Genomic DNA, 72,089 nt, shown 5'->3' on the forward strand with positions numbered 1-72,089 from the left:
AGCCAGAATTTGGCTCCAAAATATGGCTGAGGCCTCGAAATTTGGAGATTTGGGATATTTCGAAAACTGCAGGGGAGTTTGTACAAAATGTGACTCACTGCCGCTTTCAGGACTTAGCATATGTTGGGTACAAAAAGTCGTAATATCAAACTGCGAATACGTGCATAGAGCCCGAATTTGGCTCCAAAATATACCTCAGGCCTTGATATTGGGTTGTTTGGGATATTTTGAAAACTGCAGAGGGGATTGGGACAAATGTGACCAAACGCTGCTTTCAGTACTTGGCATATGTTGGGTATAAAAAGTCGTAATTTCAAACTGCGAATAAGTGCAGAGAGCCAGAATTTGGCTGCAACATATGGCTCATTCCTCGAAATTGGGATATTTGGGATATTTTGAAAACTGCATAGGAGTTTGTCAAAAATGTGACTCACTGCCGCTTTCAGTACTTTGCATATGTTGGGTATAAAAAGTCGTAATATCAAACTGCGAATACGTGCAGATAGCCAGAATTTGGTTCCAAAATATTGCTCAGGCCTCGAAATTGGGATATTTTGAAAACTGCAGCGAAGTTTGTGCAAAATGTGACTCACTGCCGCTTTCAGTACTTGGCATATGTTGGGTATAAAAATTCGTTATTTCAAACTGTGAATATGTGCAGAGAGCCAGAATTTGGCTCCAAAATATGGCTCAGGCCTCGAAGTTGGGATATTTGGGATATTTCGAAAACTCCAGGGGAGTTTGTGCAAAATGTGACTCACTGCCGCTTTCAGGACTTGGCATATGTTGGGTATAAAAAGTCGTAATATAAAAATGCGAATACGTGCAGAGAGCCAGAATTTGGCTCCAAAATATGGCTCAGGCCTCAAAATTGAGATGTTTGGGATATTTTGAAAACTGCAGGGGGGATTGGGACAAATGTGTCTAAACGCCGCTTTCAGTACTTGGCATACGTTGGGTATAAAAAGTCGTGATTTCAAACTGCGAATACGTGCAGAAAGCCAGAATTTGGCTCCAAAATATGGCTCTGGCCTCGAAATTGGTATGTTTATGATATTTTGAAAACTGCAGGGGAGTTTGTGCAAAATGTGACTCACTGCCGCTTTCAGGACTTGGCATATTTTGCGTATAAAAAGTCGTAATTTCAAACTGCGAATATGTGCATAGAGCCAGAATTTGGCTCCAAAATATGGCTCTGGCCTCGAAATTGGTATGTTTGGGATATTTTGAAAACTGCAGGGGAGTTTGTGCAAAATGTGACTCACTGCCGCTTTCAGGACTTGGCATATGTTGGCTATAAAAAGTCGTAATTTCAAACTGCGAATACGAGCATAGAGCCAGAATTTGGCTGCAAAATATAGCTCAGGCCTCGAAATTAGGATGTTTATGATATTTTGAAAATTGCAGGGAAGTTTGGGACAAATATGACCAAACGCCGCTTTAGGTACTTGGCATATGTTGGGTATAAAAAAGTCGCAATTTCAAACTGCGAATACGTGCAGAGAGCCAGAGTTTGGCTCCAAAATATGGCTCACGCCTCGAAATTGGGATGTTTGGGATATTTTGAAAACTGCAGGGGAGTTTGGGACAAATATGACTAAACGCCGCTTTCAGTACTTGGCATATGTTGGGTATAAAAAAGTCGCAATTTCAAACTGTGAATACGTGCAGAGAGCCTGAATTTGGCTCCAAAATATGGCACAGGCCTCGAAATTGGGATGTTTGGGAGATTTTGAAAACTGCAGGGGGGATTGGGACAAATGTGACCAAACGCCGCTTTTTCAGTACTTGGCTTATGTTGGCCATAAAAAGTCGTAATTTCAAACTGCGAATACGTGCAGATAGCCAGAATTTGGTTCCAAAATATTGCTCAGGCCTCGAAATTGGGATATTTTGAAAACTGCAGCGAAGTTTGTGCAAAATGTGACTCACTGCCGCTTTCAGTACTTGGCATATGTTGGGTATAAAAATTCGTTATTTCAAACTGCGAATATGTGCAGAGAGCCAGAATTTGGCTCCAAAACATGGCTCAGGCCTCGAAGTTGGAATTATTTGGGATATTTCGAAAACTGCAAGGGAGTTTGTGCAAAATGTGACTCACTGCCGCTTTCAGGACTTGGCATATGTTGGGTATAAAAAGTCGTAATATAAAAATGCGAATACGTGCAGAGAGCCAGAATTTGGCTCCAAAATATGGCTCAGGCCTCAAAATTGAGATGTTTGGGATATTTTGAAAACTGCAGGGGGGATTGGGACAAATGTGTCTAAACGCCGCTTTCAGTACTTGGCATACGTTGGGTATAAAAAGTCGTAATTTCAAACTGCGAATACGTGCAGAAAGCCAGAATTTGGCTCCAAAATATGGCTCTGGCCTCGAAATTGGTATGTTTATGATATTTTGAAAACTGCAGGGGAGTTTGTGCAAAATGTGACTCACTGTCGCTTTCAGGACTTGGCATATTTTGCGTATAAAAAGTCGTAATTTCAAACTGCGAATATGTGCATAGAGCCAGAATTTGGCTCCAAAATATGGCTCTGGCCTCGAAATTGGTATGTTTGGGATATTTTGAAAACTGCAGGGGAGTTTGTGCAAAATGTGACTCACTGCCGCTTTCAGGACTTGGCATATGTTGGCTATAAAAAGTCGTAATTTCAAACTGCGAATACGAGCATAGAGCCAGAATTTGGCTGCAAAATATAGCTCAGGCCTCGAAATTAGGATGTTTATGATATTTTGAAAATTGCAGGGAAGTTTGGGACAAATATGACCAAACGCCGCTTTAGGTACTTGGCATATGTTGGGTATAAAAAAGTCGCAATTTCAAACTGCGAATACGTGCAGAGAGCCAGAGTTTAGCTCCAAAATATGGCTCACGCCTCGAAATTGGGATGTTTGGGATATTTTGAAAACTGCAGGGGAGTTTGGGACAAATATGACTAAACGCCGCTTTCAGTACTTGGCATATGTTTGGTATAAAAAAGTCGCAATTTCAAACTGTGAATACGTGCAGAGAGCCTGAATTTGGCTCCAAAATATGGCACAGGCCTCGAAATTGGGATGTTTGGGAGATTTTGAAAACTGCAGGGGGGATTGGGACAAATGTGACCAAACGCCGCTTTTTCAGTACTTGGCTTATGTTGGGTATAAAAAGTAATTATTTTAAACTGTGAATACGAGCAGAGAGCCAGAATTTGACTCCAAAATATGGCTCTGGCCTCGAAATTGGGATGTTTGGGATATTTTGAAAATTGCAGGGGAGTTTGTGCAAAATGTGACTCACTGCCGCTTTCAGGACTTGGCATATGTTGGCTATAAAAAGTCGTAATTTCAAACTGCGAATACGTGCATAGAGCCAGAATTTGGCTCCAAAATATTGCTCAGGCCTCGAAATTAAGATGTTTGGGATATTTTGAAAATTGCAGGGAAGTTTGGGACAAATATGACCAAACGCCGCTTTCAGTACTTGGTATATGTTGGGTATAAAAAAGTCGCAATTTCAAACTGCGAATACGTGCAGAGAGCCAGAATTTGGCTCCAAAGTATGGCTGAGGCCTCGAAATTGGGAGATTTGGGATATTTCGAAAACTGCAGGGGAGTTTGTGCAAAATGTGACTCACTGCCGCTTTCAGGACTTAGCATATGTTGGGTATAAAAAGTCGTAATATCAAACTGCGAATACGTGCATAGAGCAAATATGGCTCAGGCCTCGATATTGGGTTGTTTGGGATATTTTGAAAACTGCAGAGGGGATTGGGACAAATGTGACCAAACGCCGCTTTCAGTACTTTGCATATGTTGGGTATAAAAAGTCGTAATTTCAAACTGCGAATACGTGCAGAGAGCCAGAATTTGGCTCCAAAATATGGCTCATTCCTCGAAATTGGGATATTTGGGATATTTTGAAAAATGCAGGGGAGTTTGTGCAAAATGTGACTCACTGCCGCTTTCAGGACTTGGCATATGTTGGCTATAAAAAGTCGTAATTTCAAACTGCGAATACGTGCATAGAGCCAGAATTTGGCTCCAAAATATTGCTCAGGCCTCGAAATTAGGATGTTTGGGATATTTTGAAAATGGCAGGGAAGTTTGGGACAAATATGACCAAACGCCGCTTTCAGTACTTGGCATATGTTGGGTATAAAAAAGTCGCAATTTCAAACTGCGAATACTTGCAGAGAGCCAGAATTTGGCGTCAAAATATGGCTCAGGCCTCGAAATTGGGATGTTTGGGATATTTTGAAAACTGCAGGGGAGTTTGGGACAAATATGACCAAACGCCGCTTTCAGTACTTGGCATATGTTGGGTATAAAAAAGTCGCAATTTCAAACTGCGAATACGTGCAGAGAGTCTGAATTTGGCTCCAAAATATGGCTGAGGCCTCGAAATTGGGAGATTTGGGATATTTCGAAAACTGCAGGGGAGTTTGTGCAAAATGTGACTCACTGCAGCTTTCAGTACTTTGCATATGTTGGGTATAAAAAGTCGTAATATCAAACTGCGAATATGTGCATAGAGCCAGAATTTGGCTCCAAAATATGGCTCAGGCCTCGATATTGGGATGTTTAGGATATTTTGAAAACTGCAGGGGAGTTTGGGACAAATATGACCAAACACCGCTTTCAGTACTTGGCATATGTTGGGTATAAAAAGTCGTAATATCAAACTGCGAATACATGCAGAGAGCCAGAATTTGGCTCCAAAATATGGATCAGGCCTCGAAACTGGGATGTTTGGGATATTTTGAAAACTGCAGGGGAGTTTGTGTAAAATGTGACTCACTGCCGCTTTCAGGACTTGGCATATGTTGGGTATAAAAAGTCGTAATATCAAAATGCGAATACGTGCAGAGAGCCAGAATTTGACTCCAAAATATGGCAGAGGCCTCGAAATTTGGAGATTTGGGATATTTCGAAAACTGCAGGGGAGTTTGTACAAAATGTGACTCACTGCCGCTTTCAGGACTTAGCATATGTTGGGTACAAAAAGTCGTAATATCAAACTGCGAATACGTGCATAGAGCCCGAATTTGGCTCCAAAATATACCTCAGGCCTCGATATTGGGTTGTTTGGGATATTTTGAAAACTGCAGAGGGGATTGGGACAAATGTGACCAAACGCTGCTTTCAGTACTTGGCATATGTTGGGTATAAAAATCGTAATTTCAAACTGCGAATAAGTGCAGAGAGCCAGAATTTGGCTGCAACATATGGCTCATTCCTCGAAATTGGGATATTTGGGATATTTTGAAAACTGCAGGGGAGTTTGTCCAAAATGTGACTCAATGCCGCTTTCAGTACTTTGCATATGTTGGGTATAAAAAGTCGTAATATCAAACTGCGAATACGTGCAGATAGCCAGAATTTGGTTCCAAAATATTGCTCAGGCCTCGAAATTGGGATATTTTGAAAACTGCAGCGAAGTTTGTGCAAAATGTGACTCACTGCCGCTTTCAGTACTTGGCATATGTTGGGTATAAAAATTCGTTATTTCAAACTGCGAATATGTGCAGAGAGCCAGAATTTGGCTCCAAAATATGGCTCAGGCCTCGAAGTTGGGATATTTGGGATATTTCGAAAACTGCAGGGGAGTTTGTGCAAAATGTGACTCACTGCCGCTTTCAGGATTTGGCATATGTTGGGTATAAAAAGTCGTAATATAAAAATGCGAATACGTGCAGAGAGCCAGAATTTGGCTCCAAAATATGGCGCAGGCCTCAAAATTGAGATGTTTGGGATATTTTGAAAACTGCAGGGGGGATTGGGACAAATGTGTCTAAACGCCGCTTTCAGTACTTGGCATACGTTGGGTATAAAAAGTCGTAATTTCAAACTGCGAATATGTGCATAGAGCCAGAATTTGGCTCCAAAATATGGCTCTGGCCTCGAAATTGGTATGTTTGGGATATTTTGAAAACTGCAGGGGAGTTTGTGCAAAATGTGACTCACTGCCGCTTTCAGGACTTGGCATATGTTGGCTATAAAAAGTCGTAATTTCAAACTGCGAATACGAGCATAGAGCCAGAATTTGGCTGCAAAATATAGCTCAGGCCTCGAAATTAGGATGTTTATGATATTTTGAAAATTGCAGGGAAGTTTGGGACAAATATGACCAAACGCCGCTTTAGGTACTTGGCATATGTTGGGTATAAAAAATTCGCAATTTCAAACTGCGAATACGTGCAGAGAGCCAGAATTTGGCTCCAAAATATGGCTCAGGCCTCGAAATTAGGATGTTTGGGATATTTTGAAAACTGCAGGGGAGTTTGGGACAAATATGACCAAACGCCGCTTTCAGGACTTGGCATATGTTGGGTATAAAAAGTTGTAATATCAAAATGCGAATACGTGCAGAGAGTCAAAATTTGGCTCCAAAATATGGCTGAGGCCTCGAAATTGGGAGATTTGGGATATTTCGAAAACTGCAGGGGAGTTTGTGCAAAATGTGACACACTGCCGCTTTCAGGACTTAGCATATGTTGGGTATAAAAAGTCGTAATATCAAACTGCGAATACGTGCATAGAGCCCGAATTTGGCTCCAAAATATGGCTCAGGCCTCGATATTGGGTTGTTTGGGATATTTTGAAAACTGCAGAGGGGATTGGGACAAATATGACTAAACGCCGCTTTCAGTACTTGGCATATGTTGGGTATAAAAAAGTCGCAATTTCAAACTGTGAATACGTGCAGAGAGCCAGAAATTGGCTCCAAAATATGACTCAGGCCTCGAAATTCGGATATTTGGGATATTTTGAAAAACTGCAGGGAAATTTGTGCAAAATGTGACTCACTGCCGCTTTCAGTACTTTGCATATGTTGGGTATAAAAAGTCGTAATATCAAACTGCGAATACGTGCAGAGAGCCAGAATTTGGCTCCAAAATATGGCTCAGGCCTTGAAATTGGGATGTTTGGGATATTTTGAAAACTGTAGGGAGGTTTGGGACAAATGTGACAAAACGCCGCTTTCAGAACATGGCATATGTTGGGTATAAAAAGTCGTAATTTCAAACAGCGTATTCGTGCAGAAAGCCAGAATTTGGCTCCAAAATATGGCTCAGGCCTCGAAATTGGGATGTTTGGGATATTTTGAAAACTGCAGGGGAGTTTGGGACAAATATGACCAAACGCCGCTTTCAGTACTTTGCATATGTTGGGTATAAAAAGTCGTAATATCAAACTGCGAATACGTGCAGAGAGCCAGAATTTGGCTCCAAAATATGGCTCAGGCCTTGAAATTGGGATGTTTGGGATATTTTGAAAACTGCAGGGAGGTTTGGGACAAATGTGACAAAACACCGCTTTCAGAACTTGGCATATGTTGGGTATAAAAAGTCGTGATTTCAAACAGCGTATTCGTGCAGAAAGCCAGAATTTGGCTCCAAAATATGGCTCAGGCCTCGAAATTGGGATATTTGCGATATTTTGAAAACTGCATGGGAGTTTATGCAAAATGTGACTCACTGCCACTTTCAGTACTTGTCATATGTTAGGTATAAAAAGTCGTAATTTCAAACTGCGAATACGTGCATATAGGCAGAATTTGGCTCCAAAATATGGCTCAGGCCTCGAAATTGGGATGTTTGGGATATTTTGAAAACTGCATGGAGGGTTTGGGACAAATGTGACCAAACGCCGCTTTCAGTACTTGGCATATGTTAGGTATGAAAAGTCGCAATTTCAAATTGCGAATACGCGCAGAGAGAGTGAATTTGGCTCCAAAATATGGCTCAGGCCTCGAAATTGGGATACTTGAGATATTTTGAAAACTGCAGGGGAATTTGTGCAAAATATGACTCACTGCCGCATTCAGTACTTGGCATATGTTGGGTATAAAAATTCGTAATTTCAAACTGCGAATACGTGCAGAAAGCCAGATTTTGGCTCCAAAATATGGCTCTGGCCTCGAAATTGGTATGTTTATGATATTTTGAAAACTGCAGGGGAGTTTGTGCAAAATGTGACTCACTGCCGCTTTCAGGACTTGGCATATTTTGCGTATAAAAAGTCGTAATTTCAAACTGCGAATATGTGCATAGAGCCAGAATTTGGCTCCAAAATATGGCTCTGGCCTCGAAATTGGTATGTTTGGGATATTTTGAAAACTGCAGGGGAGTTTGTGCAAAATGTGACTCACTGCCGCTTTCAGGACTTGGCATATGTTGGCTATAAAAAGTCGTAATTTCAAACTGCGAATACGAGCATAGAGCCAGAATTTGGCTGCAAAATATAGCTCAGGCCTCGAAATTAGGATGTTTATGATATTTTGAAAATTGCAGGGAAGTTTGGGACAAATATGACCAAACGCCGCTTTAGGTACTTGGCATATGTTGGGTATAAAAAAGTCGCAATTTCAAACTGCGAATACGTGCAGAGAGCCAGAGTTTGGCTCCAAAATATGGCTCACGCCTCGAAATTGGGATGTTTGGGATATTTTGAAAACTGCAGGGGAGTTTGGGACAAATATGACTAAACGCCGCTTTCAGTACTTGGCATATGTTGGGTATAAAAAAGTCGCAATTTCAAACTGTGAATACGTGCAGAGCCTGAATTTGGCTCCAAAATATGGCACAGGCCTCGAAATTGGGATGTTTGGGAGATTTTGAAAACTGCAGGGGGGATTGGGACAAATGTGACCAAACGCCGCTTTTTCAGTACTTGGCTTATGTTGGGTATAAAAAGTAATTATTTTAAATTGCGAATACGAGCAGAGAGCCAGAATTTGACTCCAAAATATGGCTCTGGCCTCGAAATTGGGATGTTTGGGATATTTTGAAAATTGCAGGGGAGTTTGTGCAAAATGTGACTCACTGCCGCTTTCAGGACTTGGCATATGTTGGCTATAAAAAGTCGAAATTTCAAACTGCGAATACGTGCATAGAGCCAGAATTTGGCTCCAAAATATTGCTCAGGCCTCGAAATTAAGATGTTTGGGATATTTTGAAAATTGCAGGGAAGTTTGGGACAAATATGACCAAACGCCGCTTTCAGTACTTGGCATATGTTGGGTATAAAAAAGTCGCAATTTCAAACTGCGAATACGTGCAGAGAGCCAGAATTTGGCTCCAAAGTATGGCTGAGGCCTCGAAATTGGGAGATTTGGGATATTTCGAAAACTGCAGGGGAGTTTGTGCAAAATGTGACTCACTGCCGCTTTCAGGACTTAGCATATGTTGGGTATAAAAAGTCGTAATATCAAACTGCGAATACGTGCATAGAGCAAATATGGCTCAGGCCTCGATATTGGGTTGTTTGGGATATTTTGAAAACTGCAGAGGGGATTGGGACAAATGTGACCAAACGCCACTTTCAGTACTTTGCATATGTTGGGTATAAAAAGTCGTAATTTCAAACTGCGAATACGTGCATAGAGCCAGAATTTGGCTCCAAAATATTGCTCAGGCCTCGAAATTAGGATGTTTGGGATATTTTGAAAATTGCAGGGAAGTTTGGGACAAATATGACCAAACGCCGCTTTCAGTACTTTGCATATGTTGGGTATAAAAAGTCGTAATATCAAACTGCGAATATGTGCATAGAGCCAGAATTTGGCTCCAAAATATGGCTCAGGCCTTGAAATTGGGATGTTTGGGATATTTTGAAAACTGCAGGGAGGTTTGGGACAAATGTGACCAAACGCCACTTTCAGTACTTCGCATTTGTTGGGTATAAAAAAGTCGCAATTTCAAACTGCGAATACATGCAGAGAGCCAGAATTTGGCTCCAAAATATGGCTCAGGCCTCGAAATTGGGATGTTTAGGATATTTTGAAAACTGCAGGGGAGTTTGGGACAAATATGACCAAACGCCGCTTTCAGTACTTGGCATATGTTGGGTATAAAAAGTCGTAATATCAAACTGCGAATACATGCAGAGAGCCAGAATTTGGCTCCAAAATATGGATCAGGCCTCGAAATTGGGATGTTTGGGATATTTTGAAAACTGCAGGGAGGTTTGGGACAAATGTGACCAAACGCCACTTTCAGTACTTCGCATTTGTTGGGTATAAAAAAATCGCAATTTCAAACTGCGAATACGTGCAGAGAGCCAGAAATTGGCTGCAAAATATGACTCAGGCCTCGAAATTGGGAGATTTGGGATATTTCGAAAACTGCAGGGGAGTTTGTACAAAATCTGACTCACTGCCGCTTTCAGGACTTAGCATATGTTGGGTATAAAAAGTCGTAATTTCAAACTGCGAATAAGTGCAGAGAGCCAGAATTTGGCTGCAACATATGGCTCATTACTCGAAATTGGGATATTTGGGATATTTTGAAAACTGCAGGGGAGTTTGTCCAAAATGTGACTCACTGCCGCTTTCAGTACTTTGCATATGTTGGGTATAAAAAGTCGTAATATCAAACTGCGAATACATGCAGATAGCCAGAATTTGGTTCCAAAATATGGCTCAGGCCTCGAAATTGGGATAATTTGAAAACTGCAGCGAAGTTTGTGCAAAATGTGACTCACTGCCGCTTTCAGTACTTGGCATATGTTGGGTATAAAAAGTCGTAATATCAAACTGCGAATACGTGCATAGAGCAAATATGGCTCAGGCCTCGATATTGGGTTGTTCGGGATATTTTGAAAACTGCATAGGGGATTGGGACAAATGTGACCAAACGCCGCTTTCAGTACTTTGCATATGTTGGGTATAAAAAGTCGTAATTTCACACTGCGAATACGTGCAGAGAGCCAGAATTTGGCTCCAAAATATGGCTCATTCCTCGAAATTGGGATATTTGGGATATTTTGAAAAATGCAGGGGAGTTTGTGCAAAATGTGACTCACTGCCGCTTTCAGGACTTGGCATATGTTGGCTATAAAAAGTCGTAATTTCAAACTGCGAATACGTGCATAGAGCCAGAATTTGGCTCCAAAATATTGCTCAGGCCTCGAAATTACGATGTTTGGGATATTTTGAAAATTGCAGGGATGTTTGGGACAAATATGACCAAACGCCGCTTTCAGTACTTGGCATATGTTGGGTATAAAAAAGTCGCAATTTCATACTGCGAATACTTGCAGAGAGCCAGAATTTGGCGTCAAAATATGGCTGAGGCCTCGAAATTGGGAGATTTGGGATATTTCGAAAACTGCAGGGGAGTTTGTGCAAAATGTGACTCACTGCCGCTTTCAGTACTTTGCATATGTTGGGTATAAAAAGTCGTAATATCAAACTGCGAATATGTGCATAGAGCCAGAATTTGGCTCCAAAATATGACTCAGGCCTTGAAATTGGGATGTTTGGGATATTTTGAACACTGCAGGGAGGTTTGGGACAAATGTGACTCACTGCCGCTTTCAGTACTTTGGCATATGTTGGGTATAAAAAGTCGTAATATCAAACTGCGAATACATGCAGAGAGCCAGAATTTGGCTCCAAAATATGGATCAGGCCTCGAAATTGGGATGTTTGGGATATTTTGAAAACTGAAGGGAGGTTTGGGACAAATGTGACCAAACGCCACTTTCAGTACTTCGCATTTGTTGGGTATAAAAAAGTCGCAATTTCAAACTGCGAATACATGCAGAGAGCCAGAATTTGGCTCCAAAATATGGCTCAGGCCTCGAAATTGGGATGTTTAGGATATTTTGAAAACTGCAGGGGAGTTTGGGACAAATATGACCAAACGCCGCTTTCAGTACTTGGCATACGTTGGGTATAAAAAATTCGCAATTTCAAACTGCGAATACGTGCAGAGAGCCAGAAATTGGCTGCAAAATATGACTCAGGCCTCGAAATTGGGATATTTGGGATATTTCGAAAACTGCAGGGGAGTTTGTGTAAAATGTGACTCACTGCCGCTTTTAGGACTTGGCATATGTTGGGTATAAAAAGTCGTAATATCAAAATGCGAATACGTGCAGAGAGCCAGAATTTGACTCCAAAATATGGCAGAGGCCTCGAAATTTGGAGATTTGGGATATTTCGAAAACTGCAGGGGAGTGTGTACAAAATGTGACTCACTGCCGCTTTCAGGACTTAGCATATGTTGGGTACAAAAAGTCGTAATATCAAACTGCGAATACGTGCATAGAGCCCGAATTTGGCTCCAAAATATACCTCAGGCCTCGATATTGGGTTGTTTGGGATATTTTGAAAACTGCAGAGGGGATTGGGACAAATGTGACCAAACGCTGCTTTCAGTACTTGGCATATGTTGGGTATAAAAAGTCGTAATTTCAAACTGCGAATAAGTGCAGAGAGCCAGAATTTGGCTGCAACATATGGCTCATTCCTCGAAATTGGGATATTTGGGATATTTTGAAAACTGCAGGGGAGTTTGTCCAAAATGTGACTCACTGCCGCTTTCAGTACTTTGCATATGTTGGGTATAAAAAGTCATAATATCAAACTGCGAATACGTGCAGATAGCCAGAATTTGGTTCCAAAATATTGCTCAGGCCTCGAAATTGGGATATTTTGAAAACTGCAGCGAAGTTTGTGCAAAATGTGACTCACTGCCGCTTTCAGTACTTGGCATATGTTGGGTATAAAAATTCGTTATTTCAAACTGCGAATATGTGCAGAGAGCCAGAATTTGGCTCCAAAATATGGCTCAGGCCTCGAAGTTGGGATATTTCGAAAACTGCAGGGGAGTTTGTGCAAAATGTGACTCACTGCCGCTTTCAGGATTTGGCATATGTTTGGTATAAAAAGTCGTAATATAAAAATGCGAATACGTGCAGAGAGCCAGAATTTGGCTCCAAAATATGGCTCAGGCCTCAAAATTGAGATGTTTGGGATATTTTGAAAACTGCAGGGGGGATTGGGACAAATGTGTCTAAACGCCGCTTTCAGTACTTGGCATACGTTGGGTATAAAAAGTCGTAATTTCAAACTGCGAATATGTGCATAGAGCCAGAATTTGGCTCCAAAATATGGCTCTGGCCTCGAAATTGGTATGTTTAGGATATTTTGAAAACTGCAGGGGAGTTTGTGCAAAATGTGACTCACTGCCGCTTTCAGGACTTGGCATATGTTGGCTATAAAAAGTCGTAATTTCAAACTGCGAATACGAGCATAGAGCCAGAATTTGGCTGCAAAATATAGCTCAGGCCTCGAAATTAGGATGTTTATGATATTTTGAAAATTGCAGGGATGTTTGGGACAAATATGACCAAACGCCGCTTTAGGTACTTGGCATATGTTGGGTATAAAAAATTCGCAATTTCAAACTGCGAATACGTGCAGAGAGCCAGAATTTGGCTCCAAAATATGGCTCAGGCCTCGAAATTGGGATGTTTGGGATATTTTGAAAACTGCAGGGGAGTTTGGGACAAATATTACCAAACGCCGCTTTCAGGACTTGGCATATGTTGGGTATAAAAAGTTGTAATATCAAAATGCGAATACGTGCAGAGAGTCAAAATTTGGCTCCAAAATATGGCTGAGGCCTCGAAATTGGGAGATTTGGGATATTTCGAAAACTGCAGGGGAGTTTGTACAAAATCTGACTCACTGCCGCTTTCAGGACTTAGCATATGTTGGGTATAAAAAGTCGAAATATCAAACTGTGAATACGTGCATAGAGCCCGAATTTGGCTCCAAAATATGGCTCAGGCCTCGATATTGGGTTGTTTGGGATATTTTGAAAACTGCAGAGGGGATTGGGACAAATGTGACCAAACGCTGCTTTCAGTACTTGGCATATGTTGGGTATAAAAAGTCGTAATTTCAAACTGCGAATAAGTGCAGAGAGCCAGAATTTGGCTGCAACATATGGCTCATTACTCGAAATTGGGATATTTGGGATATTTTGAAAACTGCAGGGGAGTTTGTCCAAAATGTGACTCACTGCCGCTTTCAGTACTTTGCATATGTTGGGTATAAAAAGTCGTAATATCAAACTGCGAATACATGCAGATAGCCAGAATTTGGTTCCAAAATATGGCTCAGGCCTCGAAATTGGGATATTTTGAAAACTGCAACGAAGTTTGTGCAAAATGTGACTCACTGCCGCTTTCAGTACTTGGCATATGTTGGGTATAAAAAGTCGTAATATCAAACTGCGAATACGTGCATAGAGCAAATATGGCTCAGGCCTCGATATTGGGTTGTTTGGGATATTTTGAAAACTGCATAGGGGATTGGGACAAATGTGACCAAACGCCGCTTTCAGTACTTTGCATATGTTGGGTATAAAAAGTCGTAATTTCACACTGCGAATACGTGCAGAGAGCCAGAATTTGGCTCCAAAATATGGCTCATTCCTCGAAATTGGGATATTTGGGATATTTTGAAAAATGCAGGGGAGTTTGTGCAAAATGTGACTCACTGCCGCTTTCAGGACTTGGCATATGTTGGCTATAAAAAGTCGTAATTTCAAACTGCGAATACGTGCATAGAGCCAGAATTTGGCTCCAAAATATTGCTCAGGCCTCGAAATTACGATGTTTGGGATATTTTGAAAATTGCAGGGAAGTTTGGGACAAATATGACTAAACGCCGCTTTCAGTACTTGGCATATGTTGGGTATAAAAAAGTCGCAATTTCAAACTGCGAATACTTGCAGAGAGCCAGAATTTGGCGTCAAAATATGGCTCAGGCCTCGAAATTGGGATGTTTGGGATATTTTGAAAACTGCAGGGGAGTTTGGGACAAATATGACCAAACGCCGCTTTCAGTACTTGGCATATGTTGGGTATAAAAAAGTCGCAATTTCAAACTGCGAATACGTGCAGAGAGCCTGAATTTGGCTCCAAAATATGGCTGAGGCCTCGAAATTGGGAGATTTGGGATATTTCGAAAACTGCAGGGGAGTTTGTGCAAAATGTGACTCACTGCCGCTTTCAGTACTTTGCATATGTTGGGTATAAAAAGTCGTAATATCAAACTGCGAATACGTGCAGAGAGCCAGAATTTGGCTCCAAAATATGGCTCAGGCCTTGAAATTGGGATGTTTGGGATATTTTGAAAACTGCAGGGAGGTTTGGGACAAATGTGACTCACTGCCGCTTTCAGTACTTGGCATATGTTGGGTATAAAAAGTCGTAATATCAAACTGCGAATACATGCAGAGAGCCAGAATTTGGCTCCAAAATATGGATCAGGCCTCGAAATTGGGATGTTTGGGATATTTTGAAAACTGCAGGGAGGTTTGGGACAAATGTGACCAAACGCCACTTTCAGTACTTCGCATTTGTTGGGTATAAAAAAGTCGCAATTTCAAACTGCGAATACATGCAGAGAGCCAGAATTTGGCTCCAAAATATGGCTCAGGCCTCGAAATTGGGATGTTTAGGATATTTTGAAAACTGCAGGGGAGTTTGGGACAAATATGACCAAACGCCGCTTTCAGTACTTGGCATACGTTGGGTATAAAAAAGTCGCAATTTCAAACTGCGAATACGTGCAGAGAGCCAGAAATTGGCTGCAAAATATGACTCAGGCCTCGAAATTGGGATATTTGGGATATTTCGAAAACTGCAGGGGAGTTTGTGTAAAATGTGACTCACTGCCGCTTTTAGGACTTGGCATATGTTGGGTATAAAATGTCGTAATATCAAAATGCGAATACGTGCAGAGAGCCAGAATTTGACTCCAAAATATGGCAGAGGCCTCGAAATTTGGAGATTTGGGATATTTCGAAAACTGCAGGGGAGTTTGTACAAAATGTGACTCACTGCCGCTTTCAGGACTTAGCATATGTTGGGTACAAAAAGTCGTAATATCAAACTGCGAATACGTGCATAGAGCCCGAATTTGGCTCCAAAATATACCTCAGGCCTCGATATTGGGTTGTTTGGGATATTTTGAAAACTGCAGAGGGGATTGGGACAAATGTGACCAAACGCTGCTTTCAGTACTTGGCATATGTTGGGTATAAAAAGTCGTAATTTCAAACTGCGAATAAGTGCAGAGAGCCAGAATTTGGCTGCAACATATGGCTCATTCCTCGAAATTGGGATATTTGGGATATTTTGAAAACTGCAGGGGAGTTTGTCCAAAATGTGACTCACTGCCGCATTCAGTACTTTGCATATGTTGGGTATAAAAAGTCGTAATATCAAACTGCGAATACATGCAGATAGCCAGAATTTGGTTCCAAAATATGGCTCAGGCCTCGAAATTGGGATATTTTGAAAACTGCAGCGAAGTTTGTGCAAAATGTGACTCACTGCCGCTTTCAGTACTTGGCATATGTTGGGTATAAAAAGTCGTAATATCAAATTACGAATACGTGCATAGAGCAAATATGACTCAGGCCTCGTTATTGGGTTGTTTGGGATATTTCGAAAACTGCAGAGGGGATTGGGACAAATGTGACCAAACGCCGCTTTCAGTACTTTGCATATGTTGGGTATAAAAAGTCGTAATTTCAAACTGCGAATACGTGCAGAGAGCCAGAATTTGGCTCCAAAATATGGCTCATTCCTCGAAATTGGGATATTTGGGATATTTTGAAAAATGCAGGGGAGTTTGTGCAAATTGTGACTCACTGCCGCTTTCAGGACTTGGCATATGTTGGCTATAAAAAGTCGTAATTTCAAACTGCGAATACGTGCATAGAGCCAGAATTTGGCTCCAAAATATTGCTCAGGCCTCGAAATTAGGATGTTTGGGATATTTTGAAAATTGCAGGGAAGTTTGGGACAAATATGACCAAACGCCGCTTTCAGTACTTGGCACATGTTGGGTATGAAAAGTCGTAATTTCAAACTGCGAATACGTGCAGAAAGCAAGAATTTGGTTCCAAAATATGGCTCAGGACTCGAAATTGGGATGTTTGGGATATTTTGAAAACTGCAGGGGGGATTGGGACAAATGTGTCCAAACACCGCTTTCAGTACTTGGCATATGTTGGGTATAAAAACGTCGCAATTTCATCTGCGAATACGTGCAGATAGCCAGAATTTGGTTCCAAAATATGGCTCAGGACACGAAATTGGGATATTTGAGATATTTTGAAAACTGCAGGGGAGTTTGTGCAAAATGTGACTCACTGCCGCTTACAGTACTTGGCATATGTTGGGTATAGAAAGTCGTAATATCAAACTGCGAATACGTGCAGAGAGCCAGAATTTGGTTCCAAAATATGGATCAGGCCCCGAAATTGGGATGTTTGGGATATTTTGAAAACTGCAGGGGAGTTTGGGACAAATATGACCAAACGCCGCTTGCAGTACTTGGCATATGTTGGGTATAAAAGTCGTAATTTCAAACTGCGAATACGTGCAGAGAGCCAGAATTTGGCTCCAAAATATTGCTCAGGACACGAAATTGGGATATTTGAGATATTTTGAAAACTGCAGGGGAGTTTGTGCAAAATGTGACTCACTGCCGCTTTGAATACTTGGCATATGTTGGGTATAAAAATTCGTCATATCAAAATGCGAATGCGTGCAGAGAGCCAGAATTTGGCTCCAAAATATGGCTCAGGACACGAAATTGGGATATTTGAGATATTTTGAAAACTGCAGGGGAGTTTGTGCAAAATGTGACTCACTGCCGCTTTCAGTACTTGGCATATGTTGGGTATAAAAAGTCGTAATATCAAACTGCGAATACGTGCAAAGAGCCAGAATTTGGTTCCAAAATATGGATCAGGCCTCGAAATCGGGATGTATGGGATATTTTGAAAACTGCAGGGGAGTTTTGGGACAAATATGACCAAACGCCGCTTGCAGTACTTGGCATATGTTGGGTATAAAAGTCGTAATTTCAAACTGCGAATACGTGCAGAGAGCCAGAATTTGGCTCCAAAATATGGCTCAGGCCTCGAAATTGGAATGTTTGGTATTTTTTGAAAACTGCAGGGTGGATTGGGACAAATGTGACCAAACGCCGCTTTCAGTACTTGGCATATGTTGGGTAAAAAAGTCGTAATATTAAACTGCGAATACGAGCAGAGAGCCAGAATTTGGCTCCAAAATATTGCTCAGGACACGAAATTGGGATATTTGAGATATTTTGAAAACTGCAGGGGAGTTTGTGCAAAATGTGACTCACTGCCGCTTTCAATACTTGGCATATGTTGGGTATAAAAAGTCGTAATATCAAAATGCGAATACGTGTAGAGAGCCAGAATTTGGCTCCAAAATATGGCTCAGGCCTCAAAATTGGGATGGTTGGGATATTTTGAAAACTGCAGGGGGGGGGGTTTGGGACAAATATGACCAAACGCGGCTTTCAGTACTTGGCACATGTTGGATATGAAAAGTCGTAATTTCAAACTGCGAATACGTCCAGAGAGCCTGAATTTGGCTCCAAAATATGGCTCAGGCCTCAAAATTGAGATGTTTGGGATATTTTGAAAACTGCAGGGGGGATTGGGATAAATGTGTCCAAACGCCACTTTCAGTATTTGGCATATGTTGGGTATAAAAAAGTCGCAATTTCAAACTGCGAATACGTGCAGAGAGCCAGAATTTGGCTCCAAAATATGACTCAGGCCTCGAAATTGGGATATTTTGGATATTTCGAAAACTGCAGGGTAGTTTGTGCAAAATGTGACTCATTGCCGCTTTCAGGACTTGGCATATGTTAGGTATAAAAATTCGTAATATCAAAATGCGAATACGTGCAGAGAGCCAGAATTTGGCTCCAAAATATGGCTGAGGCCTCGAAATTGGGATATTTGGGATATTTCGAAAACTGCAGGGGAGGTTGTGCAAAATGTGACTCTCTGCCGCATTCAGTACTTGGCATATGTTGGGTATAAAAAGTCGAAATATCAAACTGCGAATACGTGCATAGAGCCCGAATTTGGCTCCAAAATATGGCTCAGGCCTCGATATTGGGTTGTTTGGGATATTTTGAAAACTGCAGAGGGGATTGGGACAAATGTGACCAAACGCTGCTTTCAGTACTTGGCATATGTTGGGTATAAAAAGTCGTAATTTCAAACTGCGAATAAGTGCAGAGAGCCAGAATTTGGCTGCAACATATGGCTCATTCCTCGAAATTGGGATATTTGGGATATTTTGAAAACTGCAGGGGAGTTTGTCCAAAATGTGACTCACTGCCGCATTCAGTACTTTGCATATGTTGGGTATAAAAAGTTGTAATATCAAACTGCGAATACATGCAGATAGCCAGAATTTGGTTCCAAAATATGGCTCAGGCCTCGAAATTGGGATATTTTGAAAACTGCAGCGAAGTTTGTGCAAAATGTGACTCACTGCCGCTTTCAGTACTTGGCATATGTTGGGTATAAAAAGTCGTAATATCAAATTACGAATACGTGCATAGAGCAAATATGGCTCAGGCCTCGATATTGGGTTGTTTGGGATATTTCGAAAACTGAAGAGGGGATTGGGACAAATGTGACCAAACGCCGCTTTCAGTACTTTGCATATGTTGGGTATAAAAAGTCGTAATTTCAAACTGCGAATACGTGCAGAGAGCCAGAATTTGGCTCCAAAATATGGCTCATTCCTCGAAATTGGGATATTTGGGATATTTTGAAAAATGCAGGGGAGTTTGTGCAAAATGTGACTCACTGCCGCTTTCAGGACTTGGCATATGTTGGCTATAAAAAGTCGTAATTTCAAACTGCGAATACGTGCATAGAGCCAGAATTTGGCTCCAAAATATTGCTCAGGCCTCGAAATTAGGATGTTTGGGATATTTTGAAAATTGCAGGGAAGTTTGGGACAAATATGACCAAACGCCGCTTTCAGTACTTGGCACATGTTGGGTATGAAAAGTCGTAATTTCAAACTGCGAATACGTGCAGAAAGCCAGAATTTGGTTCCAAAATATGGCTCAGGACTCGAAATTGGGATGTTTGGGATATTTTGAAAACTGCAGGGGGGATTGGGACAAATGTGTCCAAACACCGCTTTCAGTACTTGGCATATGTTGGGTATAAAAACGTCGCAATTTCATCTGCGAATACGTGCAGATAGCCAGAATTTGGTTCCAAAATATGGCTCAGGACACGAAATTGGGATATTTGAGATATTTTGAAAACTGCAGGGGAGTTTGTGCAAAATGTGACTCACTGCCGCTTACAGTACTTGGCATATGTTGGGTATAGAAAGTCGTAATATCAAACTGCGAATACGTGCAGTGAGCCAGAATTTGGTTCCAAAATATGGATCAGGCCCCGAAATTGGGATGTTTGGGATATTTTGAAAACTGCAGGGGAGTTTGGGACAAATATGACCAAACGCCGCTTGCAGTACTTGGCATATGTTGGGTATAAAAGTCGTAATTTCAAACTGCGAATACGTGCAGAGAGCCAGAATTTGGCTCCAAAATATTGCTCAGGACACGAAATTGGGATATTTGAGATATTTTGAAAACTGCAGGGGAGTTTGTGCAAAATGTGACTCACTGCCGCTTTGAATACTTGGCATATGTTGGGTATAAAAATTCGTCATATCAAAATGCGAATGCGTGCAGAGAGCCAGAATTTGGCTCCAAAATATGGCTCAGGACACGAAATTGGGATATTTGAGATATTTTGAAAACTGCAGGGGAGTTTGTGCAAAATGTGACTCACTGCCGCTTTCAGTACTTGGCATATGTTGGGTATAAAAAGTCGTAATATCAAACTGCGAATACGTGCAAAGAGCCAGAATTTGGTTCCAAAATATGGATCAGGCCTCGAAATCGGGATGTATGGGATATTTTGAAAACTGCAGGGGAGTTTTGGGACAAATATGACCAAACGCCGCTTGCAGTACTTGGCATATGTTGGGTATAAAAGTCGTAATTTCAAACTGCGAATACGTGCAGAGAGCCAGAATTTGGCTCCAAAATATGGCTCAGGCCTCGAAATTGGAATGTTTGGTATTTTTTGAAAACTGCAGGGGGGATTGGGACAAATGTGACCAAACGCCGCTTTCAGTACTTGGCATATGTTGGGTAAAAAAGTCGTAATATTAAACTGCGAATACGAGCAGAGAGCCAGAATTTGGCTCCAAAATATTGCTCAGGACACGAAATTGGGATATTTGAGATATTTTGAAAACTGCAGGGGAGTTTGTGCAAAATGTGACTCACTGCCGCTTTCAATACTTGGCATATGTTGGGTATAAAAAGTCGTAATATCAAAATGCGAATACGTGTAGTGAGCCAGAATTTGGCTCCAAAATATGGCTCAGGCCTCGAAATTGGGATGGTTGGGATATTTTGAAAACTGCAGGGGGGGGTTTGGGACAAATATGACCAAACGCCGCTTTCAGTACTTGGCACATGTTGGATATGAAAAGTCGTAATTTCAAACTGCGAATACGTGCAGAGAGCCTGAATTTGGCTCCAAAATATGGCTCAGGCCTCAAAATTGAGATGTTTGGGATATTTTGAAAACTGCAGGGGGGATTGGGATAAATGTGTCCAAACGCCACTTTCAGTATATGGCATATGTTGGGTATAAAAAAGTCGCAATTTCAAACTGCGAATACGTGCAGAGAGCCAGAATTTGGCTCCAAAATATGACTCAGGCCTCGAAATTGGGATTTTTTGGATATTTCGAAAACTGCAGGGTAGTTTGTGCAAAATGTGACTCATTGCCGCTTTCAGGACTTGGCATATGTTAGGTGTAAAAAGTCGTAATATCAAAATGCGAATACGTGCAGAGAGCCAGAATTTGGCTCCAAAATATGGCTGAGGCCTCGAAATTTGGATATTTGGGATATTTCGAAAACTGCAGGGGAGGTTGTGCAAAATGTGACTCTCTGCCGCATTCAGTACTTGGCATATGTTGGGTATAAAAAAGTCGCAATTTCAAACTGCAAATACGTGCAGAAAGCCAGAATTTGGCTCCAAAACATGACTCAAGCCTTAAAATTGGGATATTTGGGACATTTCAAAAACTGCAGGGTAGTTTGTGCAAAATGTGACTCACTGCTGCTTTCAGGACTTGGCATATGTTAGGTATAAAAAGTCGTAATATCAAAATGCGAATACGTGCAGATAGCCAGAATTTGGCTCCAAAATATGGCCCAGGCCTCGAAATTGGGATGTTTGGGATATTTTGAAAACTGCAGGGGAGTTTGGGACAAATATGACCAAACGCCGCTTGCAGTACTTTGCATATGTTGGGTATAAAAAGTCGTAATTTCAAACTGCGAATACGTGCATAGAGCCTGAATTTGGCTCCAAAATATAGCTCAGGCCTCGAAATTGGGATGTTTGGGATATTGTGAAAATTGCAGGGAAGTTTGGGACAAATATGACCAAACAACGCTTTCAGTACTTGGCATTTGTTGGGTATAAAAAAGTTGCAATTTCAAACTGCGAATACGTGCAGTGAGCTAGAATTTGGCTCCAAAATATGGTCCAGGCCTCGAAATTGGGATGTTTGGGATATTTTGAAAACTGCAGGGGAGTTTGGGACAAATATGACTAAATGCCGCTTGCAGTACTTGGCATATGTTAGGTATAAAAAGTCGTAATATCAAAATGCGAATACATGCAGAGAGCCAGAATTTGGCTCCAAAATATGGCCCAGGCCTCAAAATTGAGATGTTTGGGATATTTTGAAAACTGCACGGGGGATTGGGACAAATGTGTCCAAACGCCACTTTCAGTATTTGGCATATGTTATGTATAAAAAAGTCGCAATTTCAAACTGCGAATATGTGCAGAGAGCCAGAATTTGGCTCCAAAATATGACTCAGGCATCGAAATTGCGATATTTGGGATTTTTCAAAAACGGCAGGGTAGTTTGTGCAAAATGTGACTCACTGCCGCTTTCAGGACTTGGCATATGTTGGGTATAAAAATTCGTAATATCAAAATGCGAATGCGTGCAGAGAGCCAGAATTTGGCTCCAAAATATGGCTCAGGCCTCGAAATTGGGATGGTTGGGATATTTTGAATACTGCATGGGGGGTTTGGGACAAATGTGTCCATACGCGGCTTTCAGTATTTGGCATATGTTGGGTATAAAAAAGTCGCAATTTCAAACTGCGAATACGTGCAGAGATCCAGAATTTGGCTCCAAAATATGACTCAGGCCTCGAAATTGGGATAATTGGGATATTTCGAAAACTGCAGGGTAGTTTGTGCAAAATGTGATTCACTGCCGGTTTCAGGACTTGGCATATGTTAGATATAAAAAGTCGTAATATCGAAAAGCGAATACGTGCAGAGATCCAGAATTTGGCTCCAAATAATGGCTGAGGCCTCGAAATTGGGATATTTGGGATATTTCGAAAACTGCAGGGGAGGTTGTGCAAAATGTGACTCACTGCCACATTCAGTACTTGGCATATGTTGGGTATAAAAAAGTCGCAATTTCAAACTGCAAATACGTGCAGAAAGCCAGAATTTGGCTCCAAAACATGAGTCAAGCCTCAAAATTGGGATATTTGGGACATTTCAAAAACTGCAGGGTAGTTTGTGCAAAATGTGACTCACTGCCGCTTTCAGGACTTGGCATATGTTAGGTATAAAAAGTCGTAATATCAAAATGCGAATACGTGCAGATAGCCAGAATTTGGCTCCAAAATATGGCCCAGGCCTCGAAATTGGGATGTTTGGGATATTTTGAAAACTGCAGGGGAGTATGGGACAAATATGACCAAAGGCCGCTTGCAGGACTTGGCATATGTTGGGTATAAAAGTCGTAATTTCACACTGCGAATACATGCAGAGAGCCAGAATTTGGCTCCAAAATATGGCCCAGGCCTCGAAATTGGGATGTTTGGGATATTTTGAACACTGCAGGGGGGATTGGGACAAATGTGACCAAACGCCGCTTTCAGTACTTGGCATATGTTGGGTATAAAAAGTCGTAATATTACACAGCGAATACGAGCAGAGAGCCAGAATTTGGCTCCAAAATATGGCTCAGGACACGAAATTGGGATATTTGAGATATTTTGAAAACTGCAGGTTAGTTTGTGCAAAATGTGACTCACTGCCGCTTTCAGTACTTGGCATATGTTGGGTATAAAAAGTCGTAATATCAAACTGCGAATACGTGCAAAGAGCCAGAATTTGGTTCCAAAATATGGATCAGGCCTCGAAATCGGGATGTATGGGATATTTTGAAAACTGCAGGGGAGTTTGGGACAAATATGACCAAACGCCGCTTGCAGTACTTGGCATATGTTGGGTATAAAAGTCGTAATATCAAACTGCGAATACGTGCAGAGAGCCAGAATTTGGCTCCAAAATATGGCTCAGGCCTCGAAATTGGGATGTTTGGTATTTTTTGAAAACTGCAGGGGGGATTGGGACAAATGTGACCAAACGCCGCTTTCAGTACTTGGCATATGTTGGGTAAAAAAGTCGTAATATTAAACTGCGAATACGAGCAGAGAGCCAGAATTTGGCTCCAAAATATTGCTCAGGACACGAAATTGGGATATTTGAGATATTTTGAAAACTGCAGGGGAGTTTGTGCAAAATGTGACTCACTGCCGCTTTCAATACTTGGCATATGTTGGGTATAAAAAGTCGTAATATCAAAATGCGAATACGTGTAGAGAGCCAGAATTTGGCTCCAAAATATGGCTCTGGCCTCGAAATTGGGATGGTTGGGATATTTTGAAAACTGCAGGGGGGGTTTGGGACAAATATGACCAAACGCCGCTTTCAGTACTTGGCACATGTTGGATATGAAAAGTCGTAATTTCAAACAGCGAATGCGTGCAGAGAGCCTGAATTTGGCTCCAAAATATGGCTCAGGCCTCAAAATTGAGATGTTTGGGATATTTTGAAAACTGCAGGGGGGATTGGGATAAATGTGTCCAAACGCCACTTTCAGTATTTGGCATATGTTGGGTATAAAAAAGTCGCAATTTCAAACTGCGAATACGTGCAGAGAGCCAGAATTTGGCTCCAGGCCTCGAAATTGGGATATTTGGGATATTTCGAAAACTGCAGGGTAGTTTGTGCAAAATGTGACTCATTGCCGCTTTCAGGACTTGGCATATGTTAGGTATAAAAAGTCGTAATATCAAAATGCGAATACGTGCAGAGAGCCAGGATTTGGCTCCAAAATATGGCTGAGGCCTCGAAATTGGGATATTTGGGATATTTCGAAAACTGCAGGGGAGGTTGTGCAAAATGTGACTCACTGCCGCATTCAGTACTTGGCATATGTTGGGTATAAAAAAGTCGCAATTTCAAACTGCAAATACGTGCAGAAAGCCAGAATTTGGCTCCAAAACATGACTCAAGCCTCAAAATTGGGATATTTGGGACATTTCAAAAACTGCAGGGTAGTTTGTGCAAAATGTGACTCACTGCCGCTTTCAGGACTTGGCATATGTTAGGTATAAAAAGTCGTAATATCAAAATGCGAATACGTGCAGATAGCCAGAATTTGGCTCCAAAATATGGCCCAGGCCTCGAAATTGGGATGTTTGGGATATTTTGAAAACTGCAGGGGAGTTTGGGACAAATATGACCAAACGCCGCTTGCAGGACTTGGCATATGTTGGGTATAAAAGTCGTAATTTCACACTGCGAATACGTGCAGAGAGCCAGAATTTGGCTCCAAAATATGGCCCAGGCCTCGAAATTGGGATGTTTGGAATATTTTGAACACTGCAGGGGGGATTGGGACAAATGTGACCAAACGCCGCTTTCAGTACTTGGCATATGTTGGGTAAAAAAGTCGTAATATTAAACTGCGAATACGAGCAGAAAGCCAGAATTTGGCTCCAAAATATTGCTCAGGACACGAAATTGGGATATTTGAGATATTTTGAAATCTGCAGGGGAGTTTGTACAAAATATGACTCACTGCCGCTTTCAATACTTGGCATATGTTGGGTATAAAAAGTCGTAATATCAAAATGCGAATACGTGTAGAGAGCCAGAATTTGGCTCCAAAATATGGCTCAGGCCTCGAAATTGGGATGGTTGATATATTTTGAAAACTGCAGGGGGGGTTTGGGACAAATGTGACCAAACGCCGCTTTCAGTACTTGGCACATGTTGGATATGAAAAGTCGTAATTTCAAACTGCGAATACGTGCAGAGAGCCTGAATTTGGCTCCAAAATATGGCTCAGGCCTCAAAATTGAGATGTTTGGGATATTTTGAAAACTGCAGGGGGGATTGGGATAAATGTGTCCAAACGCCACTTTCAGTATTTGGCATATGTTGGGTATAAAAAAGTCGTAATTTCACACTGCGAATACGTGCAGAGAGCCAGAATTTGGCTCCAAAATATGACTCAGGCCTCGAAATTGGGATATTTGGGATATTTCGAAAACTGCAGGGTAGTTTGTGCAAAATGTGACTCACTGCCGCTTTCAGGACTTGGCATATGTTAGGTATAAAAAGTTCGTAATATCAAAATGCGAATATGTGCAGTGAGCCAGAATTTGGTTCCAAAATATGGATCAGGCCTCGAAATTGAGATGTTTGGGATATTTTGAAAACTGCAGGGAGCTTTGGGACAAATGTGACCAAACGCCGCTTTTAGTACTTCGCATATGTTGGGTATAAAAAGTCGTAATTTCAAATTGCGAATACGTGCATAGAGCCAGAATTTGGCTCCAAAATATAGCTCAGGCCTCGAAATTGGGATGTTTGGGATATTTTGAAAATTGCAGGGAAGTTTGGGACAAATATGACCAAACGACGCTATCAGTACTTGGCATATGTTGGGTATAAAAGTCGTAATTTCAAACTGCGAATACGTGCAGAGAGCAGGAACTTGCCTCCAAAATATGGCTCAGGCCACGAAATTGGAATGTTTGGGATATGTAGAAAACTGCAGGGGAGTTTGGGACAAATGACCAAACGCCGCTTTCAGTACTTGGCATATGTTAGGTATAAAAATTCGTAATTTCAAACTGCGAATACGTGCAGAGAGCCTGAATTTGGCTCCAAAATATGGCTCAGGCCTCGAAATTGAGATGTTTGGGATATTTTGAAAACTGCAGAGGGGGGATTGGGACAAATGTGTCCAAACGCCGCTTTCAGTACTTGGCATATGTTGGGTATAAAAAAGTCGCAATTTCAAACTGCGAATACGTGCAGAGAGCCAGAATTTGGCTCCAAAATATGACTCAGGCCTCGAAATTGGGATATTTGGGATATTTCGAAAACTGCAGGGGAGTTTGTGCAAAATGTGACTCACTGCACCTTTCAGTACTTGGCATATGTTGGGTATAAAAAGTTGTAATATCAAACTGCGAATACGTGCAGAGAGCCAGAATTTGGCTCCAAAATATGGCTCTGGCCTCGATATTGGGATAATTGGGATATTTTGAAAACTCCAGAGGGGATTTTGACAAATGTGACAAAACGCCGTTTTCAGTACTTGGCATATGTTCCGTATAAAAAGTCGTAATTTCAAACTGTGAATACGTGCAGAGAGCCAGAATTTGGCTCCAAAATATGGCTCAGGCCACAAAATTGGGATATTTGGGATATTTTGAAAACTGCAGGGGAGTTTGGGACAAATATGACCAAACGGAGCTTTCAGTACTTGGCATATGTTGGGTATAAAAAAGTCGCAATTTCAAACTTCGAATACGTGCTGAGAGCCTGAATGTGGCTCCAAAATATGGCTCAGGCTTCGAAATTGGGATATTTCGAAAACTGCAGGGGAGTTTGTGCATAATGTCACTCATTGCCGCTCTTAGGACTTGGCATATGTTGGGTATAAAAAATCGTAATTTCAAACTGCGAATACGTGCATAGAGCCAGAATTTAGCTCCAAAATATGGCTCAGGCCTCGAAATTGGGATGCTTGCGATATTTTGAAAATTGCAGGGGGGATTGAGACAAATGTGACCAAACGCCGCTTTCAGTACTTCGCATATGTTTGGTATAAAAAAGTCGTAATTTCAAACTGCGAATACGTGCAGAGAGCCAGAATTTGGCTCCAAAATATGGCTCAGGCCTCAAAATTGGGATATTTGGGATATTTTGAAAACTGCAGGGGAGTTTGTGCAAAATGTGACTCACTGCCACTTTCAGTACTTGGAATATGTTGGGTATAAAAAATCGTAATTTCAAACTGCGAATACGTGAAAGAGAGCCACAATTTGGCTCCAAAATATGGCTCAGGCCTCGAAATTGGGATATTTGGGATATTTTGAAAACTGCAGGGGAGTTTGTGCAAAATGTGACTCACTGCCGCTCTCAGTACTTGGCATATGTTGGGTATAAAAAGTCGTAATTTCAAACTGCGAATACGTGAAAGAGAGCCAGAATTTGGGTCCAAAATATGGCTCAGGCCTCGAAATTGGGATATTTGGGATATTTTGAAAACTGCAGGGGAGTTTGTGCAAAATGTGACTCACTGCCGCTCTCAGTACTTGGCATATGTTGGGTATAAAAAGTCGTAATTTCAAACTGCGAATACCTGCAGAGAGCCAGAATTTGGCTCCAAAATATGGCTCATATCTCGAAATTGGGATATTTGGGATATTTTGAAAACTGCAGGGGAGTTTGTGCAAAATGTGACTCACTGCCGCATAAGTACTTGGCATATGTTGGGTATAAAAAGTCGTAATATCAAACTGCGAATACGTGCAGAGAGCCAGAATTTGGCTCCAAAATATGGCTCAGGCCTCGATATTGGGATAATTGGGATATTTTGAAAACTGCAGAGGGGATTGGGACATATGTGACCAAACGCCGTTTTCAGTACTTGGCATATGTTCCGTATAAAAAGTCGAAATTTCAAACTGCGATTACGTGCATAGAGCCAGAATTTGGCTCCAAAATATGGCTCAGGCCTCGATAATGGGATGTTTGGGATATTTTGAAAACTGCTGTAAGGTTTCGGACAAATGTGACCAAACGCCGCTTTCAGTACTTCGCATATGTTGGGTACAAAAAAGTCGCAATTTCAAACTGCAAATACGTGCAGGGAGCCCGAATTTGGCTCCAAAATATGTCTCAGACCTCGAAAGTAGAAAGTTTAGGATATTTTGAAAACTGCAGGGGGTTTGTGCAAAATGTGACTCACTGCACCTTTCAGTACTTGGCATATGTTGGGTATAAAAAGTCGTAATATCAAACTGCGAATACGTGCAGAGAGCCAGAATTTGGCTCCAAAATATGGCTCTGGCCTCGATATTGGGATAATTGGGATATTTTGAAAACTGCAGAGGGGATTGGGACAAATGTGACCAAACGCCGTTTTCAGTACTTGGCATATGTTCCGTATAAAAAATCGTAATTTCAAACTGCGAATACGTCCAGAGAGCCAGAACTTGGCTCCAAAATATGGCTCAGGCGTCGAAATTGGGTTGTTTGGGATATTTTGAAAACTGCAGAGGAGTTTGGGACAAATATGACCAAACGCAGCTTTCAGTACTTGGCATATGTTGGGTATAAAAAAGTTGCAATTTCAAACTGCGAATACGTGCTGAGAGCCAGAATGTGGCTCCAAAATATGGCTCAGGCTTCGAAATTGGGATATTTCGAAAACTGCAGGGGAGTTTGTGCAAAATGTCACTCATTGCCGCTTTTAGGACTTGGCATATGTTGGGTATAAAAAATCGTAATTTCAAACTGCGAATACGTGCATAGAGCCAGAATTTGGCTCCAAAATATGGCTCAGGCCTCGAATTTGGGATGCTTGCGATATTTTGAAAATTGCAGGGGGGATTGAGACAAATGTGACCAAACGCCGCTTTCAGTACTTTCCATATGTTTGGTATAAAAAAGTCGTAATTTCAAACTGCGAATACGTGCAGAGAGCCAGAATTTGGCTCCAAAATATGGCTCAGGCCTTGAAATTGTGATGTTTGGGATATTTTGAAAACTGCAGGGGATTTTGTGCAAAATGTGACTCACTGCCACTTTCAGTACTTGGCATATGTTGGGTATAAAAATCGTAATTTCAAACTGCGAATACGTGAAAGAGAGCCAGAATTTGGCTCCAAAATATGGCTCAGGCCTCGAATATTTTGAAAACTGCAGGGGAGTTTGTGCAAAATGTGACTCACGGCCGCTCTCAGTACTTGGCATATGTTGGGTATAAAAAGTCGTAATTTCAAACTGCGAGTACGTGAAAGAGGGCCAGAATTTGGCTCCAAAATATGGCTCAGGCCTCGAAATTGGGATGCTTGCGGTATTTTGAAAATTGCAGGGGGGATTGAGACAAATGTGACCAAACGCCGCTTTCAGTACTTCGCATATGTTTGATATAAAAAAGTCTTAATTTCACACTGCGAATACGTGCAGAGAGCCAGAATTTGGCTCCAAAATATGGCTCAGGCCTTGAAATTGGGATGTTTGGGATATTTTGAAAACTGCAGGGGAGTTTGTGCAAAATGTGACTCACTGCCACTTTCAGTACTTGGCATATGTTGGGTATAAAAAGTCGTAATTTCAAACTGCGAATACGTGAAAGAGAGCCAGAATTTGGCTCCAAAATATGGCTCAGGCCTCGAATATTTTGAAAACTGCAGGGGAGTTTGTGCAAAATGTGACTCACTGCCGCTCTCAGTACTTGGCATATGTTGGGTTTAAAAAGTCGTAATTTCAAACTGCGAGTACGTGAAAGAGGGCCAGAATTTGGCTCCAAAATATGGCTCAGGCCTCGAAATTGGGATGCTTGCGGTATTTTGAAAATTGCAGGGGGGATTGAGACAAATGTGACCAAACGCCGCTTTCAGTACTTCGCATATGTTTGATATAAAAAAGTCTTAATTTCACACTGCGAATACGTGCAGAGAGCCAGAATTTGGCTCCAAAATATGGCTCAGGCCTCAAAATTGGGATATTAGGGATATTTTGAAAACTGCAGGGGAGTTTGTGCAAAATGTGACTCACTGCCACTTTCAGTACTTGGAATATGTTGGGTATAAAAAATCGTAATTTCAAACTGCGAATACGTGAAAGAGAGCCACAATTTGGCTCCAAAATATGGCTCAGGCCTCGAAATTGGGATATTTGGGATATTTTGAAAACTGCAGGGGAGTTTGTGCAAAATGTGACTCACTGCCGCTCTCAGTACTTGGCATATGTTGGGTATAAAAAGTCGTAATTTCAAACTGCGAATACGTGAAAGAGAGCCAGAATTTGGCTCCAAAATATGGCTCAGGCCTCGAAATTGGGATATTTGGGATATTTTGAAAACTGCAGGGGAGTTTGTGCAAAATGTGACTCACTGCCGCTCTCAGTACTTGGCATATGTTGGGTATAAAAAGTCGTAATTTCAAACTGCGAATACCTGCAGAGAGCCAGAATTTGGCTCCAAAATATGGCTTATATCTCGAAATTGGGATATTTGGGATATTTTGAAAACTGCAGGGGAGTTTGTGCAAAATGTGACTCACTGCCGCATAAGTACTTGGCATATGTTGGGTATAAAAAGTCGTAATATCAAACTGCGAATACGTGCAGAGAGCCAGAATTTGGCTCCAAATTATGGCTCAGGCCTCGATATTGGGATAATTGGGATATTTTGAAAACTGCAGAGGGGATTGGGACATATGTGACCAAACGCCGTTTTCAGTACTTGGCATATGTTCCGTATAAAAAGTCGAAATTTCAAACTGCGATTACGTGCAGAAAGCCAGAATTTGGCTCCAAAATATGGCTCAGGCTTCGATATTGGGATGTTTGGGATATTTTGAAAACTGCAGTAAGGTTTGGGACAAATGTGACCAAACGCCGCTTTCAGTACTTCGCATATGTTGGGTATAAAAAAGTCGCAATTTCAAACTGCAAATACGTGCAGGGAGCCCGAATTTGGCTCCAAAATATGGCTCAGGCCTCGAAAGTGGAAAGATTAGGATATTTTGAAAACTGCAGGGGAGTTTGTGCAAAATGTGACTCACTGCCGCATAAGTACTTGGCATATGTTGGGTATAAAAAGTCGTAATATCAAACTGCGAATACGTGCAGAGAGCCAGAATTTGGCTCCAAAATATGGCTCAGGCCTCGATATTGGGATAATTGGGATATTTTGAAAACTGCAGAGGGGATTGGGACAAATGTGACCAAACGCCGTTTTCAGTACTTGGCATATGTTCCGTATAAAAAGTCGTAATTTCAAACTGCGAATACGTGCAGAGAGCCAGACATTGGCTCCGAAATATGGCGCAGGCCTCGAAATTGGGATATTTGGGATATTTTGAAAACTGCAGGGGAGTTTGTGCAAAATGTGACTCACTGCTGCTTTCAGTACTTGGCATATGTTGGGAATAAAAAATCGTAATTTCAAACTGCGAATACGTCCAGAGAGCCAGAACTTGGCTCCGAAATATGGCTCAGGCGTCGAAATTGGGATGTTTGGGATATTTTGAAAACTGCAGGGGAGTTTGGGACAAATATGACCAAACGCAGCTTTCAGTACTTGGCATATGTTGGGTATAAAAAAGTCGCAATTTCAAACTGCGAATACGTGCTGAGAGCCAGAATGTGGCTCCAAAATATGGCTCAGGCTTCGAAATTGGGATATTTCGAAAACTGCAGGGGAGTGTTGTGCAAAATGTCACTCATTGCCGCTTTTAGGACTTGGCATATGTTGGGTATAAAAAATCGTAATTTCAAACTGCGAATACGTGCATAGAGCCAGAATTTGGCTCCAAATAATGGCTCAGGCCTCGAAATTGGGATGCTTGCGATATATTGAAAATTGCAGGGGGGATTGAGACAAATGTGACCAAACGCCACTTTCAGTACTTGGCATATGTTGGGTATAAAAAGTCATAATTTCAAACTGCGGATACGTGAAAGAGAGCCAGAATTTGGCTCCAAAATATGGCTCAGGCCTCGAAATTGGTATATTTGGGATATTTTGAAAACTGCAGGGGAGTTTGTGCAAAATGTGACTCACTGCCGCTCTCAGTACTTGGCATATGTTCGGTATAAAAAGTCGTAATTTCAAACTGCGAATACCTACAGAGAGCCAGAATTTGGCTCCAAAATATGGCTCAGGCCTCGATATTGGGATAATTGGGATATTTTGAAAACTGCAGAGGGAATTGGGACATATGTGACCAAACGCCGTTTTCAGTACTTGGCATATGTTCCGTATAAAAATTCGAAATTTCAAACTGCGATTAAGTGCAGAGAGCCACAATTTGGCTCCAAAATATGGCTCAGGCCTCAAAATTGCGATATTTGGGATATTTTGAAAACTGCAGGGAAGTTTGTGCAAAATGTGACTCACTGCCACTTTCAGTACTTGGCATATGTTGGGTATAAAAAGTCGTAATTTCAAACTGTGAATACGTGAAAGAGAGCCAGAATTTGGCTCCAAAATATGGCTCAGGCCTCGAAATTGGGATGCTTGCGGTATTTTGAAAATTGCAGGGGGGATTGAGACAAATGTGACCAAACGCCGCTTTCAGTACTTCGCATATGTTTGGGATAAAAAAGTTGTAATTTCAAACTGCGAATACGTGCAGAGAGCCAGAATTTGGCTCCAAAATATGGCTCAGGCCTCAAAATTGGGATATTTGGGATATTTTGAAAACTGCAGGGGAGTTTGTGCAAAATGTGACTCACTGCCACTTTCAGTACTTGGCATAAGTTGGGTATAAAATGTCGTAATTTCAAACTGAGAATACGTGAAAGAGAGCCAGAATTTGGCTCCAAAATATGGCTCAGGCCTCGAAATTGGGATATTTGGGATATTTTGAAAACTGCAGGGGAGTTTGTGCAAAATGTGACTCACTGCTGCTCTCAGTACTTGGCATATGTTGGGTATAAAAAGTCGTAATTTCAAACTGCGAATACCTGCAGAGAGCCAGAATTTTGGCTCCAAAATATGGCTCATATCTCCAAATTGGGATATTTGGGATATTTTGAAAACTGCAGGGGAGTTTGTGCAAAATGTGACTCACTGCCGCATAAGTACTTGGCATATGTTGGGCATAAAAAGTCGTAATATCAAACTGCGAATATGTGCAGATCCAGAATTTGGCTCCAAAATATGGCTCGGGCCTCGATATTGGGATAATTGGGATATTTTGAAAACTGCAGAGGGGATTGGGACATATGTGACCAAACGCCGTTTTCAGTACTTGGCATATGTTCCGTATAAAAAGTCTTAATTTCAAACTGCGATTACGTGCAGAGAGCCAGAATTCGGCTCCAAAATATGGCTCAGGCCTCGATATTGGGATGTTTGGGATATTTTGAAAACTGCAGTAAGGTTTGGGACAAATGTGACCAAACGCCGCTTTCAGTACTTGGCATATGTTCCGTATAAAAAGTCGTAATTTCAAACTGCAAATACGTGCAGGGAGCCTGGATTTGGCTCCAAAATATGGCTCAGGCCTCGAAATTGAGATGTTTGGGATATTTTGAAAACTGCAGGGAGGTTTGGGACAAATTTGACCAAACGCTGCTTTCAGTTCTTGGCATATGTTGGGTATAAAAAGTCGTAATTTCAAACTGCGAATACGTGCAGAGAGCCAGAATTTGGCTCCAAAATATGGCTCAGGCCTCGAAATGGGGATATTTGGGATATTTTGAAAACTGCATTGGAGTTTGTGCAAAATGTGACTCACTGCCGCTTTCAGTACTTGGCATATGTTGGGTATAAAAAATCGTAATTTCAAACTGCGAATACGTGCAGAGAGCCAGAATTTGGCTCCAAAATATAGCTCATTCCTCGAAATTGGGATATTTGGGATATTTTGAAAACTGCAGGGGAGTTTGTGCAAAATGTGACTCACTGCCGCTTTCAGTACTTGGCATATGTTGGGTATAAAAAGTCGTAATATCAAACTGCTAATACGTGCTGAGAGCCAGAACGTGGCTCCAAAATATGGCTCAGGCCTAGAAATTGGGATGTTTGGGATATTTTGAAAACTGCAGGGAGGTTTGGGACAAATGTGACCAAACGCCGCTTTCAGTACTAGGCATATGTTAGGTATAAAAAGTCGTAATATCAAACTGCGAATACGAGCAGAGAGCCAGAATTTGGCTCCAAAATATGGCTCAGGCATCGAAATTGGGATATTTTAGATATTTTGAAAACTGCCGGAGAGTTTGTGCAAAATGTGACTCGCTGCCGCTTTCAGTACTTGGCACATGTTGGGTATAAAAAGACGTAATATCAAACTGCGAATATTTGCATAGAGCCAGAATTTGGCTCCAAAATATGGCTCAGGGCTCGAAATTGGGATATTTGGGATATTTTGAAAACTGCAGGGAGGTTTGGGTCAAATGTCACCAAACCCCGCTTTCAGTACTTCGCATATGTTGGGTATAAAAAAGCCGTAATTTCAAACTGCGAATACGTGCAGAGAGCCAGAATTTGGCTCCAAAATATGGGTCAGGCCTCAAAATTGAGATGTTTGGGATATTTTGAAAACTGCAGGGGGGATTGGGACAAATGTGTCCAAACGCCGCTTTCAGTACTTGGCATACGTTGGGTATAAAAAGTCGTAATTTCAAACTGCGAATACGTGCAGAGAGCCAGAATTTGACTCCAAAATATGGGTCAGGCCTCAAAATTGAGATGTTTGGGATATTTTGAAATCTGAAGGGGGGGATTGGGACAAATATGTCCAAACGCCGCTTTCGGTACTTGGCATATGTTGGGTATAAAAAGTCGTAATATCAAACTGCGAATACGTGCAGAGAGACAGAATTTGGCTCCAAAATATCGCTCAGGCCTTGAAATTGGGATGTTTGGGATATTTTGAAAACTGCAGGGAGGTTTGGGACAAATGTGACAAAACGCCGCTTTCAGACTTGGCATATGTTGTGTATGAAAAGTCGCAATTTCAAACTGCGAATACGTGCAGAGAGCCTGAATTTGGCTCCAAAATATGGCTCAGGCCTCAAAATTGGGATGTTTGGGATATTTTGAAAACTGCAGGGAGGTTTGGGACAAATGTGACCAAACGCCGCTTTCAGTACTTCGCATAGGTTGGGTATAAAAAGTCGTAATTTCAAACTGCGAATACGTGCAGAACGCCAGAATTTGGCCCCAAAATATGGCTCAGGCTACGAAATTGGGATGTTTGGGATATTTTGAAAATTGCAGGGGAGTTTTGGACAAATATGACCAAACGCCGATTTCAGTACATGGCATATGTTGAGTATAAAAAAGTCGCAATTTCAAACTGCGAGTACGTGTACGTCAGAGAGCCAGAATTTGGCTCCAAAATATGGCTCAGGCCTCGAAATTTTGATGTTTGGGAGATTTTGAAAACTGCAGGTGAGTTTGGGACATATATGACCAAACGCCGCTTTCAGTACTTGGCATATGTTGGGTATAAAAGTGGTAATTTTAAACTGCGAATACGTGCAGAGAGCCTGAATTTGGCTCCAAAATATGGCTCAGGCCTCGAAATTGGGATGTTTGGGAGATTTTGAAAACTGCAGGGGGGATTGGGACAAATGTGACCAAACGCCGCTTTCAGTACTTGGCATACGTTGGGTATAAAAAGTCGTAATTTCAAACTGCGAATACGTGCAGAAAGCCAGAATTTGGCTCCAAAATATGGCTCTGGCCTCAAAATTGGGATATTTGGGATATTTTAAAAACTGCAGCGGAGTTTGTTCAAAATGTGACTCACTGCCGCATTCAGTACTTGGCATATGTTGGGTATAAAAATTCGTTATTTCAAACTGCGAATACGTGCAGAGAGCCAGAATTTTGCTCCAAAATATGGCTCAGGCCTCGAAGTTGGGATATTTGGGATATTTCGAAAACTGCAGGGTAGTTTGTGCAAAATGTGACTCACTGCCGGTTTCAGGACTTGGCATATGTTGGGTATAAAAAGTCGTAATTTCAAACTGCGAATACGTGCAGAAAGCCAGAATTTGGCTCCAAAATATGGCTCAGGCCTCAAAATTGAGACGTTTGGGATATTTTGAAAACTGCAGGGGGGATTGGGACAAATGTGTCCAAACGCCGCTTTCAGTACTTGGCATACGTTGGGTATAAAAAGTCGTATTTTCAAACTGCGAATACGTGCAGAAAGCCAGAATTTGGCCCCAAAATATGGCTCAGGCTAAGAAATTGGGATGTTTGGGATATTTTGAAAATTGCAGGGGAGTTTTGGACAAATATGACCAAACCCCGCTTTCAGTACTTCGCATATGTTGGGTATAAAAAAGTCGTAATTTCAAACTGCGAATACGTGCAGAGAGCCAGAATTTGGCTCCAAAATATGGGTCAGGCCTCAAAATTGAGATGTTTGGGATATTTTGAAAACTGCAGGGGGGATTGGGACAAATGTGTCCAAACGCCGCTTTCAGTACTTGGCATACGTTGGGTATAAAAAGTCGTAATTTCAAACTGCGAATACGTGCAGAAAGCAAGAATTTGGCTCCAAAATATGGCTCTGGCCTCGAAATTGGGATGTTTGGGATATTTTGAAAACTGCAAGGGAGTTTGAGCAAAATGTGACTTACTGCCGCTTTCAGTACTTGGCATATGTTGGGTATAAGAAGTCGTAATATCAAACTGCGAATACGTTCAGAGAGCCAGAATTTGGCTCGAAAAAATGGATCAGGCCTCGATATTGGGATGTTTGGGATATTTTGAAAACTGCAGGGAGGTTTGGGACAAATGTGACCAAGCGCCGCTTTCAGTACTTCGCATATGTTGGGTATAAAAAGTCGTAATTTCAAACTGCGAATACGTGCATAGAGTCAGAATTTGGCTCCAAAATAAAGCTCAGGGCTCGAAATTAGGATGTTTGGGATATTTTGAAAATTGCAGGGAAGTTTGGGACAAATATGACCAAACGCCGCTTTCAGTACTTGGCATATGTTGGGTATAAAAAAGTCGCAATTTCAAACTGCGAATACGTGCAGAGAGCCAGAATTTGGCTCCAAAATATGGCTCAGGCCTCGAAATTTTGATGTTTGGGAGATTTTGAAAACTGCAGGTGAGTTTGGGACATATATGACCAAACGCCGCTTTCAGTACTTGGCATATGTTGGGTATAAAAAGTCGTAATTTCAAACTGCGAATACGTGCAGAGAGCCTGAATTTGGCTCCAAAATATGGCTCAGGCCTCGAAATTGAGATGTTTGGGATATTTTGAAATGTGCAGGGGGGGATTGGGACAAATGTGTCCAAACGCCGCTTTCAGTACTTGGCATATGTTGGGTATAAAAAGTCGTAATATCAAACTGCGAATACGTGCAGAGAGCCAGAATTTGGCTCCAAAATATGGCTCAGGCCTTGAAATTGGGATGTTTGGGATATTTTGAAAACTGCAGGGAGGTTTGGGACAAATGTGACAAAACGCCGCTTTCAGACTTGGCATATGTTGTGTATGAAAAGTCGCAATTTCAAACTGCGAATACGTGCAGAGAGCCTGAATTTGGCTCCAAAATATGGCTCAGGCCTCAAAATTGGGATGTTTTGGATATTTTGAAAACTGCAGGGAGGTTTGGGACAAATGTGACCAAACGCCGCTTTCAGTACTTCGCATAGGTTGGGTATAAAAAGTCGTAATTTCAAACTGCAAATACGTGCAGAGATCCAGAATTTGGCTCCAAAATATGACTCAGGCCTAGAAATTGGGATATTTGGAATATTTTGAAAACTGCAGGGGAGTTTGTGCAAAATGTGACTCACTGCCGCTTTCAGTACTTGGCATATGTTGGGTATAAAAAGTCGTAATTTCAAAATGAGAATACGTGCAGAGAGCCAGAATTTGGTTCCAAAATATGGCTCAGGCCTCGAAATCTGGAGATTTGGGATATTTTGAAAACTGCAGGGGGAGATTGTGCAAAATATGACTCGCTGCCGCTTTCAGTACTTGGCATATGTTGGGTATAAAAAGTCGTAATTTCAAACTGCGAATACATGCAGAACGCCAGAATTTGGCCCCAAAATATGGCTCAGGCTACGAAATTGGGATGTTTGGGATATTTTGAAAATTGCAGGGGAGTTTTGGACAAATATGACCAAACGCCGATTTCAGTACATGGCATATGTTGAGTATAAAAAAGTCGCAATTTCAAACTGCGAATACGTGCAGAGAGCCAAAATTTGGCTCCAAAATATGGCTCAGGCCTCGAAATTTTGATGTTTGGGAGATTTTGAAAACTGCAGGTGTGTTTGGGACATATATGACCAAACGCCGCTTTCAGTACTTGGCATATGTTGGGTATAAAAGTGGTAATTTCAAACTGCGAATACGTGCAGAGAGCCTGAATTTGGCTCCAAAATATGGCTCAGGCCTCGAAATTGGGATGTTTGGGAGATTTTGAAAACTGCAGGGGGGATTGGGACAAATGTGACCAAACGCCGCTTTCAGTACTTCGCATATGTTGGGTATAAAAAGTTGTAATTTCAAACAGCGTATTCGTGCAGAAAGGCAGAATATGGCTCCAAAATGTGGCTCAGGCCTCGAAATTGGGATATTTGCGATATTTTTAAAACTGCATGGGAGTTTGTGCAAAATGTGACTCACTGCCGCTTTCAGAACTTGGCTTATGTTGGGTATAAAAAGTCGTTATTTTAAACTGTGAATACGAGCAGAGAGCCAGAATTTGACTCCAAAATATGGCTCAGGCCTCGAAATTGGGATATTTGAGATATTTTGAAAACTGCAGCGGAGTTTGTTCAAAATGTGACTCACTGCCGCGTTCAGTACTTGGCATATGTTGGGTATAAAAATTCGTTATTTGAAACTGCGAATACGTGCAGAGAGCCAGAATTTGGCTCCAAAATATGGCTCAGGCCTCGAAGTTGGGATATTTGGGATATTTCGAAAACTGCAGGGGAGTTTGTGCAAAATGTGACTCACTGCCGCTTTCAGGACTTGGCATATGTTGGGTATAAAAAGTCGTAATTTCAAACTGCGAATACGTGCAGAAAGCCAGAATTTGGCTCCAAAATATGGCTCAGGCCTCAAAATTGAGATGTTTGGGATATTTTGAAAACTGCAAGGGAGTTTGTGCAAAATGTGTCTCACTGCCGCTTTCAGTACTTGGCATATGTTGGGTATAAGAAGTCGTAATATCAAACTGCGAATACGTGCAGAGAGCCAGAATTTGGCTCGAAAAAATGGATCAGGCCTCGATATTGGGATGTTTGGGATATTTTGAAAACTGCAGGGAGGTTTGGGACAAATGTGACCAAGCGCCACTTTCAGTACTTCGCATATGTTTGGTATAAAAAGTCGTAATTTTAAACTGCGAATACGTGCATAGAGTCAGAATTTGGCTCCAAAATATAGCTCAGGGTTCGAAATTAGGATGTTTGGGATATTTTGAAAATTGCAGGGAAGTTTGGGACAAATATGACCAAACGCTGCTTTCAGTACTTGGCATATGTTGGGTATAAAAAAGTCGCAATTTCAAACTGCGAATACGTGCAGAGAGCCAGAATTTGGCTCCAAAATATGGCTCAGGCCTCGAAATTTTGATGTTTGGGAGATTTTGAAAACTGCAGGTGAGTTTGGGACATATATGACCAAACGCCGCTTTCAGTACTTGGCATATGTTGGGTATAAAAATTCGTATTTTCAAACTGCGAATACGTGCAGAGAGCCTGAATTTGGCTCCAAAATATGGCTCAGGCCTCGAAATTGAGATGTTTGGGATATTTTGAAATCTGCAGGGGGGGATTGGGACAAATGTGTCCAAACGCCGCTTTCGGTACTTGGCATATGTTGGGTATAAAAAGTCGTAATTTCAAACTGCGAATACGTGCAGAGAGAGAGAATTTGGCTCCAAAATATGGCTCAGGCCTTGAAATTGGGATGTTTGGGATATTTTGAAAACTGCAGGGAGGTTTGGGACAAATGTGACAAAACGCCGCTTTCAGACTTGGCATATGTTGTGTATGAAAAGTCGCAATTTCAAACTGCGAATACGTGCAGAGAGCCTGAATTTGGCTCCAAAATATGGCTCAGGCCTCAAAATTGGGATGTTTGGGATATTTTGAAAACTGCAGGGAGGTTTGGGACAAATGTGACCAAACGCCGCTTTCAGTACTTCGCATAGGTTGGGTATAAAAAGTCGTAATTTCAAACTGCGAATACGTGCAGAGAGCTAGAATTTGGCTCCAAAATATGGTTCAGGCCTAGAAATTGGGATATTTGGAATATTTTGAAAACTGCAGGGGAGTTTGTGCAAAATGTGACTCACTGCCGCTTTCAGTACTTGGCATATGTTGGGTATAAAAAGTCGTAATTTCAAACTGAGAATACGTGCAGAGAGCCAGAATTTGGTTCCAAAATATGGCTCAGGCCTCGAAATCTGGAGATTTGGGATATTTTGAAAACTGCAGGGGGAGTTTGTGCAAAATATGACTCGCTGCCGCTTTCAGTACTTGGTATATGTTGGGTATAAAAAGTCGTAATTTCAAACTGCGAATACGTGCAGAACGCCAGAATTTGGCCCCAAAATATGGCTCAGGCTACGAAATTGGGATGTTTGGGATATTTTGAAAATTGCAGGAGAGTTTTGGACAAATATGACCAAACGCCGATTTCAGTACATGGCATATGTTGAGTATAAAAAAGTCGCAATTTCAAACTGCGAATACGTGCAGAGAGCCAGAATTTGGCTCCAAAATATGGCTCAGGCTTCGAAATTTTGATGTTTGGGAGATTTTGAAAACTGCAGGTGAGTTTGGGACATATATGACCAAACGCCGCTTTCAGTACTTGGCATATGTTGGGTATAAAAGTGGTAATTTCAAACTGCGAATACGTGCAGAGAGCCTGAATTTGGCTCCAAATTATGGCTCAGGCCTCGAAATTGGGATGTTTGGGAGATTTTGAAAACTGCAGGGGGGATTGGGACAAATGTGACCAAACGCCGCTTTCAGTACTTCGCATATGTTGGGTATAAAAAGTTGTAATTTCAAACAGCGTATTCGTGCAGAAAGGCAGAATATGGCTCCAAAATATGGCTCAGGCCTCGAAATTGGGATATTTGCGATATTTTTAAAACTGCATGGGAGTTTGTGCAAAATGTGACTCACTGCCGCTTTCAGTACTTGGCTTATGTTGGGTATAAAAAGTCATTATTTTAAACTGTGAATACGAGCAGAGAGCCAGAATTTGACTCCAAAATATGGCTCAGGCCTCGAAATTGGGATATTTGAGATATTTTGAAAACTGCAGCGGAGTTTGTTCAAAATGTGACTCACTGCCGCATTCAGTACTTGGCATATGTTGGGTATAAAAATTCGTTATTTCAAACTGCGAATACGTGCAGAGAGCCAGACTTTGGCTCCAAAATATGGCTCAGGCCTCGAAGTTGGGATATTTGGGATATTTCGAAAACTGCAGGGGAGTTTGTGCAAAATGTGACTCACTGCCGCTTTCAGGACTTGGCATATGTTGGGTATAAAAAGTCGTAATTTCAAACTGCGAATACGTGCAGAAAGCCAGAATTTGGCTCCAAAATATGGCTCAGGCCTCAAAATTGAGATGTTTGGGATATTTTGAAAACTGCAGGGGGGATTGGGACAAATGTGTCCAAACGCCGCTTTCAGTACTTGGCATACGTTGGGTATAAAAAGTCGTATTTTCAAACTGCGAATACGTGCAGAAAGCCAGAATTTGGCCTTAAAATATGGATCAGGCTACGAAATTGGGATGTTTGGGATATTTTGAAAATTGCAGGGGAGTTTTGGACATATATGACCAAACCCCGCTTTCAGTACTTCGCATATGTTGGGTATAAAAAAGTCGTAATTTCAAACTGCGAATACGTGCAGAGAGCCAGAATTTGGCTTCAAAATATGGGTCAGGCCTTAAAATTGAGATGTTTGGGATATTTTGAAAACTGCAGGGGGGATTGGGACAAATGTGTCCAAACGCCGCTTTCAGTACTTGGCATACGTTGGGTATAAAAAGTCGTATTTTCAAACTGCGAATACGTGCAGAAAGCCAGAATTTGACTCAAAAATATGGATCTGGCCTCAAAATTTGGGATATTTGGGATATTTTAAAAACTGCAGGGGAGTTTGTGTAAAATGTCACTCACTGCCGCTTTCAGGACTTGGCATATTTTGCCTATAAAAAGTCGTAATTTCAAACTGCAAAAATGTGCATAGAGCCAGAATTTGGCTCCAAAATATGGCTCTGGCCTCGAAATTGGGATGTTTGGGATATTTTGAAAACTGCAGGGGAGTTTGTGCAAAATGTGACTCACTGCCGCTTTCAGTACTTGGCATATGTTGGGTATAAAAAGTCGTAATATCAAACTGCGAAAAAGTGCAGAGAGCCAGAATTTGGCTCCAAAATATGGATCAGGCCTCGAAATTGGGATGTTTGGGATATTTTGAAAACTGCAGGGAGGTTTGGGACAAATGTGACCAAATGCCGCTTTCAGTACTTGGCATATGTTGGATATAAAAATTCATTATTTCAAACTGCGAATACGTGCAGAGAGCCAGAATTTGGCTCCAAAATATGGCTCAGGCCTAGAAATTGGGATATTTGGAATATTTTGAAAACTGCAGGGTAGTTTGTGCAAAATGTGACTCACTGCCGCTTTCAGTACTTGGCATATGTTGGGTATAAAAAGTCGTAATTTCAAACTGAGAATACGTGCAGAGAGCCAGAATTTGGTTCCAAAATATGGCTCAGGCCTCGAAATCTGGAGATTTGGGATATTTTGAAAACTGCAGGGGGAGTTTGTGCAAAATATGACTCGCTGCCGCTTTCAGTACTTGGCATATGTTGGGTATAAAAAGTCGTAATATCAAACTGCGAATACGTGCAGAGAGCCAGAATTTGGCTCGAAAATATGGACCAGGCCTCGAAATTGGGATGTTTGGGATATTTTGAAAACTGCAGGGAAGTTTGGGACAAATATGACCAAACGCCGCTTTCAGTACTTGGCATATGTTGGGTATAAAAAAGTCGCAATTTCAAACTGCGAATATGTGCAGAGAGCCAGAATTTGGCTCCAAAATATGGCTCAGGCCTCGAAATTGGGATGTTTGGGTTATTTTGAAAACTGCAGGGGAGTTTGGGACAAATATGACCAAACGCCGCTTTCAGTACTTGGCATATGTTGGGTATAAAAGTCGTAATTTCAAACTGCGAATACGTGCAGAGAGCCTGAATTTGGCTCCAAAATATGGCTCAGGCCTCGAAATTGGGATGTTTGGGAGATTTTGAAAACTGCAGGGAGGTTTGGGACAAATGTGACCAAATGCCGCTTTCAGTACTTGGCATATGTTGGATATAAAAATTCATTATTTCAAACTGCGAATACGTGCAGAGAGCCAGAATTTGGCTCCAAAATATGGCTCAGGCCTCGAAGTTAGGATAATTGGGATACTTCGAAAACTGCAGGGGAGTTTGTGCAAAATGTGACTCACTGCTGCTTTCAGGACTTGGCATATGTTGGGTATAAAAAGTCGTAATATCAAAATGCGAATACGTGCAGAGAGCCAGAATTTGGCTCTAAAATATGGCTCAGGCCTCAAAATTGAGATGTTTGGGATATTTTGAAAACTGCAGGGGGGATTGGGACAAATGTGTCCAAACGCCGTTTTCAGTACTTGGCATATGTTGGGTATAAAAAGTCGTAATATCAAACTGCGAATACGTGCAGAAAGCCAGAATTTGGCTCCAAAATATGGCTCTGGCCTTAAAATTGGGATATTTGGGATATTTAAAAACTGCACGGGAGTTTGTGCAAAATGTCACTCACTGCCGCTTTCAGGACTTGGCATATTTTGCGTATAAAAAGTCGTAATTTCAAACTGTGAATATGTGCATAGAGCCAGAATTTGGCTCCAAAATATGGCTCTGGCCTCGAAATTGGGATGTTTGGGATATTTTGAAAACTGCAGGTGAGTTTGTGCAAAATGTGACTCACTGCCGCTTTCAGTACTTCGCATAGGTTGGGTATAAAAAGTCGTAATTTCAAACTGCGAATACGTGCAGAACGCCAGAATTTGGCCCCAAAATATGGCTCAGGCTACGAAATTGGGATGTTTGGGATATTTTGAAAATTGCAGAGGAGTTTTGGACAAATATGACCAAACGCAGATTTCAGTACATGGCATATGTTGAGTATAAAAAAGTCGCAATTTCAAACTGCGAATACGTGCAGAGAGCCAGAATTTGGCTCCAAAATATGGCTCAGGCCTCGAAATTTTGATGTTTGGGAGATTTTGAAAACTGCAGGTGAGTTTGGGACATATATGACCAAACGCCGCTTTCAGTACTTGGCATGTGTTGGGTATAAAAGTGGTAATTTCAAACTGCGAATACGTGCAGAGAGCCTGAATTTGGCTCCAAAATATGGCTCAGGCCTCGAAATTGGGATGTTTGGGAGATTTTGAAAACTGCAGGGGGGATTGGGACAAATGTGACCAAACGCCGCTTTCAGTACTTCGCATATGTTGGGTATAAAAAGTTGTAATTTCAAACAGCGTATTCGTGCAGAAAGGCAGAATATGGCTCCAAAATATGGCTCAGGCCTCGAAATTGGGATATTTGCGATATTTTTAAAACTGCATGGGAGTTTGTGCAAAATGTGACTCACTGCCGCTTTCAGTACTTGGCTTATGTTGGGTATAAAAAGTCATTATTTTAAACTGTGAATACGAGCAGAGAGCCAGAATTTGACTCCAAAATATGGCTCAGGCCTCGAAATTGGGATATTTGAGATATTTTGAAAACTGCAGCGGAGTTTGTTCAAAATGTGACTCACTGCCGCATTCAGTACTTGGCATATGTTGGGTATAAAAATTCGTTATTTCAAACTGCGAATACGTGCAGAGAGCCAGACTTTGGCTCCAAAATATGGCTCAGGCCTCGAAGTTGGGATATTTGGGATATTTCGAAAACTGCAGGGGAGTTTGTGCAAAATGTGACTCACTGCCGCTTTCAGGACTTGGCATATGTTGGGTATAAAATTCGTAATTTCAAACTGCGAATACGTGCAGAAAGCCAGAATTTGGCTCCAAAATATGGCTCAGGCCTCAAAATTGAGATGTTTGGGATATTTTGAAAACTGCAGGGGGGATTGGGACAAATGTGTCCAAACGCCGCTTTCAGTACTTGGCATACGTTGGGTATAAAAAGTCGTATTTTCAAACTGCGAATACGTGCAGAAAGCCTGAATTTGGCCCCAAAATATGGCTCAGGCTACGAAATTGGGATGTTTGGGATATTTTGAAAATTGCAGGGGAGTTTTGGACAAATATGACCAAACCCCGCTTTCAGTACTTCGCATATGTTGGGTATAAAAAAGTCGTAATTTCAAACTGCGAATACGTGCAGAGAGCCAGAATTTGGCTCCAAAATATGGGTCAGGCCTTAAAATTGAGATGTTTGGGATATTTTGAAAACTGCAGGGGGGATTGGGACAAATGTGTCCAAACGCCGCTTTCAGTACTTGGCATACGATGGGTATAAAAAGTCGTATTTTCAAACTGCGAATACGTGCAGAAAGTCAGAATTTGACTCAAAAATATGGCTCTGGCCTCAAAATTGGGATATTTGGGATATTTTAAAAACTGCAGGGGAGTTTGTGCAAAATGTCACTCACTGCCGCTTTCAGGACTTGGCATATTTTGCCTATAAAAAGTCGTAATTTCAAACTGCGAAAATGTGCATAGAGCCAGAATTTGGCTCCAAAATATGGCTCTGGCCTCGAAATTGGGATGTTTGGGATATTTTGAAAATTGCAGAGGAGTTTTGGACAAATATGACCAAACGCAGATTTCAGTACATGGCATATGTTGAGTATAAAAAAGTCGCAATTTCAAACTGCGAATACGTGCAGAGAGCCAGAATTTGGCTCCAAAATATGGCTCAGGCCTCGAAATTTTGATGTTTGGGAGATTTTGAAAACTGCAGGTGAGTTTGGGACATATATGACCAAACGCCGCTTTCAGTACTTGGCATGTGTTGGGTATAAAAGTGGTAATTTCAAACTGCGAATACGTGCAGAGAGCCTGAATTTGGCTCCAAAATATGGCTCAGGCCTCGAAATTGGGATGTTTGGGAGATTTTGAAAACTGCAGGGGGGATTGGGACAAATGTGACCAAACGCCGCTTTCAGTACTTCGCATATGTTGGGTATAAAAAGTTGTAATTTCAAACAGCGTATTCGTGCAGAAAGGCAGAATATGGCTCCAAAATATGGCTCAGGCCTCGAAATTGGGATATTTGCGATATTTTTAAAACTGCATGGGAGTTTGTGCAAAATGTGACTCACTGCCGCTTTCAGTACTTGGCTTATGTTGGGTATAAAAAGTCATTATTTTAAACTGTGAATACGAGCAGAGAGCCAGAATTTGACTCCAAAATATGGCTCAGGCCTCGAAATTGGGATATTTGAGATATTTTGAAAACTGCAGCGGAGTTTGTTCAAAATGTGACTCACTGCCGCATTCAGTACTTGGCATATGTTGGGTATAAAAATTCGTTATTTCAAACTGCGAATACGTGCAGAGAGCCAGACTTTGGCTCCAAAATATGGCTCAGGCCTCGAAGTTGGGATATTTGGGATATTTCGAAAACTGCAGGGGAGTTTGTGCAAAATGTGACTCACTGCCGCTTTCAGGACTTGGCATATGTTGGGTATAAAATTCGTAATTTCAAACTGCGAATACGTGCAGAAAGCCAGAATTTGGCTCCAAAATATGGCTCAGGCCTCAAAATTGAGATGTTTGGGATATTTTGAAAACTGCAGGGGGGATTGGGACAAATGTGTCCAAACGCCGCTTTCAGTACTTGGCATACGTTGGGTATAAAAAGTCGTATTTTCAAACTGCGAATACGTGCAGAAAGCCTGAATTTGGCCCCAAAATATGGCTCAGGCTACGAAATTGGGATGTTTGGGATATTTTGAAAATTGCAGGGGAGTTTTGGACAAATATGACCAAACCCCGCTTTCAGTACTTCGCATATGTTGGGTATAAAAAAGTCGTAATTTCAAACTGCGAATACGTGCAGAGAGCCAGAATTTGGCTCCAAAATATGGGTCAGGCCTTAAAATTGAGATGTTTGGGATATTTTGAAAACTGCAGGGGGGATTGGGACAAATGTGTCCAAACGCCGCTTTCAGTACTTGGCATACGATGGGTATAAAAAGTCGTATTTTCAAACTGCGAATACGTGCAGAAAGTCAGAATTTGACTCAAAAATATGGCTCTGGCCTCAAAATTGGGATATTTGGGATATTTTAAAAACTGCAGGGGAGTTTGTGCAAAATGTCACTCACTGCCGCTTTCAGGACTTGGCATATTTTGCCTATAAAAAGTCGTAATTTCAAACTGCGAAAATGTGCATAGAGCCAGAATTTGGCTCCAAAATATGGCTCTGGCCTCGAAATTGGGATGTTTGGGACATTTTGAAAACTGCAGGGGAGTTTGTGCAAAATGTGACTCACTGCCGCTTTCAGTACTTGGCATATGTTGGGTATAAAAAGTCGAAATATCAAACTGCGAATAAGTGCAGAGAGCCAGAATTTGGCTCCAAAATATGGATCAGGCCTCGAAATTGGGATGTTTGGGATATTTTGAAAACTGCAGGGAGGTATGGGACAAATGTGACCAAATGCCGCTTTCAGTACTTGGCATATGTTGGATATAAAAATTCATTATTTCAAACTGCGAATACGTGCAGAGAGCCAGAATTTGGCTCCAAAATATGGCTCAGGCCTAGAAATTGGGATATTTGGAATATTTTGAAAACTGCAGGGGAGTTTGTGCAAAATGTGACTCACTGCCGCTTTCAGTACTTGGCATATGTTGGGTATAAAAAGTCGTAATTTCAAACTGAGAATACGTGCAGAGAGCCAGAATTTGGTTCCAAAATATGGCTCAGGCCTCGAAATCTGGAGATTTGGGATATTTTGAAAACTGCAGGGGGACTTTGTGCAAAATATGACTCGCTGCCGCTTTCAGTACTTGGCATATGTTGGGTATAAAAAGTCGTAATTTCAAACTGCGAATACGTGCAGAACGCCAGAATTTGGCCCCAAAATATGGCTCAGGCTACGAAATTGGGATGTTTGGGATATTTTGAAAATTGCAGGGGAGTTTTGGACAAATATGACCAAACGCCGATTTCAGTACATGGCATATGTTGAGTATAAAAATGTCGCAATTTCAAACTGCGAATACGTGCAGAGAGCCAGAATTTGGCTCCAAAATATGGCTCAGGCCTCGAAATTTTGATGTTTGGGAGATTTTGAAAACTGCAGGTGAGTTTGGGACATATATGACCAAAGGCCGCTTTCAGTACTTGGCATATGTTGGGTATAAAAGTGGTAATTTCAAACTGCGAATACGTGCAGAGAGCCTGAATTTGGCTCCAAAATATGGCTCAGGCCTCGAAATTGGGATGTTTGGGAGATTTTGAAAACTGCAGGGGGGATTGGGACAAATGTGACCAAACGCCGCTTTCAGTACTTCGCATATGTTGGGTATTAAAAGTTGTAATTTCAAACAGCGTATTCGTGCAGAAAGGCAGAATATGGCTCCAAAATATGGCTCAGGCCTCGAAATTGGGATATTTGCGATATTTTTAAAACTGCATGGGAGTTTGTGCAAAATGTGACTCACTGCCGCTTTCAGTACTTGGCTTATGTTGGGTATAAAAAGTCGTTATTTTAAACTGTGAATACGAGCAGAGAGCCAGAATTTGACTCCAAAATATGGCTCAGGCCTCGAAATTGGGATATTTGAGATATTTTGAAAACTGCAGCGGAGTTTGTGCAAAATGTGACTCACTGCCGCATTCAGTACTTGGCATATGTTGGGTATAAAAATTCGTTATTTAAAACTGCGAATACGTGCAGAGAGCCAGAATTTGGCTCCAAAATATGGCTCAGGCCTCGAAGTTGGGATATTTGGGATATTTCGAAAACTGCAGGGGAGTTTGTGCAAAATGTGACTCACTGCCGCTTTCAGGACTTGGCATATGTTGGGTATAAAAAGTCGTAATTTCAAACTGCGAATACGTGCAGAAAGCCAGAATTTGGCTCCAAAATATGGCTCAGGCCTCAAAATTGAGATGTTTGGGATATTTTGAAAACTGCAGGGGGGATTGGGACAAATGTGTCCAAACGCCGCTTTCAGTACTTGGCATACGTTGGGTATAAAAAGTCGTATTTTCAAACTGCGAATACATGCAGAAAGCCAGAATTTGACTCAAAAATATGGCTCTGGCCTCAAAATTGGGATATTTGGGATATTTTAAAAACTGTAGGGGAGTTTGTGCAAAATGTCACTCACAGCCGCTTTCAGGACTTGGCATATTTTGCCTATAAAAAGTCGTAATTTCAAACTGCGAAAATGTGCATAGAGCCAGAATTTGGCTCCAAAATATGGCTCTGGCCTCGAAGTTGGGATGTTTGGGATATTTTGAAAACTGCAGGTGAGTTTGTGCAAAATGTGACTCACTGCCGCTTTCAGTACTTGGCATATGTTGGGTATAAAAATTCGTAATATCAAACTGCGAATACATGCCGAGAGCCAGAATTTGGCTCGAAAATATGGATCAGGCCTCGAAATTGGGATGTTTTGGATATTTTGAAAACTGCAGGGAAGTTTGGGACAAATATGACTAAACGCCGCTTTCAGTACTTGGCATATGTTGGGTATAAAAAAGTCGCAATTTCAAACTGCGAATACGTGCAGAGAGCCAGAATTTGGCTCCAAAATATGGCTCAGGCCTCGAAATTGGGATGTTTGGGTTATTTTGAAAACTGCAGGGGAGTTTGGGACAAATATGACCAAACGCCGCTTTCAGTACTTGGCATATGTTGGGTATAAAAGTCGTAATTTCAAACTGCGAATACGTGCAGAGAGCCTGAATTTGGCTCCAAAATATGGCTCAGGCCTCGAAATTGGGATGTTTGGGAGATTTTGAAAACTGCAGGGAGGTTTGGGACAAATGTGACCAAATGCCGCTTTCAGTACTTGGCATATGTTGGATATAAAAATTCATTATTTCTAACTGCGAATACGTGCAGAGAGCCAGAATTTGGCTACAAAATATGGCTCAGGCCTCGAAGTTAAGATAATTGGGATATTTCGAAAACTGCAGGGGAGTTTGTGCAAAATGTGACTCACTGCTGCTTTCAGGACTTGGCATATGTTGGGTATAAAAAGTCGTAATATCAAAATGCGAATACGTGCAGAGAGCCAGAATTTGGCTCCAAAATATGGCTCAGGCCTCAAAATTGAGATGTTTGGGATATTTTGAAAACTGCAGGGGGGATTGGGACAAATGTGTCCAAACGCAGCTTTCAGTACTTGGCATATGTTGGGTATAAAAAGTAGTAATATCAAACTGCGAATACGTGCAGAAAGCCAGAATTTGGCTCCAAAATATGGCTCTGGCTTTAAAATTGGGATATTTGGGATATTTAAAAACTGCACGGGAGTTTGTGCAAAATGTCACTCACTGCCGCTTTCAGGACTTGGCATATTTTGCGTATAAAAAGTCGTAATTTCAAACTGTGAATATGTGCATAGAGCCAGAATTTGGCTCCAAAATATGGCTCTGGCCTCGAAATTGGGATGTTTGGGATATTTTGAAAACTGCAGGGGGGGATTGGGACAAATGTGTCCAAACGCCGCTTTCAGTACTTCGCATATGTTGGGTATAAAAAGTCGTAATTTCAAACTGCGAATACGTGCATAGAGCCAGAATTTGCCTCCAAAATATAGCTCAGGCCTCGAAATTAGGATGTTTGGAATATTTTGAAAATTGCAGGGAAGTTTGGGACAAATATGACCAAACGCCGCTTTCAGTACTTGGCATATGTTGGGTATAAAAAAGTCGCAATTTCAAACTGCGAATACGTTCAGAGAGCCTGAATTTGGCCCCAAAATATGGCTCAGGCCTCGAAATTGAGATGTTTATGATATTTTGAAATCTGCAGGGGGGGATTGGGACAAATGTGACCAAACGCCGCTTTCAGAACTTGGCATATGTTGGGTATAAAAATTCGTTATTTAAAACTGCGAATACGTGCAGAGAGCCAGAATTTCGCTCCAAAATATGGCTCAGGCCTCGAAGTTGGGATATTTCGAAAACTGCAGGGGAGTTTGTGCAAAATGTGACTCACTGCCGCTTTCAGGACTTGGCATATGTTGGGTATAAAAAGTCGTAATTTCAAACTGCGAATACGTGCAGAAAGCCAGAATTTGGCTCCAAAATATGGCTCAGGCCTCAAAATTGAGATGTTTGGGATATTTTGAAAACTGCAGGGGGGATTGGGACAAATGTGTCCAAACGCCGCTTTCAGTACTTGGCATACGTTGGGTATAAAAAGTCGTATTTTCAAACTGCGAATACATGCAGAAAGCCAGAATTTGACTCAAAAATATGGCTCTGGCCTCAAAATTGGGATATTTGGGATATTTTAAAAACTGTAGGGGAGTTTGTGCAAAATGTCACTCACAGCCGCTTTCAGGACTTGGCATATTTTGCCTATAAAAAGTCGTAATTTCAAACTGCGAAAATGTGCATAGAGCCAGAATTTGGCTCCAAAATATGGCTCTGGCCTCGAAGTTGGGATGTTTGGGATATTTTGAAAACTGCAGGTGAGTTTGTGCAAAATGTGACTCACTGCCGCTTTCAGTACTTGGCATATGTTGGGTATAAAAATTCGTAATATCAAACTGCGAATACATGCCGAGAGCCAGAATTTGGCTCGAAAATATGGATCAGGCCTCGAAATTGGGATGTTTGGGATATTTTGAAAACTGCAGGGAAGTTTGGGACAAATATGACCAAACGCCGCTTTCAGTACTTGGCATATGTTGGGTATAAAAAAGTCGCAATTTCAAACTGCGAATACGTGCAGAGAGCCAGAATTTGGCTCCAAAATATGGCTCAGGCCTCGAAATTGGGATGTTTGGGTTATTTTGAAAACTGCAGGGGAGTTTGGGACAAATATGACCAAACGGCGCTTTCAGTACTTGGCATATGTTGGGTATAAAAGTCGTAATTTCAAACTGCGAATACGTGCAGAGAGCCTGAATTTGGCTCCAAAATATGGCTCAGGCCTCGAAATTGGGATGTTTGGGAGATTTTGAAAACTGCAGGGAGGTTTGGGACAAATGTGACCAAATGCCGCTTTCAGTACTTGGCATATGTTGGATATAAAAATTCATTATTTCTAACTGCGAATACGTGCAGAGAGCCAGAATTTGGCTACAAAATATGGCTCAGGCCTCGAAGTTAAGATAATTGGGATATTTCGAAAACTGCAGGGGAGTTTGTGCAAAATGTGACTCACTGCTGCTTTCAGGACTTGGCATATGTTGGGTATAAAAAGTCGTAATATCAAAATGCGAATACGTGCAGAGAGCCAGAATTTGGCTCCAAAATATGGCTCAGGCCTCAAAATTGAGATGTTTGGGATATTTTGAAAACTGCAGGGGGGATTGGGACAAATGTGTCCAAACGCCGCTTTCAGTACTTGGCATATGTTGGGTATAAAAAGTAGTAATATCAAACTGCGAATACGTGCAGAAAGCCAGAATTTGGCTCCAAAATATGGCTCTGGCTTTAAAATTGGGATATTTGGGATATTTAAAAACTGCACGGGAGTTTGTGCAAAATGTCACTCACTGCCGCTTTCAGGACTTGGCATATTTTGCGTATAAAAAGTCGTAATTTCAAACTGTGAATATGTGCATAGAGCCAGAATTTGGCTCCAAAATATGGCTCTGGCCTCGAAATTGGGATGTTTGGGATATTTTGAAAACTGCAGGGGGGGATTGGGACAAATGTGTCCAAACGCCGCTTTCAGTACTTCGCATATGTTGGGTATAAAAAGTCGTAATTTCAAACTGCGAATACGTGCATAGAGCCAGAATTTGGCTCCAAAATATAGCTCAGGCCTCGAAATTAGGATGTTTGGGATATTTTGAAAATTGCAGGGAAGTTTGGGACAAATATGACCAAACGCCGCTTTCAGTACTTGGCATATGTTGGGTATAAAAAAGTCGCAATTTCAAACTGCGAATACGTTCAGAGAGCCTGAATTTGGCCCCAAAATATGGCTCAGGCCTCGAAATTGAGATGTTTGGGATATTTTGAAATCTGCAGGGGGGGATTGGGACAAATGTGACCAAACGCCGCTTTCAGAACTTGGCATATGTTGGGTATAAAAAGTCGTAATTTCAATCTGCGAATACGTGCATAGAGCCAGAATTTGGCTCCAAAATATCGCTCAGGCCTCGAAATTGGGATGTTTGGGATATTTTGAAAACTGCATGGGGGGTTTGGGACAAATGTGACCAAACGCCTCTTTCAGTACTTGGCATATTTTGGGTATGAAAAGTCGCAATTTCAAACTGCGAATACGTGCAGAGAGCCTGAATTTGGCTCCAAAATATGGCTCAGGCCTCAATATTGGGATGTTTAGGATATTTTGAAAACTGCAGGGAGGTTTGGGACAAATGTGACCAAACGCCGCTTTCAGTACTTCGCATAGGTTGGGTATAAAAAAGTCGTAATTTCAAACTGCGAATACGTGCAGAGAACCAGAATTTGGCTCCAAAATATGGCTCAGGCTCGAAATTGGGATATTTGGGATATTTTGAAAACTGCAGGGGAGTTTGTGCAAAATGTGACTCACTGCCGCTTTCAGTACTTGGCATATGTTGGGTATAAAAAGTAGTAATTTCAAACTGCGAATACTTGCAGAGCGCCAGAATTTGGCTCCAAAATATGGCTCAGGCTACGAAATTGGGATGTTTGGGATATTTTGAAAATTGTAGGGGAGTTTTGGACAAATTTGACCAAACGGCGATTTCAGTACATGGCATATGTTTAGTATAAAAAAGTCGCAATTTCAAACTGCGAATACGTGCAGAGAGCCAAAATTTGGCTCCAAAATATGGCTCAGGCATCGAAATTGGGATGTTTGGGAAATTTTGAAAACTGCAGGGGGGATTGGGACAAATGTGACCAAACGCCGCTTTCAGTACTTCGCATATGTTGGGTATAAAAAGTCGTAATTTCAAACTGCGAATACGTGCATAGATCCAGAATTTGGCTCCAAAATATAGCTCAGGCCTCGAAATTAGGATGTTTGGGATATTTTGAAAATTGCAGGGAAGTTTGGAACAAATATGACTAAACGCCGCTTTCAGTACTTTACATATGTTGGGTATAAAAAAGTCGCAATTTCAAACTGCGAATACGTGCAGAGTGCCAGAAATTGGCTCCAAAATATGACTCAGGCCTCGAAATTGGGATATTTGGGATATTTCGAAAACTGCAGGGGAGTTTGTGTAAAATGTGATTCACTGCCGCTTTCAGGACTTGGCATATGTTCAGTATGCCAAGTCGTAATATCAAAATGCGAATACGTGCAGAGAGCCAGAATTTGGCTCCAAAATATGGCTCATTCCTCGAAATTGAGATATTTGGGATATTTTGAAAACTGCAGGGGAGTTTGTGCAAAATGTGACTCACTGCCGCTTTCAGTACTTTGCATATGTTGGGTATAAAAAGTCGTAATATCAAACTGCGAATACGTGCAGAGAGCCAGAATTTGGCTCCAAAATATGGCTCAGGCCTTGAAATTGGGATGTTTGGGATATTTTGAAAACTGCAGGGAGGTTTGCGACAAATGTGACAAAACGCTGCTTTCAGAACTTGGCATATGTTGGGTATAAAAAGTTGTAATTTCAAACAGCGTATTCGTGCAGAAAGCCAGAATATGGCTCAGGCCTCGAAATTGGGATATTTGCGATATTTCGAAAACTGCATGGGAGTTTGTGCAAAATGTGACTCACTGCCGCTTTCAGTACTTGTCATATGTTAGGTATAAAAAGTCGTAATTTCAAACTGCGAATACGTGCATAGAGCCAGAATTTGGCTCCAAAATATGGCTCAGGCCTCGAAATTGGGATGTTTGGGATATTTTGAAAGCTGCATGGGGGGTTTGTGACAAATGTGACCAAACGCCGCTTTCAGTACTTGGCATATGTTGGGTATGAAAAGTCGCACTTTCAAACTGCGAATACGTGCATAGAGCCTGAATTTGGCTCCAAAATATGGCTCAGGCCTCGAAATTGGGATGTTTCGGAGATTTTGAAAACTGCAGGGGGGATTGGGACAAATGTGACCAAACGCCGCTTTCAGTACTTGGCTTATGTTGGGTATAAATAGTCGTTATTTTAAACTGCGAATACGAGCAGAGAGCCAGAATTTGACTCCAAAATATGGCTCAGGCCTCGAAATTGGGATATTTGAGATATTCTGGAAACTGCAGGGGAATTTGTTCAAAATGTGACTCACTGCCGCATTCAGTACTTGGCATATGTTGGGTATAAAAATTCGTAATTTCAAACTGCGAATACGTGCAGATAGCCAGAATTTGGATCCAAAATATGGCTTAGGCCTCGAAATTGGGATATTTTGAAAACTGCAGGGGAGTTTGTGCAAAATGTGACTCACTGCCGCTTTCAGTACTTGGCGTATGTTGGGTATAAAAATTCGTTATTTCAAACTGCGAATACGTGCAGAGAGCCAGAATTTGGCTCCAAAATATGGCTCAGGCCTCGAAGTTGGGATATTTTGGATATTTTAAAAACTGCAGAGGAGTTTGTGCAAAATGTCACTCACTGCCGCTTTCAGGACTTGGCATATTTTGCCTATAAAAAGTCGTAATTTCAAACTGCGAATACGTGCAGAAAGCCAGAATTTGGCTCCAAAATATGGCTCTGGCCTCAAAATTGGGATATTTTGGATATTTTAAAAACTGCAGAGGAGTTTGTGCAAAATGTCACTCACTGCCGCTTTCAGGACTTGGCATATTTTGCCTATAAAAAGTCGTAATTTCAAACTGCGAATACGTGCAGAAAGCCAGAGTTTGGCTCCAAAATATGGCTCTGGCCTCGAAATTGGGATGTTTGGGATATTTTGAAAACTGCAGGGGAGTTTGTGCAAAATGTGACTCACTGCCGCTTTCAGTACTTGGCATATGTTGGGTATAAAAAGTCGTAATTTCAAACTGCGAATACGTGCAGAGAGCCTGATTTTGGTTCCAAAATATGACTCAGGCCTCAAAATTGGGATGTTTGGGATATTTTGAAAACTGCAGGGAGGTTTGGGACAAATGTGACGAACCCCGCTTTCAGTACTTCGAATAGGTTGGGTATAAAAAAGTCGTAATTTCAAACTGCGAATACGTGCAGAGAGCCAGAATTTGGCTCCAAAATATGGCTCAGGCCTCGAAATTGGGATATTTGGGATATTTTGAAAACTGCAGGGGAGTTTGTGCAAAATGTGACTCACTGCCGCTTTCAGTACTTGGCATATGTTGGGTATAAAAAGTCGTAATTTCAAACTGAGAATACGTGCAGAGAGCCAGAATTTGGTTCCAAAATATGGCTCAGGCCTCGAAATCTGGATATTTGGGATATTTGGAAAACTGCAGGGGAGTTTGGGACAAATATGACCAAACGCCGATTTCAGTACATGGCATATGTTGAGTATAAAAAAGTCGCAATTTCAAACTGCGAATACGTGCAGAGAGCCTGAATTTGGCTCCAAAATATGGCTCAGGCCTCGAAATTGGGATGTTTAGGAGATTTTGAAAACTGCAGAGTGGATTGGGACAAATGTGACCAAACGCCGCTTTCAGTACTTGGCTTATGTTGGGTATAAAAAGTCGTTATTTTAAACTGCGAATACGAGCAGAGAGACAGAATTTGACTCCAAAATATGGCTCAGGTCTCGAAATTGGGATATTTGAGATATTTTGAAAACTGCAGGGGAGTTTGTGCAAAATGTGACTCACTGCCACTTTCAGTACTTGACATATGTTGGGTATAAAAAGTCGTAATTTCAAACTGCGAATACGTGCATAGAGCCAGAATTTGGCTCCAAAATATAGCTCAGGCCTTGAAATTAGGATGTTTGGGATATTTTGAAAATTGCAGGGAAGTTTGGGACAAATATGACCAAATGCCGCTTTCAGTACTTGGCATATGTTGGGTATAAAAAAGTCGCAATTTCAAACTGCGAATACGTGCAGAGAGCCAGAATTTGGCTCCAAAATATGGCTCAGGCCTCGAAATTGGGATGTTTGGGTTATTTTGAAAACTGCAGGGGAGTTTGATACAAATATGTCCAAACGCCGCTTTCAGTACTTCACATATGTTGGGTATAAAAAGTTGTAATTTCAAACTGCGAACACGTGCAGAGAGCCTGAATTTGGCTCCAAAATATGGCTCAGGCCTCGAAATTGAGATGTTTGGGATATTTTGAAATCTGCAGGGGGGGATTGGGACAAATGTGTCCAAACGCCGCTTTCGGTACTTGGCATATGTTGGGTATAAAAAGTCGTAATATCAAACTGCGAATACGTGCAGAGAGCCAGAATTTGGCTAAAAAATATGGCTCAGGTCTCGAAATTGGGATATTTGGGATATTTTGAAAACTGCAGAGGAGTTTGTGCAAAATATGACTCACTGCCGCTTTCAGTACTTGGCATATGTTTGGTATAAAAAGTCGTAATTTCAAACTGCAAATACGTGCATAGAGCCAGAATTTAGCTAAAAAATATGGCTCAGGCCTCGAAATAGGGATGTTTGGGACATTTTGAAAATTGCAGGGGAGTTTGGGACAAATATGCCCAAACGCCGCTTTCAGTACTTGGCATAATTTGGGTATAAAAAAGTCGCAATATCAAACTGCGAATACGTGCAGAGAGCCAGAATTTGGCTCCAAAATATGGCTCAGGCCTCGAAATTGGGATATTTTGAAAACTGCAGGGGAGTTTGTGCAAAATGTCACTCACTGCCGCTTTCAGGACTTAGCATATTTTGCCTATAAAAAGTCGTAATTTCAAACTGCGAAAATGTGCATAGAGCCAGAATTTGGCTCCAAAATATGGCTCTGGCCTCGAAATTGGGATGTTTGGGATATTTTGAAAACTGCAGGGGAGTTTGTGCAAAATGTGACTCACTGCCGCTTTCAGTACTTGGCATATGTTGGGTATAAAAAGTCGTATTATCAAACTGCGAATAAGTGCAGAGAGCCAGAATTTGTCTCCAAAATATGGATCAGGCCTCGAAATTGGGATGTTTGGGATATTTTGAAAACTGCAGGGAGGTTTGGGACAAATGTGACCAAATGCCGCTTTCAGTACTTGGCATATGTTGGATATAAAAATTCATTATTTCAAACTGCGAATACGTGCAGAGAGCCAGAATTTGGCTCCAAAATATTCCTCAGGCCTCGAAGTTAGGATAATTGGGATATTTCGAAAACTGCAGGGGAGTTTGTGCAAAATGTGACTCACTGCTGCTTTCAGGACTTGGCATATGTTGGGTATAAAAAGTCGTAATATCAAAATGCGAATACGTGCAGAGAGCCAGAATTGGGCACCAAAATATGGCTCAGGCCTCAAAATTGAGATGTTTGGTATATTTTTAAAACTGCAGGGGGGATTTGGACAAATGTGTCCAAACGCCGCTTTCAGTACTTGGCATACGTTGGGTATAAAAAGTCGTAATATCAAACTGCGAATACGTGCAGAAAGCCAGATTTTGGCTCCAAAATATGGCTCTGGCCTTAAAATTGGGATATTTGGGATATTTAAAAACTGCAGGGGAGGTTGTGCAAAATGTCACTCACTGCCGCTTTCAGGACTTGGCTTATGTTGGGTATAAAAAGTCGTTATTTTAAACTGTGAATACGAGCAGAGAGCCAGAATTTGACTCCAAAATATGGCTCAGGCCTCGAAATTGGGATATTTGAGATATTTTGAAAACTGCAGCGGAGTTTGTTCAAAATGTGACTCACTGCCGCATTCAGTACTTGGCATATGTTGGGTATAAAAATTCGTTATTTCAAACTGCGAATACGTGCAGAGAGCCAGAATTTGGCTCCAAAATATGGCTCAGGCCTCGAAGTTGGGATATTTGGGATATTTCGAAAACTGCAGGGGAGTTTGTGCAAAATGTGACTCACTGCCGCTTTCAGGACTTGGCATATGTTGGGTATAAAAAGTCGTAATTTCAAACTGCGAATACGTGCAGAAAGCCAGAATTTGGCTCCAAAATATGGCTCAGGCCTCAAAATTGAGATGTTTGGTATATTTTGAAAACTGCAGGGGGGATTGGGACAAATGTGTCCAAACGCCGCTTTCAGTACTTGGCATACGTTGGGTATAAAAAGTCGTATTTTCAAACTGTGAATACATGCAGAAAGCCAGAATTTGACTCAAAAATATGGCTCTGGCCTCAAAATTGGGATATTTGGGATATTTTAAAAACTGTAGGGGAGTTTGTGCAAAATGTCACTCACTGCCGCTTTCAGGACTTGGCATATTTTGTGTATAAAAAGTCGTAATATCAAACTGCGAATACGTGCAGAGAGCCAGAATTTGGCTCGAAAATATGGATCAGGCCTCGAAATTGGGATGTTTGGGATATTTTGAAAACTGCAGGGAAGTTTGGGACAAATATGACCAAACGCCGCTTTCAGTACTTGGCATATGTTGGGAATAAAAAAGTCGCAATTTCAAACTGCGAATACGTGCCGAGAGCCAGAATTTGGCTCCAAAATATGGCTCAGGCCTCGAAATTGGGATGTTTGGGTTATTTTGAAAACTGCAGGGGAGTTTGGGACAAATATGACCAAACGCCGCTTTCAGTACTTGGCATATGTTGGGTATAAAAGTCGTAATTTCAAACTGCGAATACGTGTAGAGAGCCTGAATTTGGCTCCAAAATATGGCTCAGGCCTCGAAATTGGGATGTTTGGGAGATTTTGAAAACTGCAGGGGGGATTGGGACAAATGTGACCAAACGCGGCTTTCAGTACTTCGCATATGTTGGGTATAAAAAGTTGTAATTTCAAACAGCGTATTCGTGCAGAAAGGCAGAATATGGCTCCAAAATATGGCTGAGGCCTCGAAATTGGGATATTTGCGATATTTTTAAAACTGCATGGGAGTTTGTTCAAAATGTGACTCACTGCCGCTTTCAGTACTTGGCTTATGTTGGGTATAAAAAGTCGTTATTTTAAACTGTGAATACGAGCAGAGAGCCAGAATTTGACTCCAAAATATGGCTCAGGCCTCGAAATTGGGATATTTGAGATATTTTGAAAACTGCAGCGGAGTTTGTTCAAAATGTGACTCACTGCCGCATTCAGTACTTGGCATATGTTGGGTATAAAAATTCGTTATTTCAAACTGCGAATGCGTGCAGAGAGCCAGAATTTGGCTCCAAAATATGGCTCAGGCCTCGAAGTTGGGATATTTGGGATATTTCGAAAACTGCATGGGAGTTTGTGCAAAATGTGACTCACTGCCGCTTTCAGGACTTGGCATATGTTGGGTATAAAAAGTCGTAATATCAAAATGCGAATACGTGCAGAGAGCCAGAATTTGGCTCCAAAATATGGCTCAGGCCTCAAAATTGAGATGTTTGGGATATTTTGAAAACTGCAGGGGGGATTGGGACAAATGTGTCCAAACGCCGCTTTCAGTACTTGGCATACGTTGGGTATAAAAAGTCGTATTTTCAAACTGCGAATACGTGCAGAAAACCAGAATTTGACTCAAAAATATGGCTCTGGCCTCAAAATTGCGATATTTGGGATATTTTAAAAACTGCAGGGGAGTTTGTGCAAAATGTCACTCACTGCCGCTTTCAGGACTTGGCATATTTTGCCTATAAAAAGTCGTAATTTCAAACTGCGAAAATGTGCATAGAGCCAGAATTTGGCTCCAAAATATGGCTCTGGCCTCGAAGTTGGGATGTTTGGGATATTTTGAAAACTGCAGGGGAGTTTGTGCAAAATGTGACTCACTGCCGCTTTCAGTACTTGGCATATGTTGGGTATAAAAAGTCGTAATATCAAACTGCGAATACGTGCAGAGAGCCAGAATTTGGCTCCAAAATATGGATCAGGCCTCGAAATTGGGATGTTTGGGATATTTTGAAAACTGCAGGGAGGTTTGGGACAAATGTGACCAAATGCCGCTTTCAGTACTTGGCATATGTTGGATATAAAAATTCATTATTTCAAACTGCGAATACGTGCAGAGAGCCAGAATTTGGCTCCAAAATATGGCTCAGGCCTTGAAGTTAGGATAATTGGGATATTTCGAAAACTGCAGGGGAGTTAGTGCAAAATGTGACTCACTGCTGCTTTCAGGACTTGGCATATGTTGGGTATAAAAAGTCGTAATATCAAAATGCGAATACGTGCAGAGAGCCAGAATTTGGCTCCAAAATATGGCTCAGGCCTCAAAATTGAGATGTTTGGGATATTTTGAAAACTGCAGGGGGGATTGGGACAAATGTGTCCAAACGCCGATTTCAGTACTTGGCATACGTTGGGTATAAAAAGTCGTAATATCAAACTGCGAATACGTGCAGAAAGCCAGAATTTGGCTCCAAAATATGGCTCTGGCCTTAAAATTGGGATATTTGGGATATTTAAAAACTGCAGGGGAGTTTGTGCAAAATGTCACTCACTGCCGCTTTCAGGACTTGGCATATTTTGTGTATAAAAAGGTGTAATATCAAGCTGCGAATACGTGCAGAGAGCCAGAATTTGGCTCGAAAATATGGATCAGGCCTCGAAATTGGGATGTTTGGGATATTTTGAAAACTGCAGGGAAGTTTGGGACAAATATGACCAAACGCCGCTTTCAGTACTTGGCATATGTTGGGAATAAAAAAGTCGCAATTTCAAACTGCGAATACGTGCAGAGAGCCAGAATTTGGCTAAAAAATATGGCTCAGGTCTCGAAATTGGGATATTTGGGATATTTTGAAAACTGCAGAGGAGTTTGTGCAAAATATGACTCACTGCCGCTTTCAGTACTTGGCATATGTTTGGTATAAAAAGTCGTAATTTCAAACTGCAAATACGTGCATAGAGCCAGAATTTAGCTAAAAAATATGGCTCAGGCCTCGAAATAGGGATGTTTGGGACATTTTGAAAATTGCAGGGGAGTTTGGGACAAATATGCCCAAACGCCGCTTTCAGTACTTGGCATAATTTGGGTATAAAAAAGTCGCAATATCAAACTGCGAATACGTGCAGAGAGCCAGAATTTGGCTCCAAAATATGGCTCAGGCCTCGAAATTGGGATATTTTGAAAACTGCAGGGGAGTTTGTGCAAAATGTCACTCACTGCCGCTTTCAGGACTTAGCATATTTTGCCTATAAAAAGTCGTAATTTCAAACTGCGAAAATGTGCATAGAGCCAGAATTTGGCTCCAAAATATGGCTCTGGCCTCGAAATTGGGATGTTTGGGATATTTTGAAAACTGCAGGGGAGTTTGTGCAAAATGTGACTCACTGCCGCTTTCAGTACTTGGCATATGTTGGGTATAAAAAGTCGTATTATCAAACTGCGAATAAGTGCAGAGAGCCAGAATTTGTCTCCAAAATATGGATCAGGCCTCGAAATTGGGATGTTTGGGATATTTTGAAAACTGCAGGGAGGTTTGGGACAAATGTGACCAAATGCCGCTTTCAGTACTTGGCATATGTTGGATATAAAAATTCATTATTTCAAACTGCGAATACGTGCAGAGAGCCAGAATTTGGCTCCAAAATATTCCTCAGGCCTCGAAGTTAGGATAATTGGGATATTTCGAAAACTGCAGGGGAGTTTGTGCAAAATGTGACTCACTGCTGCTTTCAGGACTTGGCATATGTTGGGTATAAAAAGTCGTAATATCAAAATGCGAATACGTGCAGAGAGCCAGAATTGGGCACCAAAATATGGCTCAGGCCTCAAAATTGAGATGTTTGGTATATTTTTAAAACTGCAGGGGGGATTTGGACAAATGTGTCCAAACGCCGCTTTCAGTACTTGGCATACGTTGGGTATAAAAAGTCGTAATATCAAACTGCGAATACGTGCAGAAAGCCAGATTTTGGCTCCAAAATATGGCTCTGGCCTTAAAATTGGGATATTTGGGATATTTAAAAACTGCAGGGGAGGTTGTGCAAAATGTCACTCACTGCCGCTTTCAGGACTTGGCTTATGTTGGGTATAAAAAGTCGTTATTTTAAACTGTGAATACGAGCAGAGAGCCAGAATTTGACTCCAAAATATGGCTCAGGCCTCGAAATTGGGATATTTGAGATATTTTGAAAACTGCAGCGGAGTTTGTTCAAAATGTGACTCACTGCCGCATTCAGTACTTGGCATATGTTGGGTATAAAAATTCGTTATTTCAAACTGCGAATACGTGCAGAGAGCCAGAATTTGGCTCCAAAATATGGCTCAGGCCTCGAAGTTGGGATATTTGGGATATTTCGAAAACTGCAGGGGAGTTTGTGCAAAATGTGACTCACTGCCGCTTTCAGGACTTGGCATATGTTGGGTATAAAAAGTCGTAATTTCAAACTGCGAATACGTGCAGAAAGCCAGAATTTGGCTCCAAAATATGGCTCAGGCCTCAAAATTGAGATGTTTGGTATATTTTGAAAACTGCAGGGGGGATTGGGACAAATGTGTCCAAACGCCGCTTTCAGTACTTGGCATACGTTGGGTATAAAAAGTCGTATTTTCAAACTGTGAATACATGCAGAAAGCCAGAATTTGACTCAAAAATATGGCTCTGGCCTCAAAATTGGGATATTTGGGATATTTTAAAAACTGTAGGGGAGTTTGTGCAAAATGTCACTCACTGCCGCTTTCAGGACTTGGCATATTTTGTGTATAAAAAGTCGTAATATCAAACTGCGAATACGTGCAGAGAGCCAGAATTTGGCTCGAAAATATGGATCAGGCCTCGAAATTGGGATGTTTGGGATATTTTGAAAACTGCAGGGAAGTTTGGGACAAATATGACCAAACGCCGCTTTCAGTACTTGGCATATGTTGGGAATAAAAAAGTCGCAATTTCAAACTGCGAATACGTGCCGAGAGCCAGAATTTGGCTCCAAAATATGGCTCAGGCCTCGAAATTGGGATGTTTGGGTTATTTTGAAAACTGCAGGGGAGTTTGGGACAAATATGACCAAACGCCGCTTTCAGTACTTGGCATATGTTGGGTATAAAAGTCGTAATTTCAAACTGCGAATACGTGTAGAGAGCCTGAATTTGGCTCCAAAATATGGCTCAGGCCTCGAAATTGGGATGTTTGGGAGATTTTGAAAACTGCAGGGGGGATTGGGACAAATGTGACCAAACGCGGCTTTCAGTACTTCGCATATGTTGGGTATAAAAAGTTGTAATTTCAAACAGCGTATTCGTGCAGAAAGGCAGAATATGGCTCCAAAATATGGCTGAGGCCTCGAAATTGGGATATTTGCGATATTTTTAAAACTGCATGGGAGTTTGTTCAAAATGTGACTCACTGCCGCTTTCAGTACTTGGCTTATGTTGGGTATAAAAAGTCGTTATTTTAAACTGTGAATACGAGCAGAGAGCCAGAATTTGACTCCAAAATATGGCTCAGGCCTCGAAATTGGGATATTTGAGATATTTTGAAAACTGCAGCGGAGTTTGTTCAAAATGTGACTCACTGCCGCATTCAGTACTTGGCATATGTTGGGTATAAAAATTCGTTATTTCAAACTGCGAATGCGTGCAGAGAGCCAGAATTTGGCTCCAAAATATGGCTCAGGCCTCGAAGTTGGGATATTTGGGATATTTCGAAAACTGCATGGGAGTTTGTGCAAAATGTGACTCACTGCCGCTTTCAGGACTTGGCATATGTTGGGTATAAAAAGTCGTAATATCAAAATGCGAATACGTGCAGAGAGCCAGAATTTGGCTCCAAAATATGGCTCAGGCCTCAAAATTGAGATGTTTGGGATATTTTGAAAACTGCAGGGGGGATTGGGACAAATGTGTCCAAACGCCGCTTTCAGTACTTGGCATACGTTGGGTATAAAAAGTCGTATTTTCAAACTGCGAATACGTGCAGAAAACCAGAATTTGACTCAAAAATATGGCTCTGGCCTCAAAATTGCGATATTTGGGATATTTTAAAAACTGCAGGGGAGTTTGTGCAAAATGTCACTCACTGCCGCTTTCAGGACTTGGCATATTTTGCCTATAAAAAGTCGTAATTTCAAACTGCGAAAATGTGCATAGAGCCAGAATTTGGCTCCAAAATATGGCTCTGGCCTCGAAGTTGGGATGTTTGGGATATTTTGAAAACTGCAGGGGAGTTTGTGCAAAATGTGACTCACTGCCGCTTTCAGTACTTGGCATATGTTGGGTATAAAAAGTCGTAATATCAAACTGCGAATACGTGCAGAGAGCCAGAATTTGGCTCCAAAATATGGATCAGGCCTCGAAATTGGGATGTTTGGGATATTTTGAAAACTGCAGGGAGGTTTGGGACAAATGTGACCAAATGCCGCTTTCAGTACTTGGCATATGTTGGATATAAAAATTCATTATTTCAAACTGCGAATACGTGCAGAGAGCCAGAATTTGGCTCCAAAATATGGCTCAGGCCTTGAAGTTAGGATAATTGGGATATTTCGAAAACTGCAGGGGAGTTAGTGCAAAATGTGACTCACTGCTGCTTTCAGGACTTGGCATATGTTGGGTATAAAAAGTCGTAATATCAAAATGCGAATACGTGCAGAGAGCCAGAATTTGGCTCCAAAATATGGCTCAGGCCTCAAAATTGAGATGTTTGGGATATTTTGAAAACTGCAGGGGGGATTGGGACAAATGTGTCCAAACGCCGATTTCAGTACTTGGCATACGTTGGGTATAAAAAGTCGTAATATCAAACTGCGAATACGTGCAGAAAGCCAGAATTTGGCTCCAAAATATGGCTCTGGCCTTAAAATTGGGATATTTGGGATATTTAAAAACTGCAGGGGAGTTTGTGCAAAATGTCACTCACTGCCGCTTTCAGGACTTGGCATATTTTGTGTATAAAAAGGTGTAATATCAAGCTGCGAATACGTGCAGAGAGCCAGAATTTGGCTCGAAAATATGGATCAGGCCTCGAAATTGGGATGTTTGGGATATTTTGAAAACTGCAGGGAAGTTTGGGACAAATATGACCAAACGCCGCTTTCAGTACTTGGCATATGTTGGGAATAAAAAAGTCGCAATTTCAAACTGCGAATACGTGCAGAGAGCCAGAATTTGGCTCCAAAATATGGCTCAGGCCTCGAAATTGGGATGTTTGGGTTATTTTGAAAACTGCAGGGGAGTTTGGGACAAATATGACCAAACGCCGCTTTCAGTACTTGGCATATGTTGGGTATAAAAGTCGTAATTTCAAACTGCGAATACGTGTAGAGAGCCTGAATTTGGCTCCAAAATATGGCTCAGGCCTCGAAATTGGGATGTTTGGGAGATTTTGAAAACTGCAGGGGGGATTGGGACAAATGTGACCAAACGCCGCTTTCAGTACTTCGCATATGTTGGGTATAAAAAGTTGTAATTTCAAACAGCGTATTCGTGCAGAAAGGCAGAATATGGCTCCAAAATATGGCTGAGGCCTCGAAATTGGGATATTTGCGATATTTTTAAAACTGCATGGGAGTTTGTGCAAAATGTGACTCACTGCCGCTTTCAGTACTTGGCTTATGTTGGGTATAAAAAGTCGTTATTTTAAACTGTGAATACGAGCAGAGAGCCAGAATTTGACTCCAAAATATGGCTCAGGCCTCGAAATTGGGATATTTGAGATATTTTGAAAACTGCAGCGGAGTTTGTTCAAAATGTGACTCACTGCCGCATTCAGTACTTGGCATATGTTGGGTATAAAAATTCGTTATTTCAAACTGCGAATACGTGCAGAGAGCCAGAATTTGGCTCCAAAATATGGCTCAGGCCTCGAAGTTGGGATATTTGGGATATTTCGAAAACTGCAGGGGAGTTTGTGCAAAATGTGACTCACTTCCGCTTTCAGGACTTGGCATATGTTGGGTATAAAAAGTCGTAATATCAAAATGCGAATACGTGCAGAGAGCCAGAATTTGGCTCCAAAATATGGCTCAGGCCTCAAAATTGAGATGTTTGGGATATTTTGAAAACTGCAGGGGGGATTGGGACAAATGTGTCCAAACGCCGCTTTCAGTACTTGGCATACGTTGGGTATAAAAAGTCGTATTTTCAAACTGCGAATACGTGCAGAAAACCAGAATTTGACTCAAAAATATGGCTCTGGCCTCAAAATTGGGATATTTGGGATATTTTAAAAACTGCAGGGGAGTTTGTGCAAAATGTCACTCACTGCCGCTTTCAGGACTTGGCATATTTTGCCTGTAAAAAGTCGTAATTTCAAACTGCGAAAATGTGCATAGAGCCAGAATTTGGCTCCAAAATATGGCTCTGGCCTCGAAATTGGGATGTTTGGGATATTTTGAAAACTGCAGGGGAGTTTGTGCAAAATGTCACTCACTGCCGCTTTCAGGACTTGGCATATTTTGCGTATAAAAAGCCGTAATTTCAAACTGCGAATACGTGCAGAGAGCCAGAATTTGGCTCGAAAATATGGATCAGGCCTCGAAATTGGGATGTTTGGGATATTTTGAAAACTGCAGGGAAGTTTGGGACAAATATGACCAAACGCCGCTTTCAGTACTTGGCATATGTTGGGTATAAAAAAGTCGCAATTTCAAACTGCGAATACGTGCAGAGAGCCAGAATTTGGCTCCAAAATATGGCTCAGGCCTCGAAATTGGGATGTTTGGGTTATTTTGAAAACTGCAGGGGGGGATTGGGACAAATGTGTCCAAACGCCGCTTTCAGTACTTCGCATATGTTGGGTATAAAAAGTCGTAATTTCAAACTGCGAATACGTGCATAGAGCCAGAATTTGGCTCCAAAATATAGCTCAGGCCTCGAAATTAGGATGTTTGGGATATTTTGAAAATTGCAGGGAAGTTTGGGACAAATATGACCAAACGCCGCTTTCAGTACTTGGCATATGTTGGGTATAAAAAAGTCGCAATTTCAAACTGCGAATACGTTCAGAGAGCCTGAATTTGGCCCCAAAATATGGCTCAGGCCTCGAAATTGAGATGTTTGGGATATTTTGAAATCTGCAGGGGGGGATTGGGACAAATGTGACCAAACACCGCTTACAGAACTTGGCATATGTTGGGTATAAAAAGTCGTAATTTCAAACTGCGAATACGTGCATAGAGTCAGAATTTGGCTCCAAAATATCGCTCAGGCCTCGAAATTGGGATGTTTGGGATATTTTAAAAACTGCATGGGGGGTTTGGGACAAATGTGACCAAACGCCGCTTTCAGTACTTGGCATATTTTGGGTATGAAAAGTCGCAATTTCAAACTGCGAATACGTGCAGAGAGCCTGAATTTGGCTCCAAAATATGGCTCAGGCCTCGAAATTGGGATATTTGGGATATTTTGAAAACTGCAGGGGAGTTTGTGCAAAATGTGACTCACTGCCGCTTTCAGTACTTGGCATATGTTGGGTATAAAAAGTAGTAATTTCAAACTGCGAATACTTGCAGAGCGCCAGAATTTGGCTCCAAAATATGGCTCAGGCTACGAAATTGGGATGTTTGGGATATTTTGAAAATTGTAGGGGAGTTTTGGACAAATTTGACCAAACGCCGATTTCAGTACTTGGCATATGTTGGGTATAAAAGTCGTAATTTCAAACTCCGAATACGTGCAGAGAGCCAGAATTTGGCTCCAAAATATGGCTCAGGCCTCGAAATTGAGATGTTTGGGAAATTTTGAAAACTGCAGGGGGGATTGGGACAAATGTGAACAAACGCTGCTTTCAGTACTTCGCATATGTTGGATATAAAAAGTCGTAATTTCAAACTGCGAATACATGCATAGAGCCAGAATTTGGCTCGAAAATATACCTCAGGCCTCGAAATTAGGATGTTTGGGATATTTTGAAAATTGCAGGGAAGTTTGGAACAAATATGACCAAACGCCGCTTTCAGTACTTTACATATGTTGGGTATAAAAAAGTCGCAATTTCAAACTGCGAATACGTGCAGAGTGCCAGAAATTGGCTCCAAAATATGACTCAGGCCTCGAAATTGGGATATTTGGGATATTTCGAAAACTGCAGGGGAGTTTGTGTAAAATGTGACTCACTGCCGCTTTCAGGACTTGGCATATGTTCAGTATAAAGAGTCGTAATATCAAAATGCGAATACGTGCAGAGAGCCAGAATTTGGCTCCAAAATATGGCTCATTCCTCGAAATTGGGATATTTGGGATATTTTGAAAACTGCAGGGGAGTTTGTGCAAAATGTGACTCACTGCTGCTGTTAGTACTTTGCATATGTTGGGTATAAAAAGTCGTAATATCAAACTGCGAATACGTGCAGAGAGTACTTGGCATACGTTGGGTATAAAAAGTCGTAATTTCAAACTGCGAATACGTGAAGAAAGCCAGAATTTGGCTCCAAAATATGGCTCTGGCCTCAAAATTGGGATATTTTGGATATTTTAAAAACTGCAGAGGAGTTTGTGCAAAATGTCACTCACTGCTGCTTTCAGGACTTGGCATATTTTGCCTATAAAAAGTCGTAATTTCAAACTGCGAATATGTGCAAATAGCCAGAATTTGGCTCCAAAATATGGCTCTGGCCTCGAAATTGGGATGTTTGGGATATTTTGAAAACTGCAGGGGAGTTTGTGCAAAATGTGACTCACTGCCGCTTTCAGTACTTGGCATATGTTGGGTATAAAAAGTCGTAATATCAAACTGCGAATACGTGCAGAGAGCCAGAATTTGGCTCGAAAATATGGATCAGTCCTCGAAATTGGGATGTTTGGGATATTTTGAAAACTGCAGGGAGGTTTGGGACAAATGTGACCAAACGCCGCTTTCAGTACATCGCATGTGTTGGGTATAAAAAGTCGTAATTTCAAACTGCGAATACGTGCATAGAGCCAGAATTTGGCTCCAAAATATAGCTCAGGCCTCGAAATTAGGATGTTTGGGATATTTTGAAAATTGCAGGGAAGTTTGGGACAAATATGACCAAACGCCGCTTTCAGTACTTGGCATATGTTGGGTAGAAAAAGTCGTAATTTCAAACTGCGAATACGTGCAGAGAGCCAGAATTTGGCTCCAAAAATATGGCTCAGGCCTCGAAATTGGGATGTTTGGGTTATTTTGAAAACTGCAGGGGAGTTTGGGACAAATATGACCAAACGCCGCTTTCAGTACTTGGCAAATGTTGGGAATAAAAAGTCGTAATTTCAAACTGAGAATACGTGCATAGAGCCAGAATTTGGCTCCAAAATATGGCTCAGGCCTCGAAATCTGGATATTTGGGATATTTGGAAAACTGCAGGGGAGTTTGGGACAAATATGACCAAACGCCGATTTCAGTACATGGCATATGTTGAGTATAAAAAAGTCGCAATTTCAAACTGCGAATACGTGCAGAGAGCCTGAATTTGGCTCCAAAATATGGCTCAGGCCTCGAAATTGGGATGTTTGGGAGATTTTGAAAACTGCAGAGGGGATTGGGACAAATGTGACCAAACGCCGCTTTCAGTACTTGGCTTATGTTGGGTATAAAAAGTCGTTATTTTAAACTGCGAATACGAGCAGAGAGACTGAATTTGGCTCCAAAATATGGCTCAGGCCTCGAAATTGGGATTTTTTGAAAACTGCAAGGGAGTTTGTGCAAAAAGTGACTCACTGCCGCTTTCAGGACTTAGCATATGTTGGGTATAAAAAGTCGTAATATCAAACTGCGAATACGTGCATAGAGCCCGAATTTGGCTCCAAAATATGGCTCAGGCCTCGATATTGGGTTGTTTGGGATATTTTGAAAACTGCAGAGGGGATTGGGACAAATGTGACCAAACGCCGCTTTCAGTACTTGGCATATGTTGGGTATAAAAAGTCGTAATTTCAAACTGCGAATAAGTGCAGAGAGCCAGAATTTGGCTGCAACATATGGCTCATTCCTCGAAATTGGGATATTTGGGATATTTTGAAAACTGCAGGGGAGTTTGTCCAAAATGTGACTCACTGCCGCTTTCAGTACTTTGCATATGTTGGGTATAAAAAGTCGTAATATCAAACTGCGAATACGTGCAGATAGCCAGAATTTGGTTCCAAAATATGGCTCAGGCCTCGAAATTGGGATATTTTGAAAACTGCAGCGAAGTTTGTGCAAAATGTGACTCACTGCCGCTTTCAGTACTTGGCATATGTTGGGTATAAAAATTCGTTATTTCAAACTGCGAATGTGTGCAGAGAACCAGAATTTGGCTCCAAAATATGGCTCAGGCCTCGAAGTTGGGATATTTGGGATATTTCGAAAACTGCAGGGGAGTTTGTGCAAAATGTGACTCACTGCCGCTTTCAGGACTTGGCATATGTTGGTATAAAAAGTCGTAATATAAAAATGCGAATAAGTGCAGAGAGCCAGAATTTGG

The sequence above is a fragment of the Procambarus clarkii genome, chromosome 87, assembly GCF_040958095.1.
Source record: "Procambarus clarkii isolate CNS0578487 chromosome 87, FALCON_Pclarkii_2.0, whole genome shotgun sequence".
In the NCBI taxonomy this organism is placed as follows: domain Eukaryota; kingdom Metazoa; phylum Arthropoda; class Malacostraca; order Decapoda; family Cambaridae; genus Procambarus; species Procambarus clarkii.